Below are 72,089 nucleotides of genomic sequence, written 5' to 3'. Positions count from 1 at the left end.
TTATTAAATATTTTTTTATACAATACCTACTTCTACCCAGAGGCGAAGCCAAAATTTTTTCTTAATGGCCAAAATTAAATTGTAATTTTTACGATAGTAAAAACGTAATTTTTAAAGGATTAAATCAAAATTTTATCATTTTTAGGAGGAGTTAAAATGTGATTTTAACTTTATTAATTTAAAATTTTAAAAATTTTAAAGAGCTAGGCTCCTACCAGCCCCTAGATTTGCTCTTACTTTTACTTATACCCTCGTACCTTTAAATCAGAAAAAAAAATACGATCAATTGCATTGAAACTCTTGTCCTCATTGTTGTAATAGTAACAATGTAATTTGAGCTAAAACACTTTTATTAAAGCTTATTTTCATTTAATAAAATATTATAAATATTATTTTTATATAAAATTTAAATACTTTGTTGCAACAATATTTTAACTAAAATTTAATATTTTTATTTCACTTTAAAATAATATTAATTTTACTAAAATTTGATACAATAAATGGTTATAGAGAATTGAATTAGTAAAAATAGATTTCATATTTATAATTGTTGTTGTAATAGATAAAAACGAATTATAAAAATTTAAAATGTAACATAGAAAATCAGTTTTGTAATATTATAAAAAAAATTGATTGTTACGTAAAAGTTTTATCTTCTTTTTTATGTGTCTAAATATATACAGGTGTAGCTAAGGCGTTGATAGACCTCGACTCCCCTAAAATAAAAATTTAAATTAGTAAAGATAAAATTATACTTTAGCTCTCCTAAAATGTTAAAATATTGATTTAATCTTTTAAAAATTATAAATATATATTAAAATGGTGAAATTACATTTTTTATTATCGTAAAAATATATAATTTAATTTCGTTCTCCCTAAATTTTTTTTTGGGCTTCGCCCTTAAATATATATTCAATTAAATATAATATTTTACATATGTAAAAATTAAATATCTTCATACTTTTTTTTGAACAATCTTATTATAAATTTTGATCATATCTTTTTTCTTTTTTTTATATAATGCTTAAAACTATTCATAAATAGGAGGATAAAGTGTTTCAGCGTATTTGAACTTATGTCATCCTATATTAACAATAGTATTTATGCCAATTGAGAAACTGAATGGAGATGGAAGGTAGTGAATAATTAGAAAATATTTGTGGTGTTGGTGTGTCGTTAAAACCTGGAAGGGGAAGATTATATGCTGAATTTCAACCCAACAAATATATTGAATGTTTTATTATATGTGTAAAGGTTCACATGCATCCATGTGAAATGTGATGACCACAAAACCCATCAAACCACCGAATAGGGTGCTAACAATTCTCCATTTTCTTAAGTTTTGTTTTCTCCACCGTTGGAATCTTAGTATGCTGATACCAACCTCTTTGAAGAATTCCCAAACCTTATGCAAATAAAAACCAAAATAATAAAGTTTTGCAAATTTCAGTAAAAGATTTGGGGAACACTCACCCATATATATATATATATATGAGTAAACAAACATATTTTATTTCTTATTTCTTTCTGAATTAGTGTGAACTAGAAATTAATTAAATTCAGCCACAACAAATATCTCAAATAATTTCATTCTTACACATTTCCTTGTAATTTTATAATTTATATTCCTTGTTTGACTTAATTTTCTTTAATTTGATGTTTTTGAGATGAGTGCTAACTTTTTTTTTTAATCATCACTCTAAAGAGAGAATTAAGTATTATCAAATTGAATAAGTTGACGATAAATTCATCCTTAAAAATACTTGTATAAGCAAGACAAAAACTTGTCTAGGACAGCTCTTCAATAGTTGGTCGACCTCGCTCGCCCTCCATCATCTTCGGTCACATGCTCTTTCCCATCTTTCACTCACATGCCTTCTCTCTTTCCAATTTGTATATTTGTTTTGTGGGCATCTTTCCATCTTCATGGGCTGTGATGAATAAACCTCAATGCTTATCGTTATTGATTTGCTACTAGTCCCCAATAATTACTCTTCGAAAAGTGAATTGGTTGTAGACACTCAAATGGTGACTCTTTGTTGGCTCATTGATTTATTTTAGAATAATAAATAATTTCATGAGTCGGTTTGGACTCATGTTGTTTTCCTTTGTTTAATAAGTATTTCCTTTTTCTTACATATGAAAATGGTGCAAGTAACTTTGTCTTGTCCTTTACAAGTGTTTTGTCTTGGTTATACAAGTGCTTTTAGGGATGGATTTGCCATTGTCCTATTCAGTTTGGTGAATGCTTAGTTTTCTTATCGATTTTGCTTGCTGCTTTGGACCCTCTAGGGCTAGATCTCTTACCGTGATAGGTGCTTCCAGTCTTCCCAGATATGTCATGCTTGAGCTGTGACAAAACAGATTGCTAACATGCTATAATTGTTGTATTCTTGCTGATTTTGAAGTTAGTTTATGTTGACGGAGCTTGTCTTTGACTACTTTTTCTTTTAAAAAATGTTAGTTATGATTATTCTAATGAGAAGCGAGTTTTAAGTTGTTACTTTGAAGATAATTTGAAATAAGTAGAAGAAAGAAATACTGGAAATAGATGAACATCAACCCATATGCATGGCCTAGTACTTTAGCCTAAAATTAACATATTTGGAGAGTGTAAAGTTTGAAATTGTGAGAAATGAATGTATTAGCAAATCGTATGGTTCACTTTATCCCTCGTAATCAAATGCATTTGGACAAATTGTTCATTGTTCACTTAATCTTCCTTGGGAGAAATTGCATATATATATATATATATATATTAACTTGCGTCCAACGTTTATGTCCCATATATGATTTTTAATGTGTGATATGGTACAGAACTCAAGTAATAAAGTATTAAGACATGTCATTATAAATGAGAAACAAAATCCAACACTCACTTTATAATCTTCAACCCAATCATAAGGTTGGTTTTAGTAAAATGAAACATATAATTGAGTTTGAAGTGAAGAAAAACAGATCCCTTAGACCATGCCCAATGTTGTACGAATAGGGTGCAATTATCAAAACAAAATTCATCTTATTACTAACCAACAAGTTATGTCTTCCTCCTATAATTGTGTTTTAAGATCTTTTTATTACACAACTTCTAAAACAACAGTTAGGAATAAGTGCTAAATTAGTTACGAATAACAGCTTCACTCTATTACTTTTTCATTCATTAATATTCGGTTCATATTTTCGTAAGGTAATTTTTCATATTTATTAAATAGGTTCTACACATTTGAATGATGATGATCATTGTATTAGATATTAATGGATGAAAAATAATCGAGTAGATTTTAATCCATTTGAGTAACCATTGTAATTGGTGGATTCCATTGGATTGAGTGTAGAGTTGCTCATGGGCTAAGCCAGGTCCAACCAAAATTTTAGGCCCGGGCTTGGGCCCAACCCGACCCATTTTAATATTTTATATAATTTTTTTAAAAATATAATACATCAAAAATACTAAAAACATTAAAATAAATGTTTCCCTACAAATTGAAAATAAATTTTTAAAAAATATGTAAACTTAAATAACACTAAGATATGTGCAACTTAACAAGCAAATGCCTCTAAAATAGTAACAAAATTAACAATAAAACAAGAGTTATACAATAACAACAAAATGGTAGTAACATAATAGTAAAATGGTAATAAAATAGTGAAAAAAAATAAAAAAAATAGCAAAAAAATGCAGTTTCTTTACATATTTGGGCCGGGCTAGGCCGAAAAAGCGTTATTTGAGGCCCGACCCATTTTCTAAATGGGCTTTATTTTTTCTCAAGCCCATTTTTTCGAGTCTATATTTTTACCCTAACTCTCTCACTTTTTTGGTGGGCCTTTGGGTCGGGTCGAATGGCTCCGCCCATGAGCAAGTCTAATTAAGTGTAATTGGAGCACCCCAATTACAATTTTCCTAACTCTTAAGAGGAAAGGTGAAAATTAGAATAATTATGTTGGTAGTTACACTCAAATCCAATTACCCCATGGCTTTCAAATACTAACCAGGACTTACCTTTAAAAAAATATTTTTTATACGAGTTTAAGTTATAAAAATTATATTAGAAACACGAACATACATAAGTATTTAGAATGATTATGACAACAAATTTCTAAGTTCTATTATAAATACTAAAAATATATATATTATAAAAATAATTTACGTGTTATAATAAATGTTATAATATATTTATTTATAAAACGTTATGACAAAAAAGTGTGGATATAATTTATTTACGTGTGCTTACTATATATTATAAAAAATAATACTCATTTATAAACAAAATGTTATAATTTTTTGTAATAAAATGTTATGGAAAAAAATATTATTTATAAGAAGTGTTATGAAAAGTTATTTGACATTTAAAAAAACTTTTTTTTATAAATGTTTATATTATAGGTTTTGTATTTTTTACTTACTTTACGTATTATAAAAAGGATTATAAGCTAGCATAAACTTCTTTTCCAAATTAAATTTATATAAATTTTTATAATCAAAGCTATATATTATTCACACTGTGAACCAAATATTATGTGGTAGATGCTAATTACGCAAATATAAAAGATTTTCTAGCATCATATCATGACGTATAATACCATTTAAGAGAATGGAGATAGATATAAACACTAGAGACAACTCATGTACTTTTTAATTTGAGACATCAACAAATTTCAAAATATAGTTGAGAGGACATTTGTTATTTAAAAAAAAAATTTCTCAAATTAACATCACTTTAATATAGCATAAGAAAACAATGTTAGGTTGTATTAGTATGTTACTTCATAACTTCATTCGTATGTGAAATTAAAATGATCTATAAGAGTATATGAAAGAATGAGATCTTGATAATTTTAATGATATATATTCAAATTCAGATTTAGATAATAAAGAACTCAATCAAGGACTAACAAATAATAATAAGTAGTATATGTTGAATGTTAAAAAATGAATAATCTAACAAATATGAAATGCTAAAGTAATTAAATAAAGTTGTATATGATATTGGATTTATTTTATTAGTAATCATATTATCGACTATAATCTAGGACTAACATGTTACCCAACATGAATGTATAGTAATTAAAAATTGTAATTATAATTTATACTACCAAACATAATATTCTATCAGCCAAACACGTCTAATTTTTTTTTGTAATTATAAAATAATTAAACTTTATCTGTAGTGTCCAAACACACCTTAAAAATACAATTAAAAACGAAAATACAGAAAAACATTCACCGAAAACTGCTTCTAAAATCAAACTAAAGCATTAGAAGGCCCCGAGTAAAGGACAAAGAATTGGAAGTAAAATAGGTGGATAGCAGAAGCAGAATCTGATATGTAAACAAATTGTTTTCCTGTAATAAAAGAAGATGATCACATGCTTCCATGTGATAAAAGCCAACAATGTTTGAGAAATTTTGTAATAAAAGACAAAAAAATGAAGAAGAATTTAATAGAAAAATATGAGAGTGTGAAAAAGGTGAGTCAAACGTTTACTGCTACAAAGCATGCATGGAAATTCAAGGGAAGGGATGATAACTAATAATGATAATGATGGTGATGATGACGAGACTTCATTTCAGTTTGCCTTTGTTTTAAAGGAATATTTATTTATTTATTGATTTGACATGCTATTGTTAATTGGTATTTGGAGATGTGGGGACAGATGATGACAAATTTTGACTAAACCTTGTCTATCAAGCCTGCTTTATTCACTCATCTCTATCATCAGATTTGGACCAATCTATAAATTTCATCAACCAACTTCATGGTTTATTGAGTTTTACCATTTTGTTTGCAAAAGATGTTAGAAACTCTATATATTTAATCAAAATCTAATACATATTTGAAGCAATATATATATTTCCCATTTCGCTCCAACACATTGTTTTTATTGTTGATTCAACCTCATAATTTAGTATATCTGGGATTATGATCTTTGCTGATGGTTTTGACATGTGTACACTCATCTGTCATATCCTAACTTGTATAAGAACCTATTTTTTGAGATTAATTTAGATTGATCAAGCAAATTAATTTCGAGATTGATTTGGATCGAGTAAATTTGTAAAACTTATCCTTAAGATTAAAGACTTATTCTAATTTTATTGAAGACATTTACCAAGCTTATTATTCCACTAGTTTAATGAAAAGATTTATTGTAATTAATCTAGTATGTTAACAAATTGAAATTAGTTTAAATATTAGAGATTTATACAGATTTTTACACAGAGAAACTTGTATTTGCAAGTGCATTGAGTGTGAAAACAACTCAATTATTTAGTTTTCAATCTAAGTTTGCACGAGAAAAACTTTAAAATAGTCTTAGGCCTGAAATTGAGGTTACTAATCTAGTGAGTGTTAAAATTAATAATTACTTGTACAAAATTTTAAAATAGTGAATTATCTCTTTGAGCAAAACCCTATAAAAATAGAAAAATAAATTTCTTGCAACTATTGTTGTAAGTTTTTTCACATATTAATAATATTTAAAGCTTACTTTGATATCAAATGTCACTATCCACAAAAATATATAATTTATTATCCACTTTGATAAACTTAAGATCACATATCAAAAATTAAAAAAAAATTGTAGATAATTATATTTTCAAATATACATTCACTTAAATACCCCTTCTTTTTAAAGCTAATAACAAAAGATCAGGGTTGAAACACTTGAAAACAAAATTATTAGACGAAAATCCTAGAGGATTTTGGTATCATAAAAAAATAATATAGGTCAATTAAGAGGAGGAATCTAGCATCATGCGGTAGTTAATACCTTATCCCCAATTAACCTTCCATAAAACATGTTTCTTCTTAACATTTTATACCTACCTTATTCTTGGATCATAAACTATTCCAATCAATCAAATGTGTATATTTAATATTTTACATTTTTTTAGACCAATCCTAGAAGAGATTCAAACTCTATCCCTAGAAGGAAACATGCATTGCTTCTCCATTTCTAAATATGGATATAAATATCACATGAAAATACATTTACATTAATGCAAGTATTTCCCTCCTCAACATTTTTAAAATAAGTTTGACATCACCAAGTGAGATAAAACTTTCTTTTTTTTTTTCATGAAACCAAGTAAAACCTAGTTGGAAAACAAAACTATATAAAAGCAAATGTTTTTCATGCTTTTCGATCCACATCCAATGGTTATGCATGATTCTAGTGTGTGTGTGTATATATATCTTTTGTATTGATTTTCTTATAAGTACTATTAAGAAAGATGTTCTCAAGAGCATTTCTTATTCTGGGTTCGATATGTTTTTGGGATACGAGTATGGAGATATGATACTCCAAATACATTTAAAAAAATTAAACATACCCGAATTTGACATTCATATCCGGGAGGCCATTGGGGTAGCAAATAGTTGCGGACAACCTAAAGATTCTGAACCTTACTGTGACTTTAAATCTTGACAAATTAAATAAATCTCTCTGGATGAGGATCTTGTAGCCTTGGGCCTTAACCATGTTGATTTTTTGAAGAGTGGTTTACAAATCTGGCTCAATTCTGCAAACACCATAAACAAAAGTGTGAGAAATGCCATCTACGGATTATGAACACGAGTAGTTCCAAAGTCGGAGCAACATGGGTGAAATCTCACCTTTTGTATCCTCGCTCTCCAGAAGCTTAATGACAAGATGCCCTCTGGACAGCAATACACCCTTATCATATGGACTACAAGTGCATGACACTCCTTCATTTTGGAAATTATCATTTGACACGTTCATGGCTCTACCGACAGCTAAATCGAGTGCTCGCACACCTAACTCGAAGGACAAAGCCGCATCCTGAGTTGAAATTCCTGAAACCGAAGGACACATATCTGAAAGTATAACTGAGAACCCTTTTTTCTGCAAAACAAGACACATACATCTGTAAGAGGTTATAAAGAATTTTTTTTTTACCATATAGGCAAATAGAAGACTAAGTTTAACTTTGTGTAACATAATTGAAGAGCTATGTTATTCGGATTTGGGTGTAAGTGTATGATATAAGCACCTATCCATCACAAGTGGTATTCAATTTTTCCATGTCACTGAAAGATCATATCTGGATGAGCATGGACAAAAGTTTCCAGACATTTATTCTTCAAGAAAAATGAAGAGTGTGGTATTCAATTTTTCCATGTCACTGAAAGGTCATATCTGGATGAGCATGGACAAAGGTTCCAGACATTGATGCCTTCTAGAAACAAAAGGCCGACCTAACAATGAAGCAAAGTTTGATACAAAAAATTACCCCCTAAAGCATCCATAAAATCTATTTATTACCAGATTGCATCTTTTTCGTTGGATAAATTTTTTTCTAACTGGTCTAAAGTGACCAAATTTGTTCTTTGCTTCATTCAAATCATCAAAGCCAGAAAAGATGCAAAGTTTGAATTGACATCAAATCTAGATTTCCATGCAATAAAGACAATTTAGGATGAAAAGAGTGAACAGCAAAATTTGTAAAGAAAAATTACTAAATCTGCGCAATGACTCGAGAGATTCGAATCCCAATCAGCAATGACAACAGTTGGCAAACATCATTTAATCACTTGAATTGGCAATTGGCTAAACATTCAAATTCAAATAAAACCGAGAAAAAACTCCTTAAAAGAACATTACAAAATTCTAAGATTATGGACATAAAACTTGAACTACTTGCTACCTTAGGCGAGAGTTCCATAACTTGCGGCTTGGATAGTTTCATGACATCAGCGGAAATAGTTTGAACCCTTGCATCACAGTGAAGAGAAGGAACCTTTACCTTCTGTTCTGAAAATCCCAAATTTTATTGCCATAAATTACAATCATACTAAGAAAATCTTTCACTTACCAAAACAAAACATAAGAAATTATAGAGGCTTTCAAGCAGTGAATATTACCTTAACATCAATTCCCACAACAGCCCCACCATTCTTCAATGGACCCAAGCTCTGACAAGCAACCTATAACACCATGAAAAATCCACATAAAAATCAACAGGGACTCAGAAAAATAAGAGAAGCAACTTTTTGAAGCAAAAGGAAAAAACCTGAAGCCAAGCACCGGGGGCACAACCAAGGTCAAGAACTGAACAACCTGGCTTTATTAACTTATATTGATTCTGAATTTGAAGCAACTGAAAACCAAGCAAGAATTTATTAAAAAGAAATGAAACTATTAAAAGAAAAAGTAATGAAATCCGAAACCTTGAAAGCTGAACGAGCAACATAGCCGAGACGTTGAGCTTCCCTGTAGAAAAAATCGGGTGCTCCACCTACACTCATCGATGCCAAATTTCTAAAACTCTCTTTGATGTAAAACCCTGCTCTGGGGTTTTTACTTTTTTTTTCAAAGGCCTCGAAGCTCCCATTTGTGCTTAAGCCTGTAATCGTGGGCCGTTTTGCGAAGTGGAATTTTGAAAATCGGACGACCCTTTATCTATCAATTCAGCATTTGCCGGTCAGACCCATGGGCTTAACTTGACTTGGTTTAGCCCTAGCTTGACCCCAACCTGATATATAACGTTGGATAAATATGTAAAGAAAGCTAGACGTGGAAGTTTGAAATTCTGTGAAACTGAATTCCGTTCAAGTGCTTAGCCTTTGATCAATTGTTTAATTATCTTAGAATGACAATAATATTTAACAGTTGATACTGCTGCACTACCATGTTGCTCCACCTCTCTTTTCTTTTCCTTTTGGTTGTTTGTTTGGCATGTCAGCTGCATCGTATCAGTTTTGAACTTCCTATCCAAATTCATTCCTCAATGATACCCAATTCCAGTTCATCTTGGTACTTCAATTCTGCTAACACAAACCATAGGGTTATGAGCAGTGAGTGCAAAAACAATGGCGCTTCCAAACACAAATATCAACATTTAAATATACTCTAAAAATATAAATGAGAAGGAAAAACCCAGAAGCTAATTCACCAAACTCAGACTCAAATCGAATATGGAGACCAAACCCAGATTCTAACTCTCAATTCTAATCCCATCCGTGGAGCTCAACTTCAAAATAAAAAAAAATTTAGACCATTTCTCAACTTCAAAATTCTAACTCTCTGTATCGTTCCAATTTTATCAGATGTCCCCAAAGGGACAGCCCAAGCTGGCTGCTTGTTCTTAACTGATGTGGGATATCTAGTTGGTTCGCAACCAGATTATGAACTAGCCTACCTCATCCTGACTAAGTCCCAAGGTGTGGCCTGGGTCAGGCCTAGGCGTCGCTCAAATCAAAATCCATGGGCTGTTGACGTGTCACAACTCCCTCAACTGGAAGAATGGGTCCGAGTCAGCCCAGCTGATCACTTAACCTGAAGGAGGGAAAATTCATGGTTTCACTAGCATATTGGTAACCTGAAAGAGGGAAAATTCAAGGTTTCACTAGCATATTGGCTTAGATTATTATTTAAGTTTGAATTGCTGGTGTTGTTCATGTTTTATTACACTTCTCATAAAACCTTATTAGAAGAAAAAAAGGAAGAAATTTTGGCAATAATTGGATGATTCCCAACAATCCAGTTAAATGGTAAAGACAATTTAGGACGACTACTTTTATCGAAGTCACAAATGAAAGAGCCTAGAGATCTATTTTAAATGGTTGGGAACAACCTTTTACTAAAGAATTAGGTGTCAAGATCCCAAAACCTGAAGTGCAATAGACTACAGAAGAAAAGAGGCTTGAAAGTGCTAATTTGAAAGCTTTCAATGCAATCTTTTGTGATGTAGATGGATAAGAGTTCAAACGAATCTTTAAATGCAAGATTGCAGAGAAAGCCTGGGGTGTGTCCTTCAAACTGCTCATGAAGGTACAAGCATAGTAAAACGATCAAAACTGTAGATGCTCACTACTAAATTTGAGAAATTAAGAATGTAGAAGAATGAAACAGTTGGGGAATTCTATGCCAAACTCTATGACTTATACAACCCGGCTTTTGCCCTTGGAGATGAATACATAAACCTTAAATTGGGCAGAAAGTTCCTTCGATCATTGCTTGAAAGGTTTAGTATCAAGGCAACTATCATTGAAGAAACCAAGGACATTGGTACAATGTGCATTGATGAGTTGATTAGATCCCTTCAAACCTTTGAGATCAACCTAGATGAAGCAAAGAGAAATAAAAGAAAAGGAGAAAAGAGCATTGCATTACAATTTATTGAAACAATGCCCACTAAGCATGGCACTGCTATAGAAGTGATGCAAGAACAAATTACCTTAGAATCCTCAACAACGAAAACCCAAAGGAGTTGTCATCAATGAGGAAGCTGTTGTTCCAATAGGGTCGGAAGCGTGTAAATTATTGTACTAAAAAATCACAAAAAGTTCAATTCCCAAGGCAGAGAGGTGGATCACAAGGATCTCTTAAATACCAAGTCTTTCCTTAGTCAGAGTATTCCTTTTATCGTAATTTAATAGCACAATTAAATACTACTATTATACCCTCAAATATTGAAAGAAAAATAGGACAAGAAAGAACACAAGAATTTTAACGAGGTTCGGTAAATTATACCTACGTCCTCGAGCACTAACATCAGATGATAACTTTACTATCTTCAAAATATTACAAACAAATAGAATTCATTAAGAATTCTCAAATGGGAGAAGAGAGAAAACTAAGAGAGAAAGATTGGTTGGGATGGTTGAAATGAAAAATGAAAAGGCCTATTTATAGTTGAAGTTTAGGGACTAACTTGTAAATGGCCTAAAAAATTAGGGACCAAAATTGCAATTATCTCATTCAACTTTTCAACATTCGGTGCAACTTGCTTCACCTTTTTAACAAGTTGCTTCCTACCTTTGTTGACTTTTCAACAATCTCCACCTTGAAGATTTGATTAGGATAATCATATCTTCACACACTTCATTCAACTCCCCAAATTCGATAAAGTTATCTTTTGTAGTGCCTTCAAATGCGCTCTCGAGCGCCATACACCTGAAGGTGCTCAAATTCTCAGGATGTTAATCAAGTTCAAACAATGATTAAACTTGATTGTTGTTACCACTTTGGTCATCATATCTGCAGGATTATCTGCTGTCGGAATCTTCTGAAGTAGAATTTTTCCTTTTTCAAAGACTTCCCGCACAAAGTGATATCTTACGTCGATATGCTTGGTTCTTGAATGATAGGCTTGATTTTTCGCTAAATGAATAGCGCTCTGACTGTCACAATATAGACTAATGTGACTTTGAACAACTCCCAAGTCTTTCAACAATCCATTAAGCCAAATAGCCTCTTTAACAGCTTCTGTAACTGCCATATATTCTGCCTCTGTAGTAGACACAGCTACTGTAGACTGTAAGGTAGACTTCCAACTTACTGGGGCTTTAGCAAGAGTAAACAGATACCCCGTAGTTGAACGACGTTTACCTAAATCACCAGCAAAGTCGGAATCAACATATCCAACTACAAACTGACCAAGTGCTTCATCCTGTTCAAAAATTAAACCAACATCTACGGTTTTTCGAAGATACCGTAGAATCCATTTCACAGCTTGCCAATGTCCTTTTCCAGGATCATGCATATACCTGCTCACAACTCCAACAGCTTGTGAAATGTCAGGCCTCGTACACACCATCGCATACATCAAACTCCCAACTGCATTAGCATATGGGACTTTCGCCATATATTCTCTTTCATCTTCAGTCTTCGGAGATAATTGAGCACTGAGTTTCAAATGAGAAGCAAGTGGGGTACTTACGTGTTTTGTGTTTTCATTTACACCAAAACATTGTAATATCTTTTTCAGATATTACTTCTGATTTAAACAAAACTTGCCTCTCTGTCTATCTCTACTTATCTCCATGCCGAGAATCTTCTTGGCCTCACCTAGATCTTTCATCTCGAACTCTTGATTCAACTGAGCCTTCAGCTTATCTATCTCCTTTTGGCTCTTCGAAGCGATTAACATATCATTAACATACAAAAGTAGATAAATGAAAGATCCGTCATGCAGCTTCTGCAAATACACACAATTGTCATATTTGCTTCTTGTGTACTTCTGCCTTCTCATAAAGCTATCAAATCGCTTGTACCACTGCCTCGGGGATTGCTTCAATCCATATAGCGATTTGTTCAGCTTACAAACCCAATTTCTACCACCAGCATCTGTATATCCTTCGGGCTGAGTCATATAGATCTCTTCTTCTAACTCACCATGCAAGAAAGCCGTCTTAACATCAAGTTGAGCTAGCTCCAAATTCAACTGTGCTACCAAGGCCAACAAAATTCTAATGGAGGAATGCTTCACAACAGGGGAAAATACATCATTGTAGTCAATTCCCTCCTTCTGAGCGTAGCCTTTTGCTACCAATCTTGCCTTGTAGCGAACATCTTTCTTGCTAGGAGATCCATCTTTCTTTGCAAATACCCGCTTGCATCCGATTGCCCTTTTACCTTTCGGTAATTGCGCCAACTCCCAAGTATTGTTCTTCTAGAGAGACTGCATTTCTTCATCCATGACGCATTTCCATTTATCACTTTCTAAGCTTTGCATTGCTTCTTGATAAGTGATAGGAATATCATCATCAACAACGGGAAGGGCGTAGGCCACCATATCAGTAAATCGAGCAGGTTTACGAATTTCTCTCCGTGGCCTTGCAACTGCAACTGGTTCTGGTGTACTTAACGGTTCTTGGGTCAGAACTTCTTCAACCTCTAATTCCTCCATTATGACTGGAGAATTAGACTTATTAACTGGGCAAATCCCCATCTGCTCAAACTCCACCTGTTTTGGAGTACACTCCACCTGCTGTGGAGTATCGCTCATCTGAATATCTTTATCTGCTACCTTTTTCAATGTGGCAGAGTCATCAAAGGTAACATCTCTGCTATAGATCATTTTCTTTGTGTCTAAGCACCAAAGACGAAATCCCTTCACTCTAGAAGTGATTCCCATAAAGAGAGCTTTCTTTGCCCTCGGATCTAACTTTGGCTCCTTCACATGGTAATATGTAGTGGATCCAAACACATGTAAGGAATCATAATCTATAGCCGATTTTCCAGACCATACCTCCATATGAGTTTTTCTTTCTAATGCAGATGATGGCAAACGATTAACAAGATGGCCAGCGTATGTCACAGCCTCAGCCCAAAATTGCTTGCCTAACCCAGCGTTGGACAACATACATCGAACTTTCTCCAGCAATGTTCGATTCATACGCTCTGCCACTCCATTCTGCTGCGGTGTATCCCTAACTGTGAAGTGTCGAACAATACCATACTCTTGGCAGACATCGAAGAACGGATCACTTTTATATTCCCCTCCATTGTCCGTCCTAAGCCGTTTGATTTTCTTGCTAGTCTGGTTTTCGATCATAGTTTTCCATTTAAGAAAAACTCCAAGCACTTCATCCTTAGTTCTCATGGTATACACCCAAACTCTTCTGGAAAAGTCATCAACAAAAGTAACAAAGTAGTGTTTTCCTCCCAACGAAGGTGTTTTGGAAGGCCCCCACACATCTGAGTGAACATATTCCAAAATACCTTTTGTATTATGGATAGCAATGCCGAATTTCACTCTCTTTTGCTTTCCCAGAACACAATGCTCGCAAAATTTTAATTTGCAAGCCTTTGCACCTTTCAACAATCCTTGCTTTGCCAGAATTTGCAAGGATTTTTCGCTGGCATGTCCCAACTTCATATACCACAACTGCATTGAGTCCAATTCTTTGTTACCGGAAGCTGCAGCGACTGCTCCAATAACTGTACTACCTTGGTAGTAATACAAGTTATTTTTCCTGATGCCCTTCAATATCACAAGTGCGCCAGATGTTACTTTCAAAATCTCATCTCTCATAGTAACAACTGAACCATTGGATTCCAAGGCTCCCAATGAGATGAGATTTTTCTTCAAACTGGGCACGTACCGAACATCAGTCAGAACTCTGGTTGATCCATCTTGATTCTTTAATTGGATTGAACCTATCCCAATAGTTTTACAGGCATTATCATTGCCCATATAAACAACTCCTCCATTTAGTTCTACTAAATCAGAGAACCACTCCCGGTTAGGGGACATATGATAGGTACAACCCGAATCTAATATCCACTCATCTGAATGGAACGACGATGATGATGCAACCAGTGATAGTTCAGAGTCACTGATATCATGCTTTGCAACACAAGCATCTCAGCAGCTTTTCCCTTATTCTTCAGCTTTGGACAATTTTTCTTCCAATGGCCTTTCTCATGACAAAAGGCACATTCATCTTTCCCGAGTCTGGACTTTGACTTTGATCTCCATTTTTGAGTTTTCTTCCGAGTGTATGAATGACCTCGGACTACTAAAGCTTCTGTATCTCTGATTAAATTTTTCTGTTTGTCCTTCTTTCTCTGTTCATAACTGTAGGCCGCACAGACTTCGCTTAGAGATATATCACTCCTGCCATGAAGTAGAGTAGTTTTTAGGAACTCAAACTCCTCAGGAAGTGACCCCAACAGCATCAAAGCCAAATCTTCATCTTTGAATGTCTCATCCATATTTAGCAAATCAGTGACTAACTGATTAAATTTGGTGATGTGATCATTCATTGTGGTACTTGGGACGTAAGTGAAGCGAAACAGTCTTTTCTTCAAGTGGAGCTTATTTTGACTATTTTTCTTCAAAAATTTTTCTTCAAGTGCCACCCACAACTTATTTGCAGAAGTCTCATTTGAAAAAGCATACATCTGCTCTCGAGAAAGGCATGATCGAATTGTGCCACATGCCAACCGATTAATCGCCTTCCAATCTTTCTCCTGTACATCATCTGGTTTCTCTTCATCAATGGCAATGTCTAGACCCTACTGAAAAAGGGCATCTAGAACCTCACTTTGCCACATACCAAAATGGCACGTGCCATCAAAGATCTCCACGGCCAATCTTGCATTTGCAATTGTCGGTCTTGTCCACATGAACGATGTTGAAGCTCTTACACCGACCGTTTTCTTCATAATCTTTCAATATACCTAAGGAAATCTTTTCTGATATGGAAGATCAGTTTAAACTGCAACCACAGAGCATACTACGATTAACCTTCGACTCTGATACCACTTGTTGTTCCAATAGGATCAGAAGCGTGTAAATTATTGTACTAAAAAATCACACAAAGTTCAATTCCCAGGGAAGAGAGATGGATCACAAGGATCTCTTAAATACCAAGTCTTTCCTTAGTCAGAATATTCCTTCTATCGTAATTTAATAGTACAATTAAATACTACTATTATACCCTCAAATATTGAAAGAAAAATAGGACAAGAAAGAACACAAGAATTTTAACGAGGTTCGGTAAATTATACCTACGTCCTCGGGCACTAACACCATATGATAATTTTACTATCTTCAAAATATTACAAACAAATAGAATTCATTAAGAATTCTCAAATGGGAGAAGAGAGAAAACTAAGAGAGAAAGATTGGTTGGGATGGTTGAAATGAAAAATGAAAAGGCCTATTTATAGTTGAAGTTCAGGGACTAACTTGCAAATGGCCTAAAAAATTAGGGACCAAAATTGCAATTATCTCATTCAACTTTTCAACATTCGGTGCAACTTGCTTCACCTTTTTAACAAGTTACTTCCTACCTTTGTTGACTTTTCAACAGAAGCTGCTACAGATAAGAAGGGAATTCAATGCCATGAATGTCATGGCTATGGACATATACAACAAAACTATCAATTTGTGACGAATTTCCTATGTGATGTTCAAAATAACATCACAAAAAATACTAAAAACATGATGAAAACAAATAATCATCGCATTGAATAGTTGATGGTATATCTTATATGACAATTTGAAAAATGTCATAAGTTTATGTCACTAATTGTTTGGCACCAAAATTTACCTTTAGTAGGTAATGTTTTGTGACGTCTCAACCAAAATGATAACGATTATGAATCTTCATCAATGTAAAATGAATTATATATTTTTTTATTTTAAAGAATTTTTTTATCTCTATGTCTATATTATTAATTAATAGCCTTTATTCGAGACAATTTGATTGTCATCTTTATTATACATAAAAATGTGATGTTTCATTTTTGTCACCAAAAATAAGTTTAATATGACAAAGATTGTTCTTGTCACTCTTTGTTATTATTTTTTTTTATAATGGATATGGCGATTTTATTAACCTTATAGGATCATGTCATTTAATGTTTGGAACCGAGAGTTACGACATGAAAAATGTGATGTTTCATTTTTGTCACCAAAAATAAGTTTAATATGACAAAGATTGTTCTTGTCACTCTTTGTTATTATTTTTTTTTATAATGGATATGGCGATTTTATTAACCTTATAGGATCATGTCATTTAATGTTTGGAACCGAGAGTTACGACATGAAAAATTTATGGGATGGTTTTCCTTTTACATTTTGTTTGTCAATATTAAAAAGTTTATTAGTGATGAATATTCAATTTCTAGTTTTATGAAGAAATTTATTAAAAAATAAAAAAAAATGAAAAGAGTTTATTTTTGTTATTTTTATATTTTTAAAGGTTATTTAAATTTAAATTTAATTTTAAAAGGAATAGACCTAATATGCAAATAACTCAAAAGTTTAAAAGTATTTAATTGGGTGTTGTCGGTGGTCATGGCGCCATCCCTTTTTTCATCCAATCTAAAAAAAGTAATTGCTTCATCAAGTTTTTGAACATTTTATATAATCACACTTCAGTTCAGTGTTGCCAATGACAACGACGAAACCTATTTTTTATTATTATTATAAAATCAGACAATGATTGGCTCATTATGAAAAGTGGTGCCGCTAATGGAAACAATGGCACTGAGGTTCACTATTTAAAACGGGTCATTTTCATATATGATTTTGCAAGCGGGTCATTTTCGTAAATAATTAATTTATTTAGTTTATTTTTGGAAAAAAAAGCCCCCTGAAGGCTACAATTGATGATGTCTCATACTTAGATAGTGGATGTTCTCGCGACATGATTGGTAATGCAAATTGCTGATCAAATTTTGAAGAAAACAGTGCTGGTTGTGTGAAATTTGGAAATGGAAAGAAAGTCAAAATTCTTGACAAAAGAATTCTAAATACTCCTAGTCAACCTAAGTTGAATAATGTATTTGTTGTTGATGGATGGAAGGCTAATCTAATCAATATTAGTAAGATATGTGATCAGGTTATGCTTGTCAATTTCATCAAGGATAAATGTTATGTCATTTTAATGTAAGGAGACAGTATCGTGGAAGGAGCAAGGAGCCTTGACAACTGTTATATGATCATTTAACCATCTCGATGCAATAAAGTTGGGATCATTGAGCTAAAATTGTGGCATGAGAAGCTCGACCACATTCACTATAAGGGCATGAAATGTCAGGCTAGATATGAAGCTGTAAGAGGGATGCCCAAGTTAAGGGGAGTCATGTTTAATGAATATATATTTATTTTTTAAATTAGATTAATATAATTGTTTGTTGATGCAATATATCAATGTAAAATGGTGTCAACTCAATAATGTTATTAGTGATTTGTGAAAATTGAATTAAATCAAAATTTCATGTATAAAATTACATAAAATTAAAGTTCATGCATAACATTGCACATTAAACCAAAGCTTATATATAATATTTTTTTTTCAAGCATATCCAATTTTAAGATTCTTATGAGTCATAATTCAAACCCTAAACCCTAAATGAGTGAAATGCTTGGAACCAGGGTTAATGCAAATTTGTATTGTTGCTGGTGCTTTTGTTTGAAAAGGCTATAAAACTTTGATTTCTGTTTTGAGTCTTTAATTTCAAAGAAAGCATAAATTGGGAATGAGATTCATTGAATCGGATTTGGATTTCAACTTCGACTCAAATCACCATTCAACATGGTTGAAGCCCACAATCACCATTAGCTAACTCCTTCACCCATCAACTATTAAACTCAAATATGTGTTAAACACTTTCAAATATGATTACCCAAAAGAGTTTAGGTTAGAAATGTGTTAAACTTTTTACTTTTTATTCAATCAATTATTTGTATAATATGGAACCCAAAAAGTTACAAATAGAGCAATAGTTCAATCGGTTTATTTCTTTTAGTGCATAAAGTCTCTAAATTTAGTATTTTTTCTTTAATTTCATCTTTGAACTTTTTTTTTATCTCTATTAATTTTAGAAATTGACAACATTTTTCTTTTCAATTTAGTCTTTAAACATAAGTTCTGTTAAGATTGTACCACAGTATCACTTAAAATTTAAAAATATTATATAAAATCTAAAAAAATATTAAAAATAAACTTTTTTGTTTTTCAAGTTTAAAATTCAGGTAATAATATGATAAAATAAAACTAAAAAATATTAAATTCAAAAAATCAAACTAAAAAATTTATTGAATTCCAAAACTAACGTTAACCATAATATACTTACCAATGATATTCAAAAATTAAACTGACCAAAAAATAATTATAATAATAAACATTTTTTTTTTACTTTTCAATGTATTTTTCAAAATAAGTCCAATAATTAATCATATGTATTTTGTAAATTTATAAGATAAATGTTGACCACAAATTTTAAAATATTATTTTATTTTTAATTTAGTAGCATCAATTTAATTAAAGAAAAAATAATAATTACGTTGTATTTGGTTGGCATGAATAGCCAATTGATTCAGCCTTAATTCCAATGAGTACAGTAATTCGAATGTTTGCTATTCCATGGAATAACCTATTACAGGCAGCCTGGGAACAGGGCCTGAATGGCCATTTTGGGCTCCCCTCTCAGAATTTCTATTTCATGCCATAACGAATAACCTCCCCAAGAAAATCCCTGCAATACCCATGCTACCAACTGTCACCAAATTCAATCAAAACAATAAACCTATAAAAAAATATAAAATCTGCAAATCATTAGTATGAATCAGAAGAAGAGAGAGGTTTTATGGTTATGCATGTTAAAGGGGTTTGGATGCTTGAAAAATTGCATATGAGAAAGAGGTGAGGAGGAAGAAAGAACACATCAATAACCAAAGTAATCGGAGCGATTCCAACAACAAAAAGAAAGGGGATTTTGTTGACTTCTTTTTGTAGATTTGTGTTTTTGTGGTGATTTTTAGAGAAAAGTAATTAGAAAATTTGAAAGAGGAGATTGAGATGAAGCAAGAGCCAAAATTTTAGCGCTTTCTAGGTGAGGCCACGGTAGCCAACGGGACAGCAAGCAAAAGCTCGTTGGAAATTAGAAATATAGGTGTTCTTGTATTTGGGGGGATTTTTAGCAGAGAAAAATGATTTAGAAGTGAGAGGCGAGAGTATCTCGAAAGAGAAAAATATTTAGGATATTAAACTTTTATTTAAAAAAATTAGGACACTAAACCTTAACTTCCAGAAATATTTTTTTTATTAAATTATAATAAAAATATTAAAATATTCAATCCATTTAAACTAATCAAACTATTGTAATGCCTATTCAATTTCATTACATTCTTATAATTTCATTCTTATAGAATAATTATTTCATTACAATCTTATTTTATTCCTGTGAACCAAACGTATTATTATGAATTACTTGTCATGTAATTTCGTAAATTGGGTACTGTGAGCTTTTCCTTCCATTTTCCTGGAAAACATTTCTCTAACATAGTCAACATACTTGATATTTCTATACAATTTGGGGTGATTCTGGTCATCTATCATTGTTTCAACTGGACCAATTTCTTGCTCATCATCTGGAAACATGAATGTTGCAATTGATATTCTTGGTTTCTTCTCATTTATTATGGCTCTTTGTTCAATGCTTTTGTACATTCCATTGCTTTGAATCTGTACCCCAAAGAATAAAAAATCAACATAAGTATGGAGTTTAAAATCAAACTCATATGATATATATATATATTACCTCAGTGGCATCACCAATGTTGACGACAAGTGAATTTGGGATAGGTTTAACAGGGACCCAAGCTTCATTGTGCTTAATTTGGAGGCCAGGGACATCATCATCTTGCAACAACAAAGTGAAGCTTGTGCCATCTGAGTGAGGGCTACACCCGAGAACAAGATCAGGCCTTGAACAAATAGGGTAGTAATTCTTTCTTATGCCTTGTTTAAGCTCTCCCCCTTGTAACCTTTTTAACCCATCTCTTTTCAATCCCATTAATACTGAAAAGTTGGCTTGGAGTTCCTCGGCTATCTTTTGCATTTCTCTCGAGTACTCTTCCGATGCTTCTCTGTCAAAATACAGTCCATACAAACATCAATACAACTCGAAAATCGAAATATATAATGCTTTTAAATGATTCGGAGAAAAGATAACATAAACTTGGAGGGTACATACTTGAAACCTGGTAAAGAGAGGGGCCAGAACTTGAAGTTCCTATTTTGAGAAGGGAGAGTTAATAAATAAATCATGTCAGACCAATCAAGCTTTTGGTGCTCAGAGACCACAAAGTTTTGACCATATCCTTCTGTTTCATTTTCTGCCTTTGCATATTTCTTTTTCTCTTGGAATGGCAGCTCAAAGAAAGCTGCTACCGCTGCTTTTATCTTCTCCAGGATCTGCTCTTTCACCCCATGATTTATTACCTGCGTTTAATATTACTTCATTACACTCAGCCACAATAATGATTGAACCGATTTTCAATTTTTCTGAATTGAACTCCAAGTAAAATACATGTTTGGGGGGGAGGGGATATGGGATTTACGTGGAAAAAGCCCCAGTCCTTGCAAGCAAGGTGTAGTTTCTGGACTTCATCTTCATCACCGTTGGCTAGAAATGAGAAATCTATGACGGGAATTTCAAGAGAATCAGCCACATACTCGGAAATAATTGGCCCTTCCTTATTTTCATGAATGTATCTTTGGGGGAACTGACTGAGAATCGCTTCTTACAATCTCCTGAATGCTTGGAACTGGCAAAGATTTACCCCACCCCGATTTTCCAACTTCATAAGATCCTCCATTTTCAACTCTCACTTCCATTTTTCCTTTGTAGTTTCTCAGGTACTTCTTTGTGAACAACAAATCGACACGAAAAGGTTACTAAGATTTTATGGACCCTTGGATGCTGTATGATAGGATACGTTGTTTATATAACCTGAAAAGTTGAAGATTATTGGGTTTATTTTATTTTATTTTACAATCGTCGACGGCGGTTATTCATTGTTGAATGTTTTATTTTATTGTCTTTTTAGTGATGAGCCTTTTTTGAGCTAAGTTTAGAAGAAAAACTAAACGTCTAGAAACCCTTTAAGAAAAAGTAATTAAAATGTTTTTTTTTCCACTCAATTAAGTAATTAAAATTTTAAAAAAAGAAAATAAATAACTATTTTTTATTTTAATTGGGTATTTAAACTTTTAAAATGTATAAATTAAGCCTTTTTTTTCACTCAATTGTGTACTTGAACTATCAAAATACATTAATAACACTTTGATAGTTAATTTTAATAATTGACCGTTAAAGTTAACTGTTCTTTATTTTTTCCGGTTAAAGTCATTACGTGTCACAACCACGACGTGACATGTGAAAAAAATAAAAATAAAAATCAATTAAAGTTATAAAATTTATAAAAATTATTAAAATATAAATATATTAAAAATTAGAAAAAAAATTATAAAAGTTGTAAAAAATTATAAAAAATTTGTAAAATTTTATAAAAATAGTAAAAATATAGAAAAAAATAAAATTTTATAAATTCGTAAGAAAATAAAAAAAATGTAAAGAAATATAAAATTCGTAAAAAATATTATTAAAATCATCGTACCAAAAGAAACATTTTATAATTTTTCTATCATTTTTTTTTATAATTTTTCGCCACAGTCATGCTATGTTGAGACACATGATGGCTTTGATTGAAAAAATTGAGGGTTGTTAATTTTAATGGTCAACAGTTAAAGGCCTTTTTGATGCATTTTATAATTTTTATAAAATTTTATTTTTTTATGATTTCTATATTTCTTTTTTCTAATTTTTAATAAAATTCCATTTTGAAATATTTTTATTAAAATTTAATAATTTTTATATCTTTTATTGATTGTTATTTTTTTTATAATTTTTTGCCACATGTCTGTAATAGCCCAAATTTGACCAGGCCCTTAACTAAATAAATAGAACAGAAACAAAAAAAATAAATGATTATTTATTTTAAAAGTCCATTAAAAAATAAACAGTTCATGTTACAAAGCCTAAACAGTGGGCCCAAAATCAAACATCTCAGACCCATTTACCCGGATACCACCTAGTAGGCCTAAAGCTACCCAGTGGACCCACTTACAACCTTAACCCAAATACACTCGAAGCCCAGACCTAAACTAGACCCAAACAACAGAGGCCCAAAAACCTAAAATTATCAGCTAGGGTTTTCAACCCTAGCTCTTTCCCCTCGCGCCGCAACAGGTTCTAGAAGGTTCGGGGAGCGTCTGTCCAGCTCCCCAATCAAGGCCATCAGCGCTGTGACTTTGCCTTCGAAATCAGCTGCGAAACTACACCAGCCCTCGTCACCACCAGATTTCTCGCAAGTACCTGCAAAAGAAAAGGAAACACAGTAGATACGGAAAAACAAAAAAGGGAAACTAAAATAAAAGGTTTTCAGCAGATCACAATCAAAGATACGGTGGATACAGTGGACAAGAAATGGAAAGAAATCGAAGATTTCTTTCCCAGTTTATGTAACAAAACGGTGGCTATAAAAGCCCAAATAAAATGATGTAAGGACTTACGTTCGAAAAAAGAATACACACAGAGAGAATCAATAAAAATTTAGAGATTCAGTAAAAGAATTTGTTCTCGTACACATATACAGAGCAAGCATCTCAATCGATTGAATACACAAAGATGAAATTTTTTAGATATATGTACATATTTACTGCAAATAATGAAAAGAGAAAGCAATACCTTTAATCGGCATTGAAAGGCGAGGTTTTTAAACCTCCGACCACCGCATGCGGAGGAGAAGACGAGGGCGCGTGAGCGCGTATAGACCCCTAGATGGAGGTCCGGTGACCCTCCGAATACCCCACCCCAACTCTCTTTCAGAGAATTTTTTTTCTTTTTTTTTTCTCAGAACCGATTCAAAATGATTTAAAACTAATAGTTTGGCTTATATAGCCACAACAGAACGACGCCGTTTCAGCTTAATCTAATAAGCTTAAAACGACGTCGTATTAAGGCTAGGATCCAAGCGTTGACCCGATTACTCGGGGAGGATCCGCGTGTTTTTTAGAATTGGGTTAATTACCCAATCGGTCCTTCCACCTCTTTTAATTTATAATTACGTTTTATTCTATTTTTAATTTAGCCCTAATATTTTACAATTGTTTCAATTTAGTCCCAACGGTTATTAAATCACATTCTGGGAAACCGGGCCGTTTTGGGAATAGGGCAATTTGCCCAATAAGTCCCTTTTGTTTTACGCGCGTTTTAATTGGAAGCTAAATTCAGTTTTATTTCTTTTGAATTCGCCTAGTAATTTTTCTGAACTTCAAATTTAGCCCTATATATTTATTTATTATTATATATATATTTCATATATTGTTATTTGTTTTTATTTTTAACCTTGCTTTTATATTATATATTGTAAGATTATTTTATCATATATATTAATATTATTTATTATTTATTATTTTTCACAAATTATTATTATTATTTTACATCATTATTTTTTATATTATTATTATATTTTTACTTGTATTATATATTTATTAATTATTTATATATATTGTTTTTACATATATACTTTCATTATTTTATATTATATCTATTATATTTCTTATTTTCTATATATATTTAAATTATATTTTATTATATAACATTTATTATATTTTTGTTTTTATTCTATATTACTTATCATTTTTTTATATATGTTATGTATATCATATATTATCTATTATATTATTTATGTTTATATTATTCATTATATTATTTAAAATTTTAAAATTTGTAAATTAAATTATATTTTTAACTCATATTATACACATATTAAATTATTAATTATTTATTTATTATGTATTATTTTACTTTAAAATGATATTTTTATATTATGTGTTATTTTATAAATTCTTTTACATACTTTTATTTTATATATTTTTTAAATCCCATATATTTTATATATAATTATTATTCTTTTATAAATATTTTGTTATTATGTTTTATATATTGTATAGCAAATACTATTTTAAAATTATTATTAAATATTATGTCTTTATTTGTGCTATATGTATATTTTGTTAACAATAACTCATTTCATTTTTTATATTGCATATATCATGTGTTATATGTTATTTTATATTTATTATTTGATATTACATTTCATGAATATGTACATTGATATTGTATTACTCTTTTTTGTATATCATGCATTATTTAATTATTACTTTTTTTGTATATCATGCATTATTTAATTATTACTTTGTATGTTTGTATGTTTTGTTTATTCATTCTCAATACATGCTATATATCTTTGTATGCATATTGTTAATATTTGTTATATATGTATATTATTTTTATATGTATGTATCTAATGCACGATCTTTATATTATTGCCATCATCTTGTTTAAATGCATGTATTATTTACCTACTACAATAATATGTTACTATGTAAGATTTGTAATGCAATACAATTCCCCACGCATCATTTTTTTAAAAAAAAAAAACAAGGCTCCAAAGTTTTCAAAAAATATAAAGGCAATGCTTGGTGTTTGGAAATTTCGAGAAAGTAGTGCCCTAACTTATTGGGTTGCAACTTTTCTCGTTGAGTTCGAATAATCAAGTACCCTTCTAAGTTTTTAAAGGTTTTCAAAATGTGAGCAACTGTCTTAGAATTGCAAAGCAATATGTCCTAACTTATTGGATGTGGCGTTTTGTTGTTTCGAGATGGAGATTTCTAAAAAGCTAACTTAGTGTCAATACTTTGATACGAGTGAACTCCAATTTACAAAATCAAGATATTTTAAAGAGGATTACATCTTAAAAATTTTAAATTTCCGACATTAAAAACACTTGATAATCAATTAGGTATCAATTTTTGGGCATTACGAGGGTGCTAACCCTTCCTCGTATGTAACCGGCTCCCGAACCCATCTTATGATTTCATAGACCAAAACTAATGATTTTAAAACAAAATGTTTTAAAGGTGATCCAATCACACCTAAAAAGATTGGTGGCGACTCCCGTTTTTGTTTTTCTTAAAGTCGATTCCCATTTTACAAAACTCGATTTAAAAATGGTTTCGACAATGTCACACCGTGGTTGTGACATGGGTGACTATCTGAAAAAAAATTAAGGATAGTTAACTTTAAAGGTCAACTGTTAAAGTTAGCGCTCAAAGGGCTTTTTTGATGCATTTTGATAGTTCAAGTACCCATTGAACGTAAAAAAAAAGAGCAGGGACTTAATTGAATATTTTTGAAAAAATTTAAGGGCTTTTTACATGCTTATGTAAAAAAAAAATCAGGTTGTTGGATTTTTTTTATTTTGAATTACTTGCATTCAATATTTAAGATGTTGATAGTATAGGGTTTGATTATGAATACAAGTTATGATACTTTTAAAGATGCTTTAAATGTACATATATATATTTAAAGTCGGAAATTTTCACTCATTATTTATTCAAGTTTTAAATTTTATAAAAATAAAAAAAAATGTTAGACTCGAGCCAAACTTTCTTTGGTTGCGTTGGTATGGCAACTTTGTGGTATACATAAGAAGGGTGACAACACAAGGTATTTCTTAATCAATATTTTAGAAAGTGGTGACAACATTATGATGGAGAAAAGTTGTTCAATAGTTTGAAGTATTTGGTTTTTCAGGAATGCTTTTGTTTTGCGAAATCAGAATTTCATTGCTGCCCAGATGCTAACTTTTGACCTACAGGATTGCAAGAAGGCAATGGGGAGGTGATATAAACTATGGCATATAGTGGGAATGTAACACCTCTAACTCGTATCCGTCTCCGGAACAGAGTTACGGAGCATTACCGGACAAACGGAATAGTAAACCAATCAAATCATACATTAATACAAACATAATTAAATTTCATTCAAATACATTCATAATGTCCCTTAATCGAGCCCTCGAGGCCCTAAAAATACTACAGAAATAATCCGAGACTAAATCGAAAACATTTGGAAATTTTAGGAAAAAGTTAAAAATTTTGGACTATAGGGGTCACACGACCGTGTGGCTAGGCTGTGTGACTTACACGGCTGAGACACATGCCTGTGTCTAAGGCCGTGTGGACATTCGAAATAGGGACACACGGCCGTGTCCCAGCCCGTGTAACTCACTGACTTGGGTCACACGGCCAAGCCACACGCCCCTGTGCCAGGTCGTGCACCCCTCGAAATGACCTTACGCGCCCGTGTTCCAGGACGTGTAACAGCCTGACTTGTATGCCTTGAACCTACAGGCATGGCCATGTGTCACACACGGTTGAGACACACGTCTATGTCTAAGGCCGTGTGGACCTAAAATGTACCTTAATCAACAAGTTTACCATTTCAAACTTATATAGAACCTAAGCAAACCATTTACCAATCAAAATACCTATCCAAATTGACTTAAATCATGCCAAAAACATACCAAAATCAACCTAATTCAATGTATAACCAGTGTACCCTCATTGATACCATAAGTATATATATATTTATATCAAAATATAACATCAATTCGACCTATTAATTCATTCAAGATTTCAGCTATAATCATTAACTCAAACATACCATATTTTAGCTACTTGACAACCAATTCATCACATAACACTTTTATCCATTCCAACAAGTATCAAATGGACATATTAACACATATTGATAAAATACCAAAAGTATCAAAAGAAAACCAACCAAAGCAATTTTTACAACCAGATTCATATTTAACTATTTACATAACCAAAACATTAGTATCATCATTCAACCTATTACATGCCATATAATTTGAAATAAGCGTTTCAAAAGCTACCGAATTAAGCTGGATAGTGTGACTTGAGAGCTAATCCAATCGTCCCACCTTTCAGGTATCTACAAGAACAAAGTTTAACACAAGTAAGCTCAATGAAGCTTAATAAGTTCAACGTATTAAGTTGACAAATCTTACCGAATGAATATAACAAATCAAAAAGTAATATAACAACCATGAAAATTTCCCATCGTCCACAATCTCAATTGGTAATTCATAACTTATCAATTCAAATTTCAAGTATATGAAAAATTCATCAGAGTTACTCAACAAATTAACTTACTGAGATTTTCAACTCAAAGAACGGCTTACGGATAGAAGTACATCATCAGTCCAACCAAACACACCGGATGCTCACTTGAGCCAATCCATCCATCATACCAATGCTCATAAGAGCTAATCCAACCATCACACCAATGCTCATTAGAGCTAAACCAACCATCACACCAATGCTCATAAGAGCTAATCCAACCAACACACCAAAAAGAGAGTATAATAGGAGAGTTCGCAACAAATACTGAACCTAGGTTTACTCGGGAAATATACAAATATATCCCTCCAATACTATCTCCAATCCAAGCCACCATAACACACCAAAACACAGCTGCACTCTATCCTGCGTTCAAATCAAGGCGATGATCAAGTTCAATATTAAACCTCAAATTACCATCCATCATCATCAATTAAAAATAAATAAAAAATTGTATCATGTTAGACTACACAATAATTCATTTTGATATTAAATTATAAACCGTACGAACATACCTGGGCCAAATTGTAGGAGTTGCAGAAGTTCAGGGACTATTCTGTAATTTTTCCTTTTCCACGAGTATCTACGGGATCTTGATCTAAAAAGTAAAATTCTTTATTTATTAGCACATATTTCATTTCCAAACCATTTTATAAATAATACCCTTTTATTTTTCAAAATTACACATTTACCCTAAACTTTTATAATTTTTTCAATTTAATCCCTTAACATTAAATTCATCAAATTAACCATTATTTCTCAAATCAATATTTTATTCAAATTTACTAGGTCCTCAATAAACCCTTATAAAACATCTAATTCACTATTAAACCCTAATATTTTGAAATTTCACAATTTAATCCTAAAATCAAAATATAATAAAAATCACTTTACAAATTCATCAAACAACATAATCAAAGCTCCAAATACACTGTATTCATAAAAAAACATTCAATATCCATCAATGGAAACTTCCAAATTTTTAATAGAATTAAAAATGGAGGTATGGGCTAGCTGGGCCTAGTTGCAACGATCTCAAAAACATAAAAATTACAAGAAACTAAATCAAAATGGACTTACATGCAAAGAAATAAGCAAAACAAAGCTTTCTCCCCACCTTAGCTATGGAATTCGGCCATTTGAAAAAGATAATTGAATGAATTTTGTTTTTCATTCTTTTAATTTAACTTAATTTTAATTAAACTTCCATTTATTTACAAAATTGCCATCCAATTCACACTATTTTATTATTTTCCATTTAATTGTCGTCCCACTATTCTATTTAAGGAATAATTGTTTCTTAAGTTCTCCCTCATTTATTATTTAAACCATTTGATCACTTAATTGCTAAAATTACTATATTTTCCACCTTTTACAATTTAGTCCTTTTTTAATTAACTATCTAAACGTTAATATTTTCCAACCAAATTTTAATATGAATTTAGTAACTCTATAAATATTCTAAAAATAATAATTATGAATCGACACAATAATAATTTGTGGTCCCGAAACCACTATTCTGTCATCATTAAAAATCGGGCTATTATAGGGAAACTTTTAGGCAGGTGATAGATGGATGGTGCCTGCACTGGACTGCTGGAAATGCAACATTAACGTTGTTGTTGGAGATTTGAAGTCATGTGGAACAACAAAGGCAATTATATTAAAGGGATCTCCGGCCGAATTAAGATGGTGAAGCATCCAGTTTTGCCAGAAGCCTTCGCGATTAGAGAGGTCCTATAATGACTAAAGGATTATGGTGTTGATGGGTGTCGAATTCACCCAAAAAATAAATCCTAAGCTTAAAACATAACATAAAATTCTTAGTCGATCCCATAGGATTGATCTGACCATGTTCAAATTTCTTACAGTCAGAGTACTTCGTAAAACAATTAAAAAAACTAAATTCAAAATTAAACAAAATAAACCCAATTGATGAATGCTCCAACCTTGGTTATGACAGCAGTCCCAGTCCGGGAATTGATCACAGACTATGGATGCCTTGCTGCCCACTAGTAATCCAATTATAATGATCAAAGATGTCTCAACCAACAATTCGGGAACTATCTGATGATTAACCTTTATAGAATCGAATAACCCCGAAAGACGCTTCCATAATTTAATCTACTGGTAACTTTGCAAAGTAGAAGAACCTGACTCTAATTAACGATCTCAATCGTATGGATCATTTAAATTAGATCCTTATTGAAACAACATTAAAAACAATACTATGAGGCGATCTTATCTATCTTTTGAATGAAAGAAAAAAAATACCAAAACAAAAAGGATTAAGTACGATTTTAGATCTCACAAATCAAATACCGAAATTTTGTGGACCTTTGGCTAGAAAGTAATTTAATTACTCATAATAAAAAAATTAAACAAAGGAAATTAAAATTGAATAAATAAAAAAGAAAAAATAAAAGGAAAAAGAACAAAATGGAAACAAGGAATGGAACAAGCCAAAAAGAAAGGTAGAAAAACAAATTTTATTTCTTCTAAAAAAAACAAAAGTCAAAATCAGGAAAAGAAAAGGATGTCCCTGTCTTTGCAATTGCTTGTTTCTAAACTAAAATTGATTCCTAGTGTTCTATTCCTACACAATTTCTTAATGATAAAATAAAATATAAGGGAAAAAATTTAATCCTAATTAATGTAACACCCCTCATTTGTCTCTATCACCGAATTAGGGTTATGGGATGCTACAACAAATAACAAAACAAAATTGTGCTATATCAATTCACATTTATCTGAATGATAAACATTCATCAATCATTCAATCAAAAACATATTATTCATACATTATCATAGTTAAATCGAGCTTATGAGAACCTAAAAACAATTCATGAAAAAAAAATACAAGGACTAATTTAAAACATTGATTTATCATACTTATACACACATCATACTATAGCAATTGAAAACATGTAAACCACTTATAAATTAGATTTGAACATGAATAATAACCTATTTATAAAATTTTAAAACTTTGGATAAAGTATTGATACTAAATAAGAAAGTATCGATATTTTCTAACAAGTATCGTTATGAAAAACATTATCGATACCATTTCAGCATTCTGCCAATTTTAGGTATCGTTAACATTTGTCGATGTATCGATAAAAGTTGTAAAGTATCGATATTTTAGGTTCTAGGTATATATACTTTTTCTCAGATAATGAAAAACTACAAATTTGAAAATTCATTTCATGCCCGAACCTATGCTTTAACTCAATACACAATCATATATATATAATAACCAACTTGAACATATTACACTTCAACCTAAAAGTGTCTAACCAATGTGCCATAAGGCACCTCAACCACATTCAACTTAATTATACAAAAAACCTATTCATCTAAGTTTGGATACATCTACCAATGTGCAATGTACCATAAGTGTCAACTAAATCATGCTTTTCTGTCAAACCAAAACTTAATCTAACGTATACTAAAATAACTTACATTAAGCTCAAGCATGTCATTATTTTGTTACCTAAATGAACCCACCATATCCAAATGTATCTATATACCACAATTTCACAATTCACATCATCAACTAAAGCATAAACCAAACATTACATTCCAAGTTCATCCACTTCCTAATTTAGATCAACATGACATTTCCAAAATAACCTCATCACATCCATCATATAAGCATACCATAAAAACATTAAATTTAACACATTGCATATCAACTTTAAACACATTAAAAATCCAACCAGAACTTCAAATTCATCAACTCAAAATACCCTATATACTTGCTACAAATTGAAATAATGAGTCAAAATCTACTGAGATAGAAGCTTGATAGTGTGAGCCTTGAAGTTGATCCATCTAACTAGTTCTGCAAAATGTTAACTATAGAAAACAAAGAATAAAAAGAGTAAGCTTATATAGCTTAGTAAGTCCATAGCTAAAACTGAACCAACTTACTTCAACCAACTTGACATTCAATTTACAAAATAGGTGAGATTTACAAAAAGAGTAAGCTTATATAGCTTAGTAAGTCCATAGCTTAGTAAATGATTTGCAAGACAAATCATGTTTATTCCATTAGAAATCATTTATGTATACTCATTTAGCTCCATTCATCTTTTTTATAATTAATCTCATTTTTATTTAACCCGATGAACTATATAGTAACATAACTCAGATACTCAGGTAACTAAACCACACCAGAGAGAATCATAATGCTATACAGATGCACGATTATGCAATCAACGACACTGAAGTGTAAAAAAAGGCACCGAAGTGCAAACAAATGCATGATTGTGCAATCAGAGACACTGAAGTGTAAGTAGAGGCACCAAAATGCAACCTCGTACAAACGTGCATTCTAACCATATTGGTATGCCAACCGCATTCTAATAATTTACTATGTTCAAATGAGCATTTTAACAGAATTCATAACATTTATAATTCAGAAGCACTTCTAGAAATACACTTGTACACATGCTGTAATTTGATTATGTTCTTTCCAAAATCGTATAACTCATGTATGTTTATCACATTACAAATAGATCCTCTCACCTTACATTTAATTGTAAACAATTAATAACCTCAATCTAGCATTAACAATTCAAGAACAATTTAATTAACTAATTCATAACAGCATAAACATAAATATATACATATATTTATACTATGAATTTACCTAGTATATTCAGCTAATGAGTAGACTTGTAAGGACTAATATGTAATTTTCCCTTTTCCTCGGTTATCCTCCATACGATTCAATTTTTGATCTATATAATAGTTAAATTAAAATTTATCAATTTCAAATACATTATTAAAATCATTTTTATGCATATGACTTTTAATATTTATTTTAAAATTTTTCCCTGAACTACATTTCGTTCAATTTAGTCCCTAAAAGAGAAACTATTAAAAACTTCACAATTAACCCCAATATATCAAAATAGAATTTACTATCATCCCAAATCAACCTTCAAACACTTGAAATTTTTCTGAATTTACATGCTAAATTTTACTTATTTTCATATTAGTCCCTAAACTCAAAACTAACAAAAATTTCATTACAAAATAGTCCTATTCAACAACCAAGTTTACAAATTCATTATTTAACACCAAGAACATCTAAAAACCATCAATGAAAAAACATTTAACAATTTTACGAAATAATCCCTGGATTAGCTAGATTAAGCTATAACGACCTCAAAAATATAAAATTTACAAGAAACGAGTTTGAAAAACACACCATGCATGAACATTAAAGCTTGGTCAATTCTCTTCTATTCCAAAAATGGAGTTTTCGGTTCAAACAAAGAAGAATGGAAAAATATGATGGCATGTTTTCTTTTTATTAGTATTATTATTAATATTATTACTTTAACAAACATTTTAACAATAATAAAAATTAATTCTCAAGGCATATAACCGGACACTAACTTTGGAAATGACTTAATTGCCATTTAAATCCACCCCATTTTAGTTTTATACTCAACTAGCACTTAAACACTAATAATGACTAAGTTTTACAGTTTTTAAGATTTAGTTTTTTTTATTTAATTAACTAATCAATCATGAAAATTACTAGACCAAATTTCAATACACCTATATGTAACTCCATAAATATTTAATAAAAATATTTACGAGCTCGGTTTACAGAAACGAGGTCCCACTACTTGACTTTAAGGACAAACCATTTACACTTAATTATTCATTCAATTAGAAAAAATTATTAAATCAAAATTCTATATAATACTATATTTGACTTATAAATATTAAATAATAATATTTACGGACCCGCTCGTCAAATTTGTGGTCCTAAAACTACTGTTTTAGACACTACTAAAAATGAACTATTACAATTAAACTCTTAATAAATATTTTTACAAATAATATTTAAATAAAATAATCTTAAAAATATAAAAGTTTTGTATGTCCAATTGCTACTCCAATACTCAAATATTCAATATTCAATGTGACTCCATATTTCACTTGTTTACCACATTTTGGATTCACACCGCACCTACATAGAAATTAATTGATAAACAATAAAATTAGTAACATTGTGCCCAAAAGTTTATCAAAATAAAGCATATCCCATATTTAATTATCAAAACAATTTGGCACACTATCAAATTTTCCCTACTTAATCCATGTTTTTCCTCAAGCATATCCCATATTTAATTATACAATTCAATTGAATTTTTTTTAAAAAGGTCATCATTCCAATATGTCACACAAATTAAGCATTTGGATGTATATACAAAATAACAACCCCTTCAACTTGCAACCCAAACAAAAGATTTAAAGATTTTTCATTTTAGCATCCACAATCGTTTTAGTTAATCTTTAGTTAATTCCCATGGAAGTCAAGATTTTCCAAAGTTATAAGGACACCAACATCACTATTCAAACTCTTTCTCTCTCTTTTAGAGTGTCATTAAACTTTTTGACGCAAAATGAGATGACAACCTCAGCACCCTATCTTAGTTACTCAGTTTAACACATCTCTAAATGACTATTAACTCTACTCATAACTTACCAAGGTTAGCGGAGTAGTGAAATGACATAGCATGTCACTCGATCTTTTGACACGGAACAGGATGAAACTCAAGCACCCTATCCTGGTCACTCAATCCATCACGATTCTTTAAGGTATCATTCATAATTTTGGCGATTAGCGAAGTAGTTTATTGTATTTTTTTTCTTCCGAAAAAGAGATAAGAGAGAAAGTTAATAACATTTTTCACCTAATGGCGTACAAACAAGATTTGATAATTACCAACATCCACGAACCAATCATTAAGCACACTAAAATCATCAAAATAACATTTAACCAATGACCATATTATAAGGGCAAGCTAGGAGTATTCATTTACCATACACTTAAATACCTAAAATGTACAAATAGTGGAATGTCAAACTAATTCCAAATGATATAAACATGAATGATACAGTGAAATATGAGGCATGCATGTGGTCAAGGCAAGCAACAATTTTGGGCAATGTCGTGGGCACGAAATGGTTCAGAATGGATTAAAAAAATGAAACGGCTATTTCAACAATAGATACGTAAAATGGGCTGGCTGCAAAAGGAGTTAGAAATACTCTCCATGTAGACGAGTGAAAGTTACTGTGTAGGAGGATGGGATGACTTTTTATTGAAGGAGTTAGATTAGTTGAGTTGGGTGTTGAGTGGTTGCATCGATTTTTTAATGTATTATTGTAAAAGTCAGGCAATTGCCCTTGTCTCTTGAATGGAAAAACCAGTGTATAAATATACAACCTATTAACTTATCCTATCTTCTGCAATAAGGAAACAATATATATACAAATCCCATAGATTACTCTTATACAAATCCCATAGTATATGTCCAAATCCCATAAATTACTCCTATACAAATCCCATAGATTACTCTTATCACCCCCTCAAGTTGGAGCATGAGGATTCACAATGCCAACTTGCCAAGTAAAAAACCAAAATGTTTCTTACATAAGGCCTTAGTGAAAATATCTGTGAATTGAACTGTAGTAGCAATCCACTTAAGCCATGATATCCAATATATCATGAGAGAACAAACCCTCTGTTATTGCGTCACGAACTAAGTGGGAATCCACTTCAATATGCTTTGTTCCCTCATGATATATCAGATTTCTGGCAATATGCAAAGCTGTTTGGCTATCACAAAATAATGTAATAGCCTTGGGATGATGAACACCCAAGCTAAGTAACAAGCCCTTAAGCCATTTTAACTCACAAGTAATGGCTGCCATGGATCGATATTCTGCTTCTACTGATGAACGTGAAACAGTGTGTTGCTTTTTAGTCTTCCACGAGATAAGGGAATGACCATGGAAAATAAGCCAACTTGTCAATGATCGACGTGTAAGAGGACATGCTACCCAATCAGAGTCACACCACCCTATTAACGTAAACTCACTATCCGAACACAATAAGATACCTTGACCTGGAGTACCTTTCTATTCGAGGTTGCTGCATAAATTGAGACAGAATGTGTACAAAGTATGCCAAATCTGGCCTTGTAACAGCCAAATATACTAGACGTCCAATTAGACGATGATAAGACTCTGGATCTGTGAAGAGAGCCCTGGAAGCATAAGCAAGTTTATGATTTTGTTCAATGGGAAAGTCAGCTGGTTTTGCCCCTTAGAGATCAGCCTCTGTGATAATATTTAGAGTATACTTGCATTGACAAAAAAATAGGCCAGAGGAACTTCTCCTAATCTCTAGGCCAAGAAAATATTTAAGGTCCCCAAGATCCTTCGTATGGAAACAATCACTCAAATAGGCTTTGAAAGCCTTTATTGCAGCGGAATCATTGCCAGAGATAATCAAATCATCAACATATATTAAGACATTAATCTAAACACCACCCTTAGTATAAGTAAACAAAGAATAATCTGAGTAAGATTGCAGGAAACCATACCCTTTCAAAGCTGCAACAAGCTTGGTAAACCAACAACGTCGTGCTTGTTTTAAGCCATAGAGAGATTTTCTTAAACGACAAACCATATTCGGATTGGAGGAGTCAAACCCTGGAGGCAATTTCATATACATCTCCTCATCCAGATCACCATGAAGGAAGGCATTGTGAACGTTCATTTGATGAAGTTTCCAATTTTTTGAAGCAGTTATAGCTAAAAAAACACGAACCGTCACCATGTAAGTTGAGCTTTGTGGTTGACCCTAGCTAGGAAATTTAGTTTTCTCGAGGCCAGTCCCGGAAAGAATTTTTCATCTAATTTCAAAGGTTAATTTTGCTTTTCAACGAATTTACTCTATATGTTTTAAAAATTGCTGCCATATTCCACAAACTACTTTAATTGTCTTGTAAAATGTGGCTGTCAATTTTGTCTGTATTCTTAACACTCTTATTAAATTATGCATGAAAAGTAGCATGTGGTGTTTACTTTCTATTGGTGGATGAAAGTAGTTAGTTAAAGGAGGGAAATCTAACGCTAAGCAGAAAAGTGGAAGCAAAAGAGTCTCAACTGGCCATTGAAATAGGTAATTTAGAAAAAACTCACAAAGAGCCTGAGTCAACTAAGTAGATGCTTGAAAAATTTAATGCAAGTTGTGGCAAACTTGATGAGATTCTGACTGTTGGAAGGAGTCTTGAAAAAGGCAGACTAAACTATGTTGAACAAAAAGGAAAAGCAGTTGCAGTAAGTCCCGTTGTGTTTGTCAAAGTTTGCTAATGGTTATCATGGTGAATGTTTGACTCGATCTACCGTGATTAAGGTTGAAAAGATGGTACACACTAAACACAAGATTATTTGTCATTACTGTAGAGCACCAGGTCACATCAGATCAAGAAGATTCAATATGTTTCATGATTTAAGATGGAAGCAAGTGATGTTTGCATCAGTGCCTACTAGAGTCAGCACTACTCCTAGGAGGAAACAAAATCTTATGTGGAAAAAGGATCAAAAGTGCTTGCTCGTTGCTCATCATTCCCTGAAGGCTACAGTTAATTATGTCTGGTACTTAAATAGTGGATGTTCTTGTGATATGATTGGTAATGCAAATTGCTTATCTAATTTGGATGAAAACAATGTTGGTTGTCTGATATTTGGATATGGTAAGAAAGGCGCAAAATTCTTGGCAAAAGAATTCTGAATGCTCCTAGTTTACCTAAGTTGAATAATGTATTTCTTGTTGATGGATGGAAGGCTAGCTAATGTAATCCATATTAGTAAGTCACATGATTAGGGTATGCTTGTCAATTTCACCAAGGACAAGTGTTGTGTCATTTTAATGCAGGGAGATAGTATCATGGAAGGAGTAAGGACCATTGACAACTGTTATATGGTCATTCAACCATCTGGGTGAAATAAAGTTGGGATTACTAAGCTAGAATTGTGGCATGAGAAGCTCGAGCACATTCACTATAAGGGCATGACATGTTTGGCTAGATATGAAGCTGTAAGAGGGATGCCTAAGTTAAGAGGAGTAATGTTAGAGGCACTACAGGAAAATAGGGCTTTAGCGGTATTTTATCAAAAAACGCCATAAAAATTGTAAAACACAGAGCAATAGCGGCATTTTTAGTTAAAACGCCGTTAAAAATAGAGCAATAGCAAACGCCGCTAAAAAATAGAGCAATAGAAACGCCGCTAAAAACCAAAGCATTAGCGGTGCTTTCGGTAAAACACCGCTAAAAACCAGAGCATTAGCGGCACTTTCGGTAAAACGCCGTTAAAAACCAGAGAATTAACGGCGCTTTTGATAAAATGCAGCTAAAAACCAGAGCATTAGTGGCTCTTTCGGTAAAACGCCGCTAAAAACCAGAGCATTAGCAGCGCTTTCGGTAAAACGCCGCTAAAAGTCATATAACCTTTAAAACCCTAAACCCCAAAAAATCATAAACACTAATCTATAACCCTTAAAACACTAAACCTCTAAACCTTAAAAAAATCATAAACACTAAACTATAACCCTTAAAACCCTAAACCCAAAAAAACATCATACAGATGTTGATGTGTATATGCATAGATATTAATGTAAAAGCTTATGTTCATAATGAATTATGAAAGCAATACTTACTATTGATTAAATTTATTTTTGGGTTTAGAGTTTAATATTTAAGGTTTAAGGTCTCTGGTTTAGGGTTTTATGGTTTAATTTTAATGGCTGTGGGTATATAGTATGTTAATCTCAAGTGAATCATATTCAATAATTAAATCCTAAACCCTATAATTAATTATTGTTATTGATAATAGATATCTTGATTTTGATAAAAAAATATTTTTTATATATTAATAAGGTGTTATACAATGGTTTAGTGTGCAATTATTGTTATATTAATAAAGTGTTATACAATGGTGTTATATATTAAAAATATTTTTTCGAAATCCAAAATCTCCGGTAAATGTTTCTTTTTCTAACAATAGTTTAGTGTGTAGTTGGATACATGAACTTTAATTTGATCCAGTTCTTGTACATTATTAACAAAATTATTAATATAACATCATTTTATATTTATATATTGCATACATAAATATTTATATTTATCCAATATAAAAATATATTGATGTATTTATTTTTTAAAATATGTATGATTAAATAAAAATTAAAGTTTCAACTATATATTTAAACCACAATTAGAATTTCACGTTTACAATTACACATTAAACCGAAATCCATATATAATTCTGAGATGTATCTCTATCAAAATTTAGGTGTATACATATAATTAATGCCATTTATATAAAAAATCTAAACAACTAATGCGGACCATACTTAAAAGAATAATGCTTGTATTGCTGTGTCATTTTGTATTTTTTTAATTCATCGATTTCATTTTATTTCTGTTAAAGTTTCCTTTTGTATTTTATATGATAATTTAAAAATTATAAAAATCTTCAAAAAAAATTTAAAATTTAAAAAATAAAAAATAAAAAATAAAAAATAAAAAACTTAAAAATTTAATATTTAATATTTTAGTCCATATTTCAATTAAAAAGTTCAATATTCAAAATTAAAAAAAAATCCAAAGAATGATAATCTCAACACAAAAATTTTGAAAGAAAAATAGAAAAAAATATATTAAAAATGAAAAAAATTAAAATTAAGCAATAGATAAAACGCTGCAAAAGGCGAGCAATACCGGCGTTTTATAAGCAAAAAAATCCTACACAAAACGAAACCTTTTTGTTACCCCAAAATGCCTTAGACTTTTTTCCCAAAATCAGTTCCCCTCTTCCCCCCGAAATGACATGAAATCTCTTCTTTTTTCCCTCCTTTCTTTTTCCCAAAATCGGTTCCCCCCCTCCCCAAAGAAATCCTAAAATTTCACTGAAATTAGTAGAAGCAATGATCAAAGAAGCAATGGAGTTTATGTTACCTTCTCTACTTCACTTCTCCAATAGAAAAAGAAAAAACCCTAGCGGCTACACTCTTCCCTCACTTTCTAAACTAACTGAAGAAAACAATCACGGAAATGGAGTTTTCTCAAGCTGACTTCGATCTCCTTTTAGTTGCCGAACACACTCGTAAAACCTCTGAAGTGAACTACGCCTAGGACCCTCTTGATGCTGAGGTTCCTTCTTTATTTCTTTTCCTTTCAATTTTTTTTATAATTCGTTTCTTTGTTTGCAGTTACTTGCCTCTGTTAATCGATTTTAATAGCAATGAGGTTTTAACTCTTTTATTCTTATTTTCTTCTTTGGCTTGAGGCTTTTTTTTAAAGAAATCATTCTGGGTTTCCTATTATCGGTTAAAAATGGACTATTATCTATGTTTTAGTATTATATTTCTATTTAAGAAAAGAGAGGATATAAGTTTTTAAGTTCTAATGCATATCGACTGTTTTAAAACAGATCTACCAGCAGCAGTCCCTCTAGGTTTAAATTTTGAAGGTAAAACACAAGTAAAAGTGAAAGTAAACATGCAAGAAAGAAAGACGAAGTTTTCAGGCTTATTCTGTTAACCAGTAAGGAAAGATAGCAGCTTTAGGATGCTAATCTTATCTGAGTGTTTAATTGTTAATTGTTAATTCCAGTAAGTAAACTTAATACTGATATGTTTTGTAAACAATGATAAGTTGATTCTTTGTCGAGAAGTTCAATATATTCAGTATGGGAGAAAACTCTATTTGATCATTTGTGTGGATTGAAGCTGGTGATCTAATGGTAAAGTTATTTTACAGATTGATCCTTTGAGATGTTGGCCTGGAGGCTTGTGTCTTTCACGATCCATTGGTGATATGGATGTTAGGGAGTTCATTGTTCCTGTTCCATACGTAAAGCAAGTAAAGGTTTGTCTTACTCTTTCATAATCTACTTGCATAATGTAATTTATATCTTTTAGTTTGCCTATCCTAATATCTTGATTTAAATTGTGCACTTAATAGCATTGGATATCGATATTTATTTGAAAGGGCCAACTAAAATTATATATTTTTCTATTTTTGTTTCTGGTATTTCTTCAAAATTGTATATATAAAAGATATATGCAAACAATATATCAATTAAAAAATAAAAATCTCATGAAATACATTAGTTTTAGCGATTAATAAATTTCAAATATGTTATCAATTTATTCTTCATTATAAAATCTCAATAAGCAAAAGTATCTAGTTTTAAGTTTTGTAAAAAGAAAAGTTTTTCATAAGCGGTTAAGATAAGCTGATTTATCTAGCATTAAACAGAGACATCAAAAAGAACATCTGAATTTTGAGAAAAAAACAAAACTTTTAAGATATTCATATGAAGGCAAGAATATATGTATATATATTTGGAAAAAAGCTTTTTAACAAAAAAATTGGCTTTCTTTTATCAGTTTTTGTGGTTTTTAATTTACATGATAACATGAGTTCTCCATTACTTGATTTGAGGTGTCATCCTATATAATTAAGAATGCAGTGAACAGACTCAACATAAAACAATCAATTAGCAAAAATAATAGTAAAAAGAAGTAATTAACTGGACAATGAAAGCTAGTGGTTCAATAATCCATCCACGTGGAGTTTTTTTTTCTTTTTTGGGGAATGATCAATTCGCTGGTGTCTTATATATCTACAGGCTTTCTCTTGGGATTTATTTGCAAAACAACAAGGTGAAGAGAGAAGAGGCGAAAAGCTTGGTAAGAGAGAAAAGGAGATTTTAAGATTTGCAAATGTCTTCAACAATGGTATCTTCACTTTATGTAGTTTGCAGCGATGCAGCTGGGATTGCAGGTATTATTTTTTCTTTTTACCTGTCTCTCAAACTCCTTTTTCAACTCTCATATCAGAACAGAACTCTAAATCAGTTGATTTCAATGACTTCTTTTCTTTTTTCAGGTAACATCTTTGCTTTTGTACTGTTCTTGTAATCTAGATTCCATATTTTTGACGATTCATCTTGAAGAAACTTGTTGGGCATTTGATAATAATTAGGGAACAGATAAAATGTTTCAGATGGTTGGGCCTCCTATAAATTTGCTTGTTGTATTTTTTGTGTTATTGTTTTTATGTTATAAGTACAAATTCCTTTTATTTTATTTACAGATACTTGGTTGTGCTATGTACTTTGTGTAATTTGCTGAGAAATTCTTATCTTTTGCAGGTAAATAAACAATCAGTTATATTCATTGATGAAATTGATGCTTTAGCAACTAGGTATGATAATCTTGTTGCTACTCCAATCTCTTCTTTTTTTAATGCAAGAATTTGTTGAAACCACACCATTTGTTGACATCTGAAGGCGAATAAGGTATAAGTTTTGCAGATATAGTTTGCAACTAAGCATTAATATTTTGCATCTAATTTAAATCAAGTGATTGGAAATGGAAATATAGTTTCCCTGGTTATCTTTTATGGTATTTTATAAGACACTGAGAATGGGCTACACTTAGTACCTTTTACAGGCCAATTATCATTGCAATTATGAGTAGGAAGATAACTATAGATGAATTTAGTGGAGAGGAGAAAAACATAGTTGTATTTAAGATCATATGTGAATGATTTTCTCTCTTTCTTTCTATCTGATTAGACTTCAGGGGATTTTCAAGGAAACAGCAGACCACCTTTATAATGCAGCCACTCAGGAGCGGGAAACTACTTTGAATCAGCTACTAATAGAGGTTAAGCTTTGTATTTGTAGGATCCCAGCAATGAAATTTACCTGAAATCTTTGGAAATGTCTGCTAAGGTAGGTCTTTCTCCATACTTGGTATGATTTATTCTTTAAATAATGCTTATATCTCATTATTTGTGCCTTAACTCATAACTCACAATAGAATTCTTATTTTTTTGTGTTTATCCTGTAACGCCCCAATTTTCAGGAATTCTGTAAATATTGGCATAGGTTTAATTATGTTAGTGGGCCTCTAGAAGGCCCAAGCTTAAGATAAAACCCGACAATTTTAGTTAATTTTTGTTCCATAAGAAAAAGGGGGTGAAATTATGAAATAGGACCTATGTGAAAATGTTTGAAAATGCTATATGCTAAATTGAAGTGGCCAAACAAATAGGAGTGCAAAATAGGCGGATTTGCATGACAAACCTTTCATTTTACATGAAGTGGCCGGCCATCATGTTGGTAGACAATATGTGTATTTGATATTAATAATTTATGGTACAAATTGATAAAAATTGATAATGGGTTAGGAAAATGTTCCATGATGAGCATGATAAGCATTATGGGCATATTTTTATTGGAGTTATGGCATAGGTATGGCACAAATAATATATGTTATTTTGTGTCATAAAATGTTTAGTAATAGAATAACAAAAAGGAAGTAAAGGAAGGTTTTTGTTCGTCCTTGTTGATGATAGCCGAAAATAGAAGAGAAAGGAGAGGAAAAGAGCTCTTGAATATTCGGTCACTTGGGAAAGAAAAAAAATCCAAGGTAAGTTCATGGTAGTTGCTTCTATTTTGATGTTCATGAGTTCTTTTTGATTCTACCTTAACTCTTGAAGTATATTTTGGTTTTTGGTTGTGTTGTGAGCATTTGGTCATGAATTAAAATGAAGGAAATGGTTTTTGTTTAATGTTCTTTTGATGAAAAATGGAAGATAGGTGAAGTTGAGCCAAACAAATGATCATGCATGTGCTTTAGATGCTATAGGGAAAAATCGGCTAACATGTTGTGCTTTAAAATGATGAAATGGAGATTATGCTTAAGTAAAAATCATAAATATGTGATGATTGATTGGTGATATACATGTTTAAATAACATGCATGCAAGATAGGTGTATGAAAGAGTGATTTGGTAATAAATCTGTTTGAGACAGCAGCAGTAACGTGACTTTGGAAAATCACCATAAATTGTAGGAGATGAATTAGAAGCTGAATAGATTATGTAATTAAAGTTTAATGAGTCTAGTTTCAAATGAAATAAACGAGAACATATTTTGAATTCTGTACAATGAGAAATTTGATTTGTAATGAAGAGTGGTCAGATTAACTTTAAGAAAAATTTGGTATTGATTGGTCATACTAAAAATTCTGAAAATTTTATGGATAGAGTATATATAAGTCTATTTTCAGGGAAAATTAATGGCACTTGATTTGGAGTTTCATAGCTCCAGTTATAAATGATTTAGTGACTGTTGTTCAGGAAGACAACTTGCAGTGAAATTATGATTATATGGTAAACATTGACAAAAATTTGTTAATGAGTTGCTTATTGATTTCTTACAAGCTTACTATGATCTGTAGGTGTGGTTGGCCGAATATTGTAAGGGGTTAATACGTAGTTTGTATTTGAATAGTTAGATTAATGTGTTAGTAATCCAATTGTAAGCGGTTTGTGTGTGGATCTCGTCAGCATATCGTCGCAAACAGGTGTGTAACTAACACCCTCTTAGTTTAGATCGGCAAAAGTCGAAAAGCCGAAATGCCAAAATGCTGAAAATCAGTATTTTGTAGATTTGCAAGTTTGCGAATGCTCGTGAGGTAAATCGATTAATATTTTTGGTAAGCTGCAATGTTTGGACTGCAAAGTGCATGATTTTTGTGCCCTCGATATTTTTGGGCTTAATGGGCCAAAATTGGAATGATGGGCCAATGGGCCCAATTCGGTAAGAACCTTCGGTAGTGATTCTGTTAGTACGTGAAAGGTAGGAATATGCATTAAAAAACCTTAAAATAGATAAATTATTGAAATACTTTAAAAAATTTATAGTTTTACCCCTAGGAGATAAATTACCGAAATACCCCTAGGGTTAAATTGACCTAAATTCATGTTTGACTGTCGTTATTTACTGAATGCCATGTTATTATATGATGCATGGGATTAGGATATTGACGGAGGAAGTACTGAAAGTGGCTTGTCCACGTACTGGAGGCTTTGCCTCAATTTACTGTTAACTGAGCAGCAAGGCTGCAACTGTGGAGTGTTGGGCTGGGTGGGTTGATCTATTCCCCACATGGAGTGTATGGCTGGTACGGGTGGAGTGTAGTGGTTGGTGGGTTGAGTAGTCTCCCCAAATGGGCTTGCATATATTTACTGATTTTGCATGTATTTTGAAATGGGCCTATGAGCCATACGGTTATTTGAATAAGGGGCTAAGGCCAAGTTTATTGTAATCTGAAAAGGGCTCTGGCCCAGTATCACTGTTACCTGAATGGGCTTAGGCCCAATGGGCTTGAGCTGACTTGGGTTTTGAATGGGTTTTCCTTACACACTGAGTTTCCCCAAATTCACCCCTTCTTTAACCTTGCAGGTGAGCCTTGATGTGGGTGACTTGGAGCCGGAGGGGATTCAGAGTGGCCATGGTGAATACTTTTGGGTTTGGAAAAAGAGACTGGTTTTCTTAAGTTATTTTTAATTACTATTTAATTTTTGGGTTGTAATAAGGCCATTTTAACTTTATTTTCTTCTTTGATTTTTCTGGGGTTATATTATTAAAAACAACTTTAAATTGATGGATACTAATTCAAATGGGCTAGACTTAGGGCGTGATTTCAAAACGATACTTGTTTTTTTTAAATAACATGACGTCACGAATATTCGATTTACCAAAGATAATCACTCAAAGAAATTTCAACTTATTATAACCAAGTGTGGCAATGGATGTGGGCATGTCTAGGATTGGATCCAATCGGAGAGCTTGGTACTTAAGCAGCCTTCATGGCTCACCTCCTCTGTTATGGATACTTACCTGGTGCTTAGTTTCCATTCACTTGGTTTGTTTGACAAAAGTCAGCTTTTGAAAACACTAAAAAGGGAACACGGGTTTTTGACTTCAAAGTAGCACGTCGGATTCGGTCTTAACGTCTGGGCTGGGTTTGGGGTGTTACATTTAGTGGTATCAGAGCCCAGTTGCAATAACTTTACTGTGGATCAGGTTCAAAAAGGGTTTTCAAAACTTTATGCCAAAAAAAAGAGTATTTTTGGAAAAACCTGACTTTTGAAAATTTCTCGTTTAAAGGAGATAATCTCCGAACTTATTTTTTTTAACACAAATGTTTGGAAAATGGATTTCAAAAAGCCTAAATCTTTTGAGTTTATCTGAAAACTGATGAGGTGGCACACTGAATCCCCGTCACCAAGGCTGTAAGTACTATTTTGTTTTATATACTAACTGTATTGTAGTTAGTACTAAACCTTAGAGATAGTACTATAGATAATATAGCGTAAAGGCTACAAAACTGAGACTGTAGGGTAAACTAAGCCCTAGGAAACTGAGACAGTAGCTAAACTGTGGTTACGCGAGAACAACTCTGAAACCTTATCTGTTCATAAGATATTTTGTAATAAACAGTGGAAACAGTAAACTAAATGCATAAAATTCATAATCAGATAAATCGATATGAGTACGAGAGCTACTCTGGGAAGAGGCCGTGGTCGAGGCCGAGGTAGTACTCAAGCTGGATTTTCGTCTTCTAAATACATACCTGCTGGAGTAGCACGACCACCACCGGTAGATGAGAATGAGCCGTATGATTAGGCCACGGGGGATGACGCTCTGTCCCAGGCCATGTTAAGAGTTTTGGAAATGGTGGCCGGAGCTAATATCGGGCCCATGAATAGGGGGTCCATTTCTGAGCGACTCCGGGCTAACGGAGCGGAAGTTTTTAGGGGTGTATCTGGAGTAGCCCCAAATGTGGCTGAGTATTGGCTGGAAGCCACGGAGCGGATTATGGATGACTTGGACTGCTCAGTAGAGCAAAAGTTAAAATGAGTAGTATCCTTACTACGGGACGAGGCGAATCAGTGGTGGATCATTGTGAGAGAGGGTACCTCAGTTGAGAGGGTAACTTGGGAGTTGTTTAAGCAGTCCTTCAAGACGAAGTATGTCGGAGCTAGCTACGTGGAGGTGCGAAGGAAGGAATTCCTGAACCTGACCCAGGGTGGTAAGACCGTTGCTGAATATGAGGCAGAGTTTCTGCGATTGAGCCAGTATGCTAATGGTATTGTCTCTACCAAATACGAGCGCAGTGTTCGCTTTGAGGATGGCCTTAGGGATAAGCTAAGGGTGCTCATAGCTTCGCAAAGAGAGCGATTTTGCTGCACTAGTAGAAAAGGCTAAGATAGCCGAAGAGGTGAAGCAAGCTGAACAAAGGAACCGTGACAGGGATCGAAATCGGTTCAGGAGAGATGCTGGACCAACTGGTGCTGCAAACTGGAATGTTAAGAGAGCTAGGATGGAAGAACCAGTTCGAGCGGTTCCGGTGAATACTGTTAGACCACAAGCTTGTGGAGATTATGGTAAAATGCATCTGGGGGAATGTTGGAAACGTTCTGGGGCTTGTCTTCGTTGTGGATCAAAGGAACATAAGATTAGAGATTGTCCTAAGAGGCTAGCTCAGGCTCAAGTGGTTGAACAAAGGGCTGTGCAACTCGTACAAACAGCGCGAGGTGGACCGTCGCCGTCGAGAGGTCATGGCCGAGGTCGCTGTGGCAATGGCCATGGACGTGGGGCACCTGGCAAGGGTACTGTTAACACTGAGGCTCGTCAGCCAGCTTTGGTATATGCTGCTCGTCGCCGCGAGGAGGGTGACGCACCTGACGTCATAACTAGTACGTTTTTGATTTCTAGCATGCTGTATACTGCCTTAGTGGATGTTGGATCTACTCATTCCTATGTTGCATGTGCCATATCTGGGTCGTTGGGTGTGCACTCTGAGGAGATTGTGAGTGGGGTATCTGTACTAAGTCCTTTGGGTCACTCGGTTAGGGTAGACAAACTGTATAGAGATGTACCTTTAGAAACTCAAGGTAAGATTTTCCCTGGAGATCTGATGGAGTTACCGTTCGGAGAGTTTGATCTCATTTTGGGAATGGATTGGCTTGTTAACCATAAGGCGACTCTGGATTGTGCTGCTAAACGAATGGTGTTAAGGACCACAAAGGATGAGGAGGTTATGGTGATAGGTGAGTGAAGGGATTATTTGTCCAATGTGGTGTCAGCATTAAGAGCTGAAAAGTGGATTCGGAAATGTTGTGAGGCCTATTTGGCATTTGTAAGTCAGTCAGAAGAGGAGGGACTAACAGTGGATAAGGTTAGGATCGTAAAGGAGTTCCAAGATATTTTTCCAGAGGAGCTTCCAGGATTGCCTCCGAACCGAGAAGTTGAGTTTGGAATAGATTTGTTGCCTGGAATGGCGCCTGTGTCTATCGTACCGTATAGGCTGGCACCGAAGGAGTTAGTAGAGTTAAAGGCTCAAATTCAAGAGTTGTTGGATAGGGGCTTCATTAGGCCAAGCGTGTCTTCATGGGGAGCATCAGTGTTATTTGTGAAGAAAAAGGATGGGACAATGTGCATGTGCATCGATTACCGCCAGTTGAACAAACTGACGATAAAGAACAAATACCCTCTTCCAAGGATTGATGATATATTTGACCAACTTAGAGAAGCTTTGGTATTTTCCAAGATTGACCTTCGATCTGGATACCATCAGTTAAGGGTAAAGGAAGTGGATATTCATAAGACAGCATTCAGGAGTCGATATGGTCATTACGAGTTCCTGGTTATGCCGTTTGGGTTGACGAACGCACCTGTCGCTTTCATGGATCTGATGAATCGAGTGTTCCAACCTTACTTGGACTGATTCGTGGTAGTTTTCATCGATAATATTCTGGTATACTCAGAAACCGAGGAGAAACATGAAGAGTATCTATGTATTGTGCTGTAAGTGCTGAGAGAGAAGGAACTGTATGCAAAGTTTAGTAAGTGAATTTTGGTTGCAAGAAGTGGCTTTTCTAAGTCATGTGGTTTCTGCTGAAAGAATTAAAGTGGATCATCGAAAAGTTGAGGCAGTTCTGGGATGGAAGCCACTAAAATCAGTATCGAAAATTCGGAGTTTTTTGGGTTTGGCAGGCTATTACCGAAGGTTCGTAGAAGGATTTTATCTGATTGTTGCACCATTGACGAAACTGTTAAGGAAAGGGGTAGCATTTGTCTGGACTAAGAGTCAGCAAAAAGCTTTTGACCATTTGAAAAAGGTATTGACTGAAGCACCAGTGTTGATTCAACCGGAGTCTGGAAAGGACTTCACTGTGTACAGCGATGCGTCACATGTGGGGTTAGGATGTGTACTGATGCAAGAGGGTAAGGTGGTCGCTTATGCTTCACGGCAGCTTAAGTCCCATGAAGCGAACTACCCTACGCACGACTTAGAGCTAGCAACAGTGATCTTCGCGTTGAAAATCTAGAGACATTACTTATATGGAGAAAAGTGTATCATATACACGGACCATAAGAGCCTAAAGTATCTGTTAACTCAGAAGGAGTTAAACCTTAGGCAACGAAGATGGGTAGAGTTGTTTAAGGATTACGACTGTTTGATTGAGTACCACCCAAGTAAGACTAACGTGGTGGCTGATGCGTTGAGTCGAAGGGTTGTTTCTGATTTGAGAGCCTTGATTGCACGTTTGAGTCTGTTTGATGATGGAAGTCTGTTAGCAGAATTGCAAGTGAGGCCTATTTGGACTGAACAGATTAAAGAAAAATAGTTGAAGGATAACTCGTTGGTCCTTTGGTTTCAGCAAGTTGAGAAGGGTAAGAATGAGGATTTTGGACTGAATACTGAAGGAGTTTTATGCTTCCGAGTAAGAATTTGTGTTCCGAAGGATTCTAACTTAAGACAATCAATATTGAAGGAAGCTCATGGAGGACTTTGTGCCATGCATCCTGGAGGGAATAAGTTGTATCACAACTTGCGAGAACTGTACTGGTGGCCTGGGCTTAAACGAGAAGTAACGGAGTTCGTGGGGAAATGTATGACATGCTAGTAAGTGAAAGCTGAACATCAATTTCCTTCTGGATTACTGCAACTAGTGAAAATTCCATTGTGGAAGTGGGAGAGAGTCACTATGGACTTTGTGAGTGGGCTACTTTTGACACCCACCAAGAAAGATTCTGTGTGGGTAGTGGTGGATAGGTTAACAAAATCTGTCCATTTCATACCAGCTCGTACTGATTACTCCCTGCAAAAGTTGGCTAGGTTGTATGTGGAAAAGATAGTGCGACTACATGGAGTGCCAGTGTCGATTATTTTCGACCGAGACCCTAGGTTTACATCTCGGTTCTGGAAGAAGTTGCAGGAGGTATTGGGTGCACGTTTGGATTTCAGTACTACCTTTCACCCACAGACAGATGGACAGTCGGAGAGGGTTATTCAGATTTTGGAGGATATGTTAAGGGGTTGTATCATCGATTTTCATGGGAGTTGGGAGGACTACTTGCCATTGGCGGAGTTTGCATACAATAACAGCTACCAAGCAAGTATTCAGATGGCTCCATATGAGGCATTTTATGGGCGGAGATGTCGTACGCCTACGTGTTGGACAAAGTTGGGTGAACGACAAGTGCTTGGACCGGAGTTGGTGGCAGATACTGAAAGTAAGGTTAAGTTGATAAGAGATCGATTAAAGGAGGAATCTGATAGACAGAAGTCGTATGCGGACCTAAAGCGCAAAGAGATAGAGTTCGCGGTTAGGGATATGGTTTTCTTAAAGGTTTCACCTTTGAAGAAGATCTTGAGATTCGGCAAGAAAGGCAAATTGAGTCCGCGGTTTATAGGGCCTTATCGAGTTCTTAAACGGGTAGGGCCAGTAGCGTATCAGTTAGACTTACCACAAAAGTTAGACAGAATCCATGATGTTTTTTATGTGTCTATATTAAGACGATATCGATCGGATCCCTAACATGTTATGCCAGTGGATGAGATTGAAGTAAGGACTGATTTGACCTTTGAGGAAGAACCCATACAAATTTTAGATCGAGAGGTTAAAGTTCTAAGAAGCAAGTCGGTTTCGTTGGTAAAAGTACTGTGGCGTAATCATGGAAGGGAAGAAGCTACTTGGGAATTAGAAGAGACTATGCGTCAACAATACCCTCAACTATTTGGATCAGGTAAATTTTGAGGTCGAAATTTCTTTAAGGGGGGTAGAGTTGAAACGCCCCAATTTTCGGGAATTTTGTGAATGTTGGCATAGGTTTAATTATGTTAGTGGGCCTTTAGAAGGCCCAAGCTTAAGATAGAACCCGACAATTTTAGTTAATTTTTGTTCCATAAGAAAAAGGGGGTGAAATTATGAAATAAGACCTATGTGAAAATGTTTGAAAATGCTTTATGCTAAATTGAAGTGGCCAAACAAATAGGAGTGCAAAATAGGAGGATTTGCATGACAAACCTCCCATTTTACATGAAGTGGCTGGCCATCATGTTGGTGGTAGACAATATGTGCACTTGATATTAATAATTATGGTACAAATTGATAAAAATTGATAATGGGTTAGGAAAATGTTCTATGATGGGCATAATAAGCATTATGGACATATTTTTATTGGAGTAATGGCATAGGTATGGCACAAATAATATATGTTATTTTGTGTCATAAAATGTTTAGTAATAGATAACAAAAAGGAAGTAAAGGAAGGTTTTTGTTCATCTTTGTTGATGATAGCCGAAAATAGAAGAGAAAGGAGAGGAAAAGAGCTCTTGAATATTCGGTCACTTGGGGAAGAAAAAAAATCCAAGGTAAGTTCATGGTAGTTGCTTCTATTTTGATGTTCATGAGTTCTTGATTCTAACTTAACTCTTGAAGCATATTTTGGTTTTTGGTTGTGTTGTGAGCATTTGGTCATGAATTAAAATGAAGGAAATGGTTGTTGTTTCATGTTCTTTTGATGAAAAATGGAAGATAGGTGAAGTTGAGCCAAACAAATGATCATGCATGTGCCTTAGATGCTAAAGGGAAAAATCGGCTAACATGTTGTGCTTTAAAATGATGAAATGGAGATTATGCTTAAGTAAAAATCATAGATATGTGATGATTGATTGGTGATATACATGTTTAAATAACATGCATGCAAGATAGGTGTATGAAAGAGTGATTTGGTAATAAATCTGCTTGGGACAGCAGCAGTAACGTGACTTTGAAAAATCACCATAAATTGTGGGAGATGAATTAGAAGCGGAATAAATTATTTAATTAAATCTTAATGAGTCTAGTTTCAAATGAAATAAACAAGAACATATTTTGAATTCTGTACAATGAGAAATTTGATTTGTAATGAAGAGTGGTCAGATTAGTCAAACAGTGAAACATGAGAAACTTTAAGAAAAATCTGGTATTTATTGGCCATACCAAAAATTCTAAAAATTTTATGGATAGAAGATATATGAGTCTATTTTCAGGGAAAATTAAGTACACTTGATTTGGAGTTTCGTAGCTCCAGTTATAAATGATTTAGTGACTGTTGCTCAGGAAGACAGCTTGTAGTGAAATTATGATTATGGGGTAAACATTGACAAAAATTTGTTAATGAGTTGCTTATTGATTTCTTATAAGCTTACTATGATTTGTAGGTGTGGTTGGCCAAATATTGTAAGGGGTTAATACGTAGTTTGTATTTGAATAGTTAGATTAACGTGTTAGTAATCCAATTGTAGGCGGTTCGTGTGTGGATCTCGTCAGCATATCGTTGCAAACAGGTGTGTAACTAACACTCTCTTTCTTAGTCTAGATCAGCAAAAGTCGAAAAGCCGAAATATCGAAAACCGGTATTTTTTAGATTTACGAGTGTGCGAATGCTCGTGAGGTAAATCGATTAATGTTTTTGGTAAGCTGCAATGTTTGGACTGCAAAGTGCATGATTTCTGCGCCCTCGATATTTTTGGGCTTAATGGGCTAAAATTGGAATGATGGGCCAACGGGCCCAATTCGGTAAGAACCTTCGGTAGTGATTCTGTTAGTACGTAAAAGGTAGGAATATGCATGAAAAACCCTAAAATAGATAAATTACTGAAATACCTTTAAAAGTGAAAAATTTATAGTTTTACCCCTAAGAGATAAATTACCGAAATATCCCTAGGGTTAAATTGACCTAAATGCATGTTTGACTGTTGTTATTTACTGCATGCCATGTTATTATCTGATGCATGGGACTGGGATATTGACGGAGGAAGTACTGAAAGTGGCTTGTCCACGTACTGGAGGCTTTGCCTCAATTTACTGGTAACTGAGCAGCAAGGCTGCAACTGTGGAGTGTTGGGCTGGGTGGGTTGAGCTATTCCCCACATGGAGTGTATGGCTGGTACGGGTGGAGTGTAGTGGTTGGTGGGTTGAGTAGTCTCCCCAAATGGGCTTGCATATGTTTACTGATGTTGCATGTATTTTGAAATGGGCCTATGGGCCATACTGTTATCTGAATAAGGGGCTAAGGCCCAGTTTATTGTAATCTGAAAAGGGCTCTGGCCCAGTACCACTGTTACCTGAATGGGCTTAGGCCCAATGGGCTTGAGCTGACTTGGGCTTTGAATGAGTTTTCTTTACACACTAAGTTTCCCCAAACTCACCTCTTCTTTAACCTTGCAGGTGAGCCTTGATGTGGGTGACTTGGAGCCGGAGGGGATTCAGAGTGGCCATGGTGAATACTTTTGGGTTTGGAAAAAGAGACTGGTTTTCTTAAGTTATTTTTAATTACTATTTAATTTTTGGGTTGTAATAAGGTCATTTTAACTTTATTTTCTTCTTTGATTTTTCTGGGATTATATTATTAAAAACAACTTTAAATTGATAGATACTAATTCAAATGGGCTAGACTTAGGGCGTGATTTCAAAACGATACTTGTTTTTTTTAAATAACACGACGTCACGAATATTCGATTTACCAAAGATAATCACTCAAAGAAATTTCAACTTGTTATAACCAAGTGTGGCAATGGATGTGGGCATGTCTAGGATTGGATCCAATCGGAGAGCTTGGTACTTAAGCAGCCTTTATGGCTCACCTCCTCTGTTATGGATACCTACCTGGTGCCTAGCTTCCATTCACTTGGTTAGTTTGACAAAAGTCGGCTTTTTAAAACACTAAAAGGGGAACATGGGTTTTTGACTTCAAAGTGGCATGTCGGATTCGGCCTTAACGTCTGGGCCGGGTTTGGGGTGCTACATATCCTTTGCCAGCAAAGGCAGTAGAAGATATGATGTTATTGAATGTGATCCACTAGTTCGCAAAGGACTTGAGATAACTGTAAGTAGTCTTTAATAGATGACACTTAACAAGCATTCCATTCATAAATATTATATTATTATTTTTATATAAGATTGTTGTTTTAATTATATAATTGAATAAATGTATAAGTTTGAGCTTAAAACTGTTGTTAGTTTTGTGTTATAATTTGTTCCAAAGTTAATTTTTTACCCAAAACATGCTCTGCATCTATTATTTTGTTCCTTGAAACAACTCCTTAATTTTTTATACTAATTGTTCCTTGAAATAATTCATCTCATTATGTGCACAAGTATTTAAATGTTCATGATAGCAACTGGTATTTTTTTTTACAAGAGAAATTATAGCTCTAATTAATTTATATGGAGGACAAAATGAAATGAAAAAGGTAGAAAGAAAGGAACTTTAGCTGTCTCAAGTCCTTACTAAATTAAAGTGCTGCAAATTGAAGTGTTTAAATGCTGTAGATTGAAGTGCTTAAATGTTGTAAATTGAAGTGTTTTAAGTACTGCAAATTGAAGTGTTTAGTTGCTGGAAATTGAGATGTTTTATCGCTGCAAATTGAAATGTTTAGTTGCTGGAAAAGAGATCTCTTTTCCTGCAATTTTGTAGTTAACGGAGTTAGGTTTCACGTTACATTATTTTGTATGTTGTAGGTATATATTATGCACAACCTCTTCAACGACTTCTGCATTAACAGACTGGAGTAGTGTACAAAAATCCTTTAGACACTTTCAAACTAGTCAAATCTATAATATTTTTTCCCCTCTGTTTGTAGGTTCATTGGCATCTTGTCCTAATGAGAGTGTAGTTGATGAAGCTTTAAACTTTGCATTGTCCTCCGAGGTATTAGAATTCCTAGTTCAAAACTTAGCAATTTGTCTTTTATAAAAGACCTTTGCATTTCCAGTGTTGTTTAGGTTCATAAACAAGATGCTGTATTTGGACTTGCTGTTAGTAAAAAACTTGCCGTATTTTATTTATATTTAATCTAATTTTTATTATTTATTTTAGTTTTGATTCTATATTTTTAATTTTATTTTAATATTTAATAACTTGAGTTCTAACTTTTGGATTTTAATTGTGTTATTAATTTATTATTTTAAATTCTAAATTTGAATTCATCAATTTTTATATTTAGTTTTAAAGTTAAATTTTTCATAGAAAATTTAATTTGATAATGAATTTTAATAGAAAATTTTTATATTTATATCATGGATATTATTCTTCTCAATATTTTGATAATGAATTTTAATTTTTCATGACCTTTATAATATTTTATAATAATTTTTTTAAAATTTCATGACCTTTAGCGGTGTTTTTGAGACCTTTAGCGACCTTTTTAAAAATAAATACCGCAAACTTTAGCGGCGTTATCTATAGCGGCATTTTTTGCGACGCTTGTAATAGTTTTAGCGGCACTTAAATCCGCCACTAAAAGCAAAAAAAATACGCTGCTAAAAGTCTATTTTCCTGTAGTGAGGTATGTGGGAGATTATCTAAGAGAAAAGCAATACAGGGAGTCATAAATATATTTGCTTATAAATATATTTATACGTATGTAGTTGAGATGCATTTGCATGTGTATATATAATATAAAATTAAAAAATACCGAGAAACTTGAAATCAATACACTAAAGCACACCAGTATTGATACTTACTTAAACTAGAACAAAAGTGGTACACCTATTAGTATAGTGCTATTTATTTTGATATCAACGACTATCATCAGAATCAATTAATACAAGTATTGAATTGGATCACTAATGCAATAAACACTTTCAACTATGATTAGCACATATGAGATTTGAATATGATATGTCAAAGTTTCTAGAACTTCAATACTAACATTTCCTGAAAAGAGTTCAGGTTAGAAATGTGTTGAACTTTTGATTTTTTATTCAATGAGTTACTTGTATAATAGTGGACTGGAAAAGTTACAAATAGAGCAATAGTTCAACCGATCCATTTTTTTTTGCCTTGGATAAAGTAATATCCTGTCTTTAAATTTAGCTTTTTTTCTTAACTTGGCTCTAAACCTTTTTTTCTCTATTAGTACATTTTTTTTTTCAATTTGATCTTTAAACATGAATTTAGCTAAAGTGTGATAACATGGTAATTTAAGATTGTACCACAACATCACGTAAATGTTAAAATTTTTAAATAAAATCTAAATAAAATATTAAAAATAAACTTTTTATTTTTTAAATTTTAAAAATTCAAATGATGATACGGCAAAATCTCATTATACCATATCATTGTACTTAAAAAAAACATTAAACCTAAAATTCGAAACTAAAAAATTTATCGAATTCCAAAACAAACGTTAAGCATATAACAATATACTTAGCACTGATCTTCAAAAATTAAATTAAACTGACAGAAAAATGTCGATAACAATCAACATTATTTTATTTTTAATTTAGTAGCATCAATTTAATTGAAGGAAAAAAAATTAGTGATTACTTATCGTGTGCGTAGCTTCGCAAATTGAGTGTGAGCTTTTCCTTCCATTTTCCTGGAAAACTTTTCTCTAACATAGTCAACATACTTGATGTTTCTATACAATTTGGGGTGATTCTGGTCATCTATCATTGCTTCAACTGGACCAATTTCTTGCTCATCATCTGGAAACATGAATGTTGCAATTGATATTCTTGGTTTCTTCTCATTTATTATGGCTCTATGTTCAATGCTTTTGTACATTCCATTGCTTTGAATCTGAACCCCAAAGAATAAAAAATCAACATAAGTATGGAGTTTAAAATCAAACTCATATGATATATATATATATTACCTCAGTGGCATCACCAATGTTGACGACAAGTGAATTTGGGATAGGTTTAACAGGGACCCAAGCTTCATTGTGCTTAATTTGGAGGCCAGTGACATCATCATCTTGCAGCAACAAAGTGAAGCTTGTGCCATCTGAGTGAGGGCTAATCCCAAGAACAAGATCAGGCCTTGAACAAATAGGGTAGTAATTCATTCTTATGCCTTGTTTAAGCTCCCCCCCTTGTAACCTTTTTAACCCATCTCTTTTCAATCCCATTAATACTGAAAAGTTGGCTTGGAGTTCCTCGGCTATCTTTTGCATTTCTCTCGAGTACTCTTCCAATGCTTCTCTGTCAAAATACAGTCCATGCAAACATCACTACAACTCGAAAATCGAAATATATAATGCTTTTAAATGATTCGGAGAAAAGATAACATAAACTTGGAGGGTACATACTTGAAACCTGGTAAAGAGAGGGGCCAGAACTTGAAGTTCCTATTTTGAGAAGGGAGAGTGAATAAATAAATCATGTCAGACCAATCAAGCTTTTGGTGCTCAGAGACCACAAAGTTTTGACCATATCCTTCTATTTCATTTTCTGCCTTTGCATATTTCTTTTTCTCTTGGAATGGCAGCTCAAAGAAAGCTGCTACCGCTGCTTTCATCTTCTCCAGGATCTCCTCTTTCACCCCATGATTTATTACCTGCGTTTAATATTACTTCTTTACACTCAACCAAAATAATGATTGAGCCGATTTCCAATTTTTCTGAATTGAACTCCAAGAAAAATACATGTTTTTTTTTTGGGGGGGGGGGATATGGGATTTACCTGGAAAAAGCCCCAGTCCTTGCAAGCAAGGTGTAGTTTCTGGACTTCATCTTCATTACCTTTGGCTAGAAATGAGAAATCTATGACGGGAATTTCAGGAGAATCAGCCAAATCCTCGGAAATAATTGGCCTATCCTTATTTTCATGAATGTATCTTTGGGGAACTGATTGAGAATCGCTTCTCATAATCTCCTGAATGCTTGGAACTGGCAAAGATTTACCCCACCCCGATTTACCAACTTCACAAGATCCTCCATTTTCAACTCTCGCTTCCATTTTTCCTTTGTAGTTTCTCAGGTACTTCTTTATGATCAACAAATCGACACGAAAAGGTTACTAAGATTTTATGGATCCTTGGATGCCGTTTGATGGGATACGTTGTTTATATAACCTGAAAAGTTGAAGATAAGATTATTGGGTTTTTATTTTATTATTTTATTATTTTACAATGTCAACGGCGGTTATTCATTGTTGTTGTTTTTTTTTATTAATTAAAAAAAACAACTTGAAACACTAACATTTAAAAAAAATTAGCTACTTTCTCAAATAAGTTTTTTTTTCAGCATATCCGAAAAAAATCACCTTGTGCGATATTTTCTTTTATTTTGAAGTACTTGCCTTCAAAATTTAAGATGTTTGAGAGTCCAAGGTTATATATATTTTTAATAATTTTATTATAAGTTTTGCTTATATTTATTTTTATTGATACAATATCTACAATTTTCTACAATCAGAGTATTTCGTAAAACAATAAATAAAAATTGAATTTGAAATTAAATAAAACAAATTGAATTGATGAATGTTCTAGCCTCGGGTATGACATCAGTTTCGGTTCCAAAATTGATCACGGGCTATGGATGTCTTGTTACTCACTAGTAATCCGTTATAATGATGGAGGATGTCTCAACCACTAATTCTTTTCTAATTATAAATTAACCACGAGAATTGTCTGATGATTAATCTTTACAGAATAAATAACCCAAAAAGACACTTCTACAATTTAATTCATCGACATCTTTACAAATTAGAAGAACGTAACTCTAATTAATATCTCGATTGGGTGAAGTTACTTGACTGTACTTCTAATTGAACCATGCCAACTCAAATACTGAATACCCAAGTAAAATGACTTAAGTACAATTTCAAATCTCATAATTCAAATATGGAGATTTATAATATAATTACTCGTAATAAAAAAATAAAACAAAGGAATTTAGAAATTGAATAAAGCAAAAAGGAATAATAAAAGGAAAAGAGCAGAATGGAAACAGGAATGGCACAAGCCAAAAAGAAAGAGAAAACAAATTTTATTTGTTCTGAAAAAAACAAAAGCCAAGCTCAGGAAAAAAAAAAAAAGAAAAAGAAAAAGAAAAAGAAAAGGATGTCCTTGTCCTAGAAACTGATTCCTAGTGTTTTACTCCTACATAATTTATTAATGAAAAAAAATTAAGTATTTATCTAAACAAAATATAAGGGATAAAATTTAATCTTAATTAAACTTTTAATAAATAACCTTTCAAATAATATTTAAATAAAATAATATTAATTAAACTTTTAATAAAAGTCTTGTACATCAAATTGTTACTCTCATGCCCAAATATTCTATGTGACTCCATTCTTTCACTTGTTTAACATATTTTAGATTCACATTGAACCTATATAGAAATTAATTGGTAAACAATAAAATTAGTAGAATCATACCCAAACGTTTATCAAAATAAAGCACATAAATATGTCAATTTGACAAACTTTTAAAATTCTCCTTATTTAATCCATGCTTGTGTAACACCCTTTACCCGTCTCTGTCACTAGAATCGGGTTATAGGATGTTATAGTAAAAAAAATAGAACCAGAACATACAACTTTAAATGTAAAATTCACCTAATCATGAAATTAATCTCATATAACATTCAATTCATGCTATATATACAAACAAATTGGAGCTTAAATCAAGCTTAGGAAAGCTTTAAAATCGGCTCGGAAACAAATCATGACTATTTTGAAACTTATGCAAAACGAAGGGAAAAAATGCAAAACAGGAGTCACACGACCGTGTGACAAGATGAGACCGTGTGGTTATGGAGTCACACGGCCATATGGCTGGGCCATGTAACTAACTGAGACCGTGCAAATCAATTTTCCCTAATTTACAATGAGCATACGACCGTATCACCTGCCTGTGTGTGACACACGACTATGTGCCAACTTATGTGAAGCAAAAGTAACTTGTTTGAGATATGTCACAACCCAATTCCCAAAATGACCTAAAATACAATTATCAACCAACATGAACCTACACAAAACTTGTTCATTTTCATGATAAAACATAACTTTCAAATAGTCATCTAAACATACAACCAATATGCCACATTTGACTCCATCACAAGTAATAATTTAATTTATGTTCATATCATGACATAAGCAAGATTGTATGCATCTCACTTTCAATGTTTTTACCATACATATATACAAATAACCAATCACTTTTTCATTAGGTTACTAAACGTAAATGCTTATATAAAAAAACTAAAAATGTCAAAACACAAACACATTTATTACATTTCAAGTATTTGACCATCCTATGTACATGCCACATATAACCAAACTTGAAACATTCAAAAGTCTATTGAATCGAAAGATGGAGGTGTGTGCTTCACGCTGATCCGATTGACATGTTTCGGACGTCCAAAATCTACAGAAAAGTAGTAACACAAGTAAGTATTATCAATACTTAGTAAGCTCATACAATATAAACAAATAGCTTACGATAATTACTACTCACATGCAATTCAATATGCAAAACTTCACATTTCCATCACAAGTCAATTTGTATATCATATTTATATCATGTTCATGCATCTGCCAACACCAATTTCATAACTTCACATTTTCCATCTTTTATTTCTATCCAATGAAACATCGTAAAAGAACTCAGTACATAGGTGAAAATAATATCAATTATTCATCCGAGCTAATCATAAACAATAGTTCTTGGTTACCCGTTCGGGTTAAACTTACACAACAAATAGCCTGGCCAGTGCTTAATATACATGTAAGGTTACCAGTCCAGGCTAAACCTTTAAACGACAACAGATTACTAGTCCAGGCTAAATTTGTGCCACATTTGTCTTTGAGTCTGCCACAAACGCTGGAGCTCGGTACCATCGGGCATCAACCTGTAACCTCGTATACAAGACTTTTACTAAGTCCATTGGGATTTAACCTCAACATTTCCATTTCGTATCACTCCATTTCAATTAAATAAAAACCTTAGTTTATATAATAATTCATAACTATTAATAAAACGCCATTACAAAATTAAACATAGCACAACAAAAATATGAACTTACTTGGCAAAATAACCATAAACACGATGACAAAGACTATTATGAAATTTTCCTTTTTTTTCGCGATTTCCTCTGTCTTGTTCAATTCTTGATCTATAATATAAATATATTTCAATTTAATCACTAAAATATCATATAATAGCTTATTACAGATATATGTAAGCCAATTTTATCTTTTGGTTATTTCTTCAAGTTTTACATTTTATTCAATTTAGTCCCTAAAATCAAACTTGTCATAACTTCCAAAATTTGACTCCAAACTTTCAACCAACTTCAAATATATTCAATTCCAGCCTCCTATTACAAGAAACGAGACCTCAAAACATTACCATGCAAAGGCCGAATGGTTTCATAGCTTGAAGCTTTTCTTTCTCTTTAACAATGGAGTAATTTCGGCAGGAAGAAGAAAATAAAAAGATGATGTCTTTTATTTTATGTTTATTTACCTTTTATTACACAGTCATTAATTAAGCCATTTAACTAAAAAAATTCAATCTCGATTGAATTTTATGATTTTTACGATTTAGTCCTTATACCTAAATTAGCCATTTAATCACTAAAATTTCTGGACCAAAATTTAATACACCTATATAACAATTTCATAAATATTTACGAAAAATATTTACAAGCTCGGTTTATGAAAATGAGGTCCTAATACCTCATTTTCTAAAACCAATGTAACACCTTATACTCGACTCGATTTATCAGACCCAGATATAGGATGCTACAATACTTAAACACTTAACAAAATTTTACAACTGGCATAAATCATACAAAACATACTTCTTATTTATTTATTTTCTTTTCTAAGTCAAAGTATTTTGAAGGAAACATTTATTAATTACAACAGGTTTTCAAAAGCAGTATAAGACATTACAACTTAAATCTTTGCTAAAATAGACTTAATCATGACGTAGTGTATTATTCGCGATATTCTCAAGAGTGCCCCTTTATATGCATAATATCGTTCTTCAAACTGCCACCTTGGTGCATTCCTAGCTTGGCCCCTTTGGTGTATTGGTTTAATTCTAAGAATCTGCATTACAAATAGAAGGCCATAAGATCAACAAAACTCAGTGAGTCTCAACCAATATTAACTTTAAACATTGTTGTTAAATTCCTCAACCTAAAGATTCTAGAACTCCTTTTAGACTTTGGCGAATACTTTTCCGATTCCTGATGGATAACTATACGCCAGCCTCTGCACTTGACCCCCTTATGCATATTCTGCTCGATTGACAGATCACAGACTTCACACCTTATTGCGGATCCTATTTCATAATCTCTTTGAATACTGAAGTTGGTAACATTCCTCAGAATGATATACACATGGAGACTACTCTTGGCAGATTCTTATACTGGATTTGGCGGCTATTAGTATGCCAATTATATTGTATCTTCAAATCGATCCAGAGAACGAACTTGGCCCAATGAATAAAATATTTTATATCATCCAACAGAAACTCAGATGACTTTAATACATAATGTGAAAAATTCCAGGTACGACGAACAATTACACCACCCATATTTACAGATATGCCAAGCTTTGTCCTAGCAGGTTACTATGGCGGATTCATCAGTCGGGTACGCTTTTGAGAAATTTTTTAGAAAATGCCTCAAAGGCATACCCAGATATCGCAACAAAGGTAGACTAACAACTCGCCTCTTATACATTACAGAATTTGCCATACAGGCTTTCCGGATGACTTGCCACAAAGGCTTTCTAGATAACTTTGCCACTAAGGCTTCCCAAATAATACGGCACATAGGCCTTTCAAAAAACTCGTCACAAAGGATTTCCTCTTGTTTTCTGTCTGGGTGGATGTCATATTCACCATACTGGCTTTCCAGATAACTTGCCATAAAAGCTCTGTTTAGTTTGCCATCAATACACTACATAAATTGTTGTGTTTGGCGATATAGATTTGCCTAAACTCAGCATCACTTGAGGTTTTCCCATTATCGCCTTTGGGACACAAAAAAACCCTAGTAGACAAAATTCGACTCATCTGCCATTTTCAAAATGTGCTATTGTCATGGTCTTTCCACATATCTACGACACTGATCTTTTCTCATGTTTATTATCCCAGTGGACGTCATCAAAGCACTATTGCGGGGTCTATTATCGTATCATATAGATTTCTCAACATTCCACCCGAACCCCTATTTCTCCAACCATACTTTGTTATGCATTATTCATTTAACATAATGGACACATTTACATAGATTTCACTATATCCATAACAGAATCATACTTTCCAATACATAATTTCCTATGCATGCTTACCACACATCGTCATATTCATGCAACACATCATACACTTTATTTACTTATTTGTATATGCTTAATAGAAAATACACGCACACACATATATACAAAAAATCCTTAAGAGACAAGCACAACTATAAGAACATCAACCATACAAAGAATTATCATAATATAACATATAAGAGTCAAGTTTAGAAACTCACTAGAGACCTACCTCAGCCTGAAGCTTCCGTTTCGATAGTTCTTCTTGAACGAACAACAACAATTGCTTAAAAGAGCATGAAATTTCCATTAGAATCTCTATTTATAGATAATTTACTAATATTTCAACTACATGTAACCACCATGCAGGGCCTTCCACTTATACCCTACGGTTCTTACATCTTTAATCATCCCTACTTTTTAACAATTGTAATATGCAGAGCTATAAGACTTACCTTAAGGTTGAATCATCCATTCATTAAAAAAAGTAGCTCTAGCTTAATGAAGAAGAATAAAACATTTAGGTTAGAAAGAAGGACCAGAATGTCAAGTAGAAAGAAAAACCATTTGGAATGCCCCATTCACTATATATATATTCATGAGCCTCCTTAGTGGATTTTGACAAGTGGCGATGCTTATTGAAATTGCCCCCTGATTTTTCTACAAAAATCCGCGAGGAAAACTAACAGAAAATTTGGCAAAAATCTACGTTACTATTTGACCAGTCACAGAGAGGGCCCAATCAATCCATTGTAATCTCAACTAACCCCGTTACAAAAACCAACTTGAACAGTGCTCATGCAAACTGAGCGTACCATACCTTGGCGGTGACTTGTGTATAGAGTGGTCTTAAAGATAATTAAGTCTCCTACAACTTTCTAATACACTTGGTAGGCCTTTTGTGCTCAGCCAAAACTCTGGGATGTACCCTTCCTTAGGTGTACTCTTTCTTGTGTGTATTTTTTCTTCACTTGAAGATACCCTATAATTAAATCTTTAGATACCACCAACAGGTGGATATTTTAATGCTAGTATGTGCCAATACTCTAACTCTCTAGCAAGCCAACAGGGTGGCAAATTATGCTACCATAGTGTGCCAAAATAGTTAGCATGCATACCTCACTCGCTTTTTTGGATCCGTCATTTTTTGGGGTGTAACAACTTTCCCCTCCTTCACGAAAATTTCGTCCTCAAAATTGTTACCAACTATTCATATAACCATACATATAACCTCAAATAGTCATATTTCCATTACAAGTCAAATTGTATCTCATATTCGTATTATGTTTGTTCATCTGCCAACACCAATTTCATAGTTTCACATTTTCCATCTTTTATTTCTACCTGCTGAAACATCGTAAAAGAACTCAATACACAGGTAAAAATAATATGAATTACTCATCTGACCTAATCATAAAAAATAGTTCCTAGTTACCCGTCCGTGCTAAATGTACCCAACAAATAGCTTGGCCAAGCTTAATAAATATGTAAGGTTACCAGTCCAGGTTAAACCTTTAAAATGACAACAGATTACTAGTCTAGGCTAAATCTGTGTCACATGTGTCTTCGAGTCTACAAGAAACACTGGGGCTCTATACCATAGAGCATCAACTCGTAACCTCATATGCGAGACTTTTACTAAGTTTATCAAGATTTAACCTCAACATTTTCCATTTTGTATCACTCCATTTCAATTAAATAAAAACCTCAATTTATATAATAATTCATAACTATTAATAAAACACCACATAACACAAAAAAAATATGAATTTAGTTATACTGTATGAACTTACTTGACAAAACAACCATAAACATGACGACAGAGACTATTTTGAAAATTTCTCTTTTTTCACGATTTTCCTCCGTCTTATTCAAATCTTGATCTATAGTGTAAAATTATTTCAATCGATCACTCAAATATCAATATAACAACATGTTACAAATATATGTAAGCTCAATTTTATCTTTCAATTATTTCTTCAAGTTTTACGTTTTATTCAATTTAGTCCCTAAAATCAAACTAGTCATAACTTCCAAATTTGGACTCCAAACTTTAAGCCAATTTCAAATATATTCAATTAAAGCCTCCTACTATAAAAAATATAGAAATTACATATGAATTTCAAGATATTAACAATTTAGTCTTTCTGTTCAAAATTGACAATTTTCACTTTACAAACTAATCTTTTTTTTTTGTTTCTAAGATCAAAATCTAATAATTTAACATAAAACTTTCAAATATTACAATGGAAACATTTTGAAATCATAATAGTTTTAAAAAAGAACATATGAATTAACTAAAACAAGTTACAATGATCCCGAAAACATAAAATTTACAAGAAAAGGGACCCAAAAACCTTACCATGCAAATGCCGAATGGTTTGATAGCTTGAAGCTTTTTTCTCTTTAAAAATTGTGTAATTTCGGTGGGAATAAGAAAATGAAAAGATGGAGTCCTTTATTTTATGTTTATTTACCTTTCAATATTAATTTAATATTATAAAAAATATATTTCAATTAAAAAATCACCTACTAAGCATCTAACCCATTTAAAAGTGGTTTAATTGCCACTTAGATCCTTGCACAATCATTAATTAAGCCATTTGACTAATACAATTCAATACCGATTGACTTTTACGATTTAGTCTTTATACCTAAATTAGCCATTTAATCACTAAAATTTTTGAACCAAAATTTAATACTCCTATATAAAAATTTCGCAAATATTTAATAAAAATATTTATGGGCTCGATTTATGGAAACGAGGTCCCGATACCTCATTTTTCAAAATCACTGACTTTAGGGTCAAACCATTTATATTTTAATTAACCGTCCAAATAATAAAATTTATCATATCAAAATTCAATATAACGCTATACTTGACTCGTAAATATTCTTACTCATCAAAATTGTGGTCCTAAAATTACTGTTCCAACACAACTGAAAAACGAGTTGTTACAGCTTGTTTCTCAAGCATACCCCATATTTCATCTTTCAATTTAGTTGAAATTTTCTTAAAAAGGTCATCATTCCACTATCTCACACAAAATAAGCATCGGGATGTATATATATAAAATAGCAACCCCTTCAACTTGCAACCCAAACAATAGATGTAAAGATTTTTCAATTAAGTGTACACAATCATTTTAGTCAATCTTCTGTTAATTCCCATGGAAGTCGACAGTTACCAAACTTGTTATGACACCAACATCATTATTCAAACTCTCTCTTTCCCTTTTTTCATTTTGCTGAGAGTGTTATTGGACATTTTGACACTAAATGAGATGACAATCTAAGTACCCCATCTCAATTACTCAGTCCAACACATCTCTAAACGACTATTAGCTCTGCTCATAACTTATCAAGGTCAGCGGAGTAGTGTAATGACTTAGCATGTCACTCGATCTTTTGACACGAAATAGGATGACAACCCAAACACCCTATCCTGGTTACCCAATCGGTCACGATTCATTAAGGTGTCACTATAACATCAACAATTAGTGGAGTATTTTATTATATTTTTTTTCTTTCGAGAAAGAGATAAGAGAGAAAGTTAATAACATTTTTCACATAATGATGTCCAAACAAGATTTGATAACTACCAACATCCACGAACCAATCATTAAGCACACAAAAATTATCAAAATATCGTTTAGCCAATACTATATTGTAAGGGCAAACTAGGAGCATTCATGAGAAGAGATTGTATTGTTGCATATACGTTAGTGAAATTAATAGTAATGTAAAATATTGATTTAAATCACAAGATTGAACCAGGACAATATAGATATATATAATCTAAAAAACAAAAATTGGAAATAAAAATTGGATCGAAATTGTGTAGTCGTAGGTAGGCAAAAATCCGACTGGTAGTTGATGTAACATCCGCACTTTTTTTAAAAAATAAATAAAAAAAAGAGAGAAGAGTATTTATGGTAGAAGTCCTTGAATGAGTGATCTATAAATAAATAGTAGTATAAGAAATTGTGATCGCTTTTAAAGGAAACTATTAGACATGAAAACACAGAGGATTATTAGTAGGAGCACGTGGTTAAGTTAAAAATTCGGTATCGAGTTTAGAGATTAAATTGAATAAGTTAGGAAAGTATAGAGACTAAAGTGCAATTATCCTATTTTTATTTTGATGGAAAGGACTTAATGACAATTTTACGATTACTTAAAAAAATCAGTGGTTTCATGATGGCTTTTAAATGATTTTTTATTAAGTAATAATATTTTATTAATTAATATTATAATACATAAAAAAGAGAAAAAGAGAGAAAGATGTTCATCTTTCTCATCTTTTTTTTTTCACGTCAAAATAAGGGGGGAAAGAAAACAAAATTATTTCCATTATTTTCCTTCAAATTCTAGTATAAGGCATGCTTTTTCTTCAAAAATATTTTAGATTTTGAACCTTTGAAGCTTGCTTTACATATATATACCAATAGTTTTTTTATTTTGTCAAGTATTTTGAAAGTTGTCATTAAAGGACATTGATGGAAGTTTAGAAAACTTAAGAGAAGTAGAGATATTTTTGGATAGGAAATGATTAGAAGATGGATTCTAGCTTGTTAGAAGTGTGAAAGAGAAATAAAAATAGATGGAAAGTTTACTTGGTATATTTGGCCATGTAAAAGTGGAAGTAGAGAACACTGGCCACTTTGTGTAATATTGGTGCTAAATGATAGCTTGTGAAGCAATGAGTACTCTGGTAAAGACGGACTTGAAGACGGATAATCGAGTCGAAAGCTATGCGAATTTCGGACTAGGAAACTCAAGTTGCTAACTTGATTAACCATGCATATTTAAGTTTGATTTTATTAGTTTTAGTTTTAGAATGGATAAATGATGTTGTTTCGTATTGAATTGCTCCTATTGTAGCTAAAAACGAAACAAACATCTTGAAAGAGAAGGCGAAGAAAAGGAGTAAAGTGATTAAAATTTCAGTTTGTGCTAATATCTTATTTTCATTACATAAAGCTTTAGAATATTTAGTTTAATATGAATAGTTATATTTATTTTATTTTTATGAGTTTTGGATGAATTTAAATGAATTAGTTAATATTTATAAAATTATATTTTGATATGAATACTACTATTTCATAAGATTAAATTAACAAATTCATGGTTATGATTTGGATTTGAGTATTATGATTTTAGATGATTAAGCAATAAAATATTTAATATGTTTCAAATTGGAAGCCTATTTTACATTAGGCGATATGTGATTTGAACATGAAACAGAATTGAAATGAGAATTATATGAAAATGGAGTTGAAATGGATCATGAAATTTTCTTTTTACCCCGTTTCACTAAGTTAGACTAAATCAAATATAGTTGGTATGCTATAGAGTCTTTATATAAGAGAATTTAGATCTCCCCAATTCCCAGAGGGTCGTAGGCAGTCCCAATTCTCAAAGGGTCGTGGACTGCTCTGTAACGCCCCAATTTTCGGGAATTCTGTGAATGTTGGCATATGTTTAATTATGTTAGTGGGCCTCTAGAAGGCCCAAGCTTAAGATAGAACTCGACAATTTTAGTTAATTTTTGTTCCATAAGAAAAAAGGGGTGAAATTATGAAATATAACCTATATGAAAATGTTTGAAAATGCTATAGGCTAAATTGAAGTGTCCAAATAAATAGGAGTGCAAAATAGGAGGATTTGCATGACAAACCTCCCATTTTACATGAAGTGGCCAGCCATCACGTTGTTGTAGACAATATGAGCACTTGATATCCATAATTCATGGTACAAATTGATAATGGGTTAGGTAAATGTTCAATGATAATGGACTAGGTAAATATTCCATGATAATGGGTTAGGTAAATGTTCCATGATAATGGTTTAGGTAAATGTTCCATGATGGGCATTTCATGTCTTTTGTATTAAAGAATTAAATGGATGAAATATGAAATTTTATTAAAAGAAAAAGGGGTGAAAAGAACAAAGTTTTGTCCATCTTTGTTCATCATAAGTGAAAGTTAGAGAAGAGAAAGGGGAGGAGAAAGCTCTTGAATGTTCGGTCACTTGGGGAAGAAAATTGAAGGTAAGTTCATGGTAGTTTGCTTCTATCTTGATGTTCATGAGTTCTTCTTGATTCTACCTTAACTCTTGAAGCATATTTTGGTTTTTAGTTGTGTTGTGAGCATTTAGTCATGAATTAAAATGAAGGAAATGGTTGTTGTTTCATGTTCTTTTGATGAAAAATGGAAGATAGGTGAAGTTGAGCTAAACAAATGAGCATGCATGTACCTTAGATGCTAAGGGGAAAAATCGGCTAACATGTTGTGCTTTAAAATGATGAAATGGAGATTATACTTAATTAAAATCATAGATATGTGATGATTGATTGGTGATATACATGTTTAAATAACAAGCATGCAAGTTAGGTGTGAAAGAGTGATTTGGTAATAAATCTGCTTGGGACAGCAGCAGTAACGTGACTTTGGAAAATCACCATAAATTGTGGGAGATGAGTTAGAAGCTGCATAAATTATGTAATTAAAGCTTAATGAGTCTAGTTTCAAATAGAATAAACGAGAACATATTTTGAATTCTGTACAATGAGAAATTTGATTCGTAATGAAGAGTGGTCAGATTAGTCAAACAGTGAAACATGGGAAACTTTAAGAAAAATCTGGTATTGATTGGCCATACCAAAAATTCTGAAAATTTTATGGATAGAAGATATATGAGTCTACTTTCATGGAAAATTAACGGCACTTGATTTGGAGTTTTGTAGATCCGGTTATAAATAATTTAGTGACTGTTGCTCAGGAAGATAGCTTGCAGTGAAATTATGATTATGTGGTAAACATTGACAAAAATTTGTTAATGAGTTGCTTATTGTTTTCTTATAAGCTTACTATGATCTGTAGGTGTGGTTGGCCAAATATTGTAAGGGGTTAATACGTAGTTTGTATTTGAATAGTTAGATTAACGTGTTAGTAATCCAATTGTAGGTGGTTCGTGTGTGGATCTCGTCAGCATATCGTCGCAAACAGGTGTGTAACTGACACACTCTCATAGACTAGATTGGCAAAAGCCGAAAAGCCGAAATGCCGAAAAGTCGGTATTTTGGGAATTTGCGAGTGTGCGAATGCTCGTAAGATAGTTGGGTTTGTATATTTGGTAATCTAAAGTAATAAACTGTAGTACGCGCGATTTCGTACATTTTGATAATTTGGGCTTAATGGGCCAAAGATCGAGTTCATGGGCCAACGTGCCCCAATTCAGTAAGTATGCGCGGTAAGTGTTCTGATAGTACGTAAATAGTTAGGATATGCATGAAAACCCTAAAAGCAGCTAAATTACTATAATACCCCTATGTATGGAAAATTACTGTTATACCCCTAGGTGCAAAACTACCATTATACCCCTAGGGTTACTTTTGACTGAAGAGCATGACGATCTGATTCTGTATGATGTATGCCATGATTATATATCTGTTGCATGGGGACATGGGTTATATTATGGAGGAAGCGTCCTGGTGGCTATGCCACAATTATCTGATCTGGTGGCTCTGCCACATATATCTGTTCTGGTGGCTATGCCACGATTATCTGATCTGGTAGCTCTGCCACATATATCTGTTCTAGTGGCTATGCCACGATTATCTGATCTGGTGGCTCTGCCACATATATCTGTTCTGGTGGCTCTGCCGTAATATCTGTATCTGGTGACTTCGTCACAATATCTGGCAGCCTCGCTGCGATTTCTGTGGTGTGTAGCGGTTGGGTAAGTCGAATAGTCTCCCCACATGGTGTAAGGCTGGTATGAGGGTGTTATGGATGAATCTGGGTTGGGATTTCTGCATTCATGTAATATCTGTTCTGTTCTGTTATGGCCTACAGGCTTTATTCTGAATTTCTGTTCTGGGCTAAGGCCAACTTATTCTGTTTTTGTGGTTTGAGCTGATATAGGCTATGGTTGGGTTAATTTACACACTGAGTTTCCCCAAACTCACCCCTTTTATTTTCATCCACGCAGGTAATCCCCAACCATAGTGGGCTTGGAGCTGTGAGGGAATTCAGAGTGGCCATCCGTTCTGAAAGTTTGATTTTCTTCCGGTGAATTGGATATCATTTTATTTACGTTTGAGGTTTTGGGTTTTTTTAATGTAATAAGTCCGCTTAATTATTCTTGATGGTTTTAATATGTGTTACTAAGATAAGTATTACTTATTTTAACTGTTGAAGTTGGAAAGCTTTAGGGCGCATTTCAAAAACAACAATTGATTTCAAAATACCACGACAACAAGCAAAGCTTCCGCAATGAAAGTATTTCCAAAATTAATCACTTTTCCTAAAAAGGACTTAATCAAATCGGTTTCCTAGAAATATCCATGACGTTAAGGTGTGGCAATGGCGGTATGCATGTCTAAGATTGGATCCGAAGGGAGCTTGGTACTGAAGCAGTCCGATGGACTCACCACCTCTTTTTCGGTTTCCTACCTGGTGCACAACTTCCATTCACTTTAACCTATAATGAAATTATCTTTTAAAACACTAAGTAAGTTTTTCTAGATCAACAATATAAAATGTTTTGAACGCTTCGATGTGGCATGTCGGATTCGGTCATAACGTCTGGGCCGGGTTTGGAGTGTTACATTTAGTGGTATCAGAGCCTAGGTTGCAACAACTCGGCTGTGGAATGGGTTTACAAAAAAACAAAGATTTTCAAAATAATTTTTTTTGCGAAAAACGCGATTTTCAAAATTTAGATCTTTAGAAAGTGGCATTCCGAATCTCCCGCCCAAGCCTGTAAGTATTACTCTGAACTTTTCTGAATATTTTTTTGAATTATCTTTCTGTACTGAAGCCCTATTAGGATACTCTAGATAGGATGATACTGAAACCATAGGAAAATCTGATAAGAGACTGAAA

The 72,089-nt window shown here is 32.9% G+C and overlaps 3 protein-coding genes and 1 pseudogene across 18 annotated transcripts; 1 reads left to right on the top strand and 3 right to left on the bottom strand.

Annotated features, from left to right (window-relative positions):
* Window positions 1–7,237: 7,237 nt before the first annotated feature.
* LOC107940400 (ribosomal RNA large subunit methyltransferase E) lies at window positions 7,238–9,383 on the bottom strand. Of its 2 annotated transcripts, XM_016873821.2 has the most exons (6): window positions 9,192–9,383; window positions 9,035–9,121; window positions 8,886–8,948; window positions 8,669–8,770; window positions 7,617–7,866; window positions 7,238–7,522 (listed from the first exon to the last, which is right to left on the bottom strand). In XM_016873821.2, the coding sequence occupies exons 1-6, from the start codon at window positions 9,267–9,269 to the stop codon at window positions 7,407–7,409; spliced, it is 696 nt and encodes a 231-aa protein (XP_016729310.1). In that variant the 5' UTR covers window positions 9,270–9,383; the 3' UTR covers window positions 7,238–7,406. The 2 variants fall into 2 exon arrangements, with proteins under 2 accessions (XP_016729310.1, XP_016729309.1); XM_016873820.2 differs by having other exon boundaries at window positions 9,035–9,325.
* Window positions 9,384–20,474: 11,091 nt separating this feature from the next.
* LOC107940401 (S-norcoclaurine synthase 1-like) lies at window positions 20,475–21,947 on the bottom strand (annotated as a pseudogene).
* Window positions 21,948–39,715: 17,768 nt separating this feature from the next.
* On the top strand, window positions 39,716–52,468 carry LOC107940396 (uncharacterized). Of its 15 annotated transcripts, none has more exons than XR_005927330.1 (6): window positions 39,716–40,141; window positions 40,751–40,858; window positions 41,625–41,779; window positions 41,885–42,004; window positions 42,150–42,202; window positions 42,576–42,805. XR_005927330.1 is itself a non-coding variant. In XM_041114179.1 (5 exons), the coding sequence occupies exons 2-4, from the start codon at window positions 40,808–40,810 to the stop codon at window positions 42,709–42,711; spliced, it is 342 nt and encodes a 113-aa protein (XP_040970113.1). In that variant the 5' UTR covers window positions 39,738–40,141; window positions 40,751–40,807; the 3' UTR covers window positions 42,712–42,734; window positions 52,434–52,468. The 15 variants fall into 15 exon arrangements, 5 of the variants coding, with proteins under 5 accessions (XP_040970114.1, XP_040970111.1, XP_040970113.1 ...); XR_005927327.1 differs by lacking the exon at window positions 41,885–42,004 and adding an exon at window positions 45,254–45,269 and having other exon boundaries at window positions 39,738–40,141; window positions 42,687–42,734; XR_005927329.1 differs by lacking the exons at window positions 41,885–42,004; window positions 42,150–42,202 and adding exons at window positions 42,251–42,296; window positions 43,361–43,434 and having other exon boundaries at window positions 39,738–40,141; window positions 42,576–42,734.
* A 3,915-nt stretch (window positions 52,469–56,383) lies between these two features.
* Window positions 56,384–58,202, bottom strand: LOC107940397 (protein SRG1). The gene is made up of 4 exons (XM_016873819.2): window positions 57,601–58,202; window positions 57,228–57,475; window positions 56,793–57,120; window positions 56,384–56,716 (listed from the first exon to the last, which is right to left on the bottom strand). Exons 1-4 carry the CDS (start codon window positions 57,874–57,876, stop codon window positions 56,462–56,464), a joined length of 1,107 nt encoding a protein of 368 aa, XP_016729308.1. The 5' UTR covers window positions 57,877–58,202; the 3' UTR covers window positions 56,384–56,461.
* Between the last annotated feature and the right edge of the window lie 13,887 nt (window positions 58,203–72,089).

The sequence above is a fragment of the Gossypium hirsutum genome, chromosome A05, assembly GCF_007990345.1.
Source record: "Gossypium hirsutum isolate 1008001.06 chromosome A05, Gossypium_hirsutum_v2.1, whole genome shotgun sequence".
NCBI lineage: Eukaryota > Viridiplantae > Streptophyta > Magnoliopsida > Malvales > Malvaceae > Gossypium > Gossypium hirsutum.
This window is presented reverse-complemented; position numbering and strand designations above follow the sequence as displayed.

What these genes read in the sequence shown, in the direction of transcription:
- LOC107940400 (XM_016873820.2), bottom strand. Translation starts at nt 9,214, where the DNA reads ATGTTGCTCGTTCAGCTTTCAAGGTTTCGGATTTCATTACTTTTTCTT. An exon ending in CCCCCGGTGCTTGGCTTCAG is followed by an intron (nt 8,949 to 9,034) that starts GTTTTTTCCTTT and finishes ATGGTGTTATAG; the next exon opens with GTTGCTTGTCAGAGCTTGGG. An exon ending in TTATGGAACTCTCGCCTAAG is followed by an intron (nt 7,867 to 8,668) that starts GTAGCAAGTAGT and finishes CTTGTTTTGCAG; the next exon opens with AAAAAAGGGTTCTCAGTTAT.
- LOC107940396 (XM_041114179.1), top strand. Translation starts at nt 40,808, where the DNA reads ATGGATGTTAGGGAGTTCATTGTTCCTGTTCCATACGTAAAGCAAGTA. An exon ending in CATACGTAAAGCAAGTAAAG is followed by an intron (nt 40,859 to 41,624) that starts GTTTGTCTTACT and finishes ATATATCTACAG; the next exon opens with GCTTTCTCTTGGGATTTATT. An exon ending in CGATGCAGCTGGGATTGCAG is followed by an intron (nt 41,780 to 42,575) that starts GTATTATTTTTT and finishes CTATCTGATTAG; the next exon opens with ACTTCAGGGGATTTTCAAGG.
- LOC107940397 (XM_016873819.2), bottom strand. Translation starts at nt 57,876, where the DNA reads ATGGAAGCGAGAGTTGAAAATGGAGGATCTTGTGAAGTTGGTAAATCG. An exon ending in AGGACTGGGGCTTTTTCCAG is followed by an intron (nt 57,476 to 57,600) that starts GTAAATCCCATA and finishes TATTAAACGCAG; the next exon opens with GTAATAAATCATGGGGTGAA. An exon ending in CTCTCTTTACCAGGTTTCAA is followed by an intron (nt 57,121 to 57,227) that starts GTATGTACCCTC and finishes GTATTTTGACAG; the next exon opens with AGAAGCATTGGAAGAGTACT.